This window comes from Acomys minous (genome assembly GCF_964271855.1).
Source record: "Acomys minous genome assembly, chromosome: 2".
NCBI lineage: Eukaryota > Metazoa > Chordata > Mammalia > Rodentia > Muridae > Acomys > Acomys minous.
Window position 1 is genome coordinate 114339953 of NC_140484.1, and position 70698 is coordinate 114410650.

At 49.0% G+C, this 70698-nt stretch overlaps 2 protein-coding genes across 4 annotated transcripts; both read left to right on the forward strand.

The window, feature by feature from the left end:
- The first annotated feature begins 27192 nt into the window (after positions 1–27192).
- AEN (apoptosis enhancing nuclease) lies at positions 27193–35972 on the forward strand. Of its 3 annotated transcripts, none has more exons than XM_084773610.1 (4): positions 27193–27388; positions 28805–29387; positions 32866–33066; positions 34304–35972. In XM_084773610.1, exons 2-4 carry the CDS (start codon positions 28851–28853, stop codon positions 34568–34570), a joined length of 1005 nt encoding a protein of 334 aa, XP_084629736.1. In that variant the 5' UTR covers positions 27193–27388; positions 28805–28850; the 3' UTR covers positions 34571–35972. The 3 variants fall into 3 exon arrangements, with proteins under 3 accessions (XP_084629736.1, XP_084629735.1, XP_084629734.1); XM_084773609.1 differs by lacking the exon at positions 27193–27388 and adding an exon at positions 27450–27539; XM_084773608.1 differs by lacking the exon at positions 27193–27388 and having other exon boundaries at positions 28585–29387.
- Positions 35973–36127: 155 nt separating this feature from the next.
- ISG20 (interferon stimulated exonuclease gene 20) lies at positions 36128–52787 on the forward strand. Its single transcript, XM_084773613.1, is given in 7 exon segments — positions 36128–38411; positions 41535–41787; positions 48383–48583; positions 52148–52168; positions 52170–52205; positions 52207–52351; positions 52354–52787. Coding segments are annotated over 6 exon segments (936 nt in total). The 5' UTR covers positions 36128–38411; positions 41535–41559; the 3' UTR covers positions 52659–52787.
- The last annotated feature ends 17911 nt before the right edge of the window (positions 52788–70698 follow it).

Consider the following 70698-nt stretch of genomic DNA (forward strand, 5'->3'; position numbering starts at 1 on the left):
GCACAGGCAGGGACTATTATGGCAAGTAATTTGGGGTACGTAGCTGGGAAATAGCAAAATAACTTAAGAGAGTTGATACCTGCCCAGGTACTGTGCCTTTAAGCTTTTATAATTCCAAGAGGTCTCTGTCTCAATTATTTGGGAACTAGCCAGGGTAGAGAAACCCTCAAGAGTCTAACATCTCTTCCACAATGTGTGTGTGTGTGTGTGTGTGTGTGTGTGTGTGTGTGTGTGTGTGTGTGTGTGTGAGACATAGAGCAGCAGTTCTCAGCTAGTGGGTCAGAACCCCTTTAGGGGGGATCATATATCAATACCCAGCATAGCAGATACTGATATTAAGAGTCATAATTACAGTTATGAGGTAGCAACAAAATAATTTTATGGTTGGGGTCACCACAACATGAAGAAGTGTATTAAAGTGACCCAGCATTAGGACAGCTGAGAACCACTGGCATAGTGTATATATATATATATGAGTATGGAGGCCAAAGGTTTCTGTCCAGTGTCTTCCATTACCTCTCTTCACTGACCCTTTTAGACATGTCTTTCACTGAAGCTAAAGCTTGCCAATTGCTAGAGTGGCTGGCCAGCAAGTTCTGTGGATCCTGCCTTTTAGTTCATGTTTCTCAGGCTTTCGGTGTAAAGTCTACTGATTACATGGGTCTCTGCTTTGCTGAGGTGTCTTTTCAAGTCTTTGTTGTGGTTTAAAAAAAATTTTTTATGCAAGTGTATGCATGTATGTCATGTGTGTGTACATGTCCTTGGAAGCCAGAAATGGGTGGTAAACCCCTAAGGGCTGGAGTTACAGACAGATGTGAGCCACTCAACATGGGTGCTGGGAATCGAACCTGGGTCTTCTAGAAGAGCAATACAGACTCTTAAATGAACTGCAAAGCCATCTCTACAGGCCCTTTTCTGAGTCTTAAGTTGTTTGACATGTAAGTTGATTTAAAAGATAGAAACATCGTTGGGCACGGGTGCATGAGCCTGTAGTTTGACATTGCTTGTGAAGCTAAGGCCAGAGAACGGCTTTAGCGCAAGAGTTCAAAGCCAGTGTAGACAACATGGTCAGAATAGCAGTGCTCCCTCCTTGCTAGCTCGCTCTTTCATTCTTCCCTCACACACACACACACACACACACACACACACACACACACACACACACACACCATTTTCAAACTCTCACTACATAGTCCAGGCTGTCTTAGTGTTCTCAATCCTCTCCGCTCCGCTTCATGAGTGCTGGATTGCAGGTGTGTATTAACATGCCTCACTGAGAAAGTATTACTTTTATTTTGGTTTTTTCAAGACAGAGTTTCTCTGTGTAGCCCTGGCTGTCCTAGAACTTGCTCTGTAGACCAGGCTACCCTTGAACTCATAGCAATCCACCTGCCTCTGCCTCCCAATTGCTGGAATTAAAAGCATTCACCACCACACCCAGTTGAGAGAATGGAGTTTAAAGAACACATGCACACACACACACACACACACACACACACACACACACACACACACACAAACACATACATTCAATAATATAAAAATCTAAAAGCTTTAGTAGAGGAAAATGCTTAAACTAAGCTAAAAATCAAGTCAACACATTGGGAAAAAATTGAAAAGCTTATCTGCAGCAAGAAGATAATATTTAGAATACCCAAAGCACTAGTAAAATTGATAAGAAAGAGTATTGATTTTTAAAAGTCTTATTATTTTTAATTATGTATATTGATGTGTGCATATGAGTACAGTACCTGTGGAATTCAGAAGAGACTGTTTTGTCTGCTGGAGCCAGAGTTTTAGACAGTTGAGAGCTGCTAACACAGGTTCTGGGAACCAAATTCTGGTTTTGTTTTGTTTTGTTTTTATCAGATGCTCTTAACTGCTAATCTATCTCTCTAGTTCTAAGAGAGATAGGTAAAGGCTATAACCATGCAATTCATAGCAGAGGGTACCCAGAAGAACAACAAAATTGTAAAAGTTACCCAGGGAGCCTGGAGATGTAGCTCACTTGGTAGAGTGCTAACAATTTTGGTTCCCAGAACCTGTGTTAGCAGCTCTCAACTGTCTAAAACTCTGGCTGTGGTTGCATATACCTTTAATCCCAGCACTGGAGAGGCAGAGGCAGGTGCATCTCTGAGTTCTCTGGGTTCGAGCCTTGCCTGGTCTACAGAGTGAGATCCAGGACAGCCAGGTCTACACAGAGAACCCCTGTCTTGAAACTTCCCCAGCCCCAAATAATAAGAAAAAATTTTAAAACGGAAGTGCGGAGGCAAACATGTTAACCATCATCAGAAGTGGGAGGTAGAGGATTTCCTGGCACATCCTAGGTGGTCCCTGAAGTGGATGATGCGTTTAAGGTATTTTCTACGAGGACTGCAAGAGCCACAGAAATTGCTGTTGATGCTCTGGCTGAAGAGTGGGGGAGGGTCATGTGATCTGAATCAATGCTGGGAATGACAAACAAGGGCTTCCCATGAAGCAGGGGGTCTTGACCCATGGCAGAACGTGTGTGCTTTTGAGGAAGGGGGTTTCTTGTTATAGATCAATGAGAACTGGGGAGAGGAATTACAAGTCTGTTCGGAGGATGTGCTGTGGCTGCAAGTCTGAGTGTTCTCAGTGTGGTTATTGCAAAAGAAGAAGAAGAAGAAGAAGAAGAAGAAGAAGAAGAAGAAGAAGAAGAAGAAGAAGAAGAAGAAGAAGAAGAAGAAGAGAGAAGGCCATTCCTGCACTTGAGCAGCTGGGACGCAAAAGAGCTGCAGAATCTGAATTTTTAAGAGTTGGGGGCTGCAGAGATGACTCATCTGTTAAGAGCACTGGTTTCTCTGCCATAGAACTAGGGTTCAATACCCAGCACCCACATGGCAGCTCACACCTCTTTGCAACTCTAGGTCCAGGGTTTCTGACGCCCTCACACGGACGTACGTGCAGACTTCTGTCCCAACTTTGTCCTAATGATTTCCATGAGTGGGGCATCGCAGTAAACTACACAAACATATAGTACATTTGGTTGGAAACAGTAAAAATAATTCTAAAAATTACCTATGCACATACGTTAAGCAAACATACCACTACAGTATGCTTAAAATAACACAAAACAGTAAGTATGTCAAATGTTCTTTTTTTTATAAACAGGCTCCTTTTAGTCATACAGTGAGTTGGAAGAATCTGTGTTCCTCTTCCCTGCCACCTTCGATGTTTAAAAAAAAAAAGTGTCACTCCATAGGAAAACATGGTGCCGCCTGACTCCAAGAGTGCTTATGCTTGGAAATAAAAATGAAATGAGCTTCTCTGTTTGGCATGCTTTGTCTTCATGTGTTCAGATCTTGATGATTCCACAACAGGACAGTGACACTTTTTCAGATGTATGTGACCCTCAGGCAACCAAAAAGTCTGAAGCATTGTCTGAGAATCAGTTCTCTCGTGAGGAAAACAATCCCACTAGCAGCAGTGCGTATGCAAATACAGTGTCCCTTGTCTGTGGAAGGCGAGCCCTGGCACCTCAGCATATCACTGTCACCAAAACAGGCCCAGAATAAGCCATGCTATACCATTTCCTGCCTTTCCAGAAAGCTGTTTGGGGATGTGTTTTTTAAATAATAAATCCTTTTTATTTAAAAAAAATATTTAATTTAGCTGGGCTCGGTGGCACACACCTGTAATCCCAGTACTCTGGGAGGCAGAGGCAAGCAGATCTCTCTGAGTTCCAGGCCAGGCTGGACTACAAAGTGAATCCAGAACCTCCAAGGCTACACAAAGAAACCCTGTCTCGAAAACAAACAAAAATATTTAATTTAATGCAATATAATTTTTTTCTTTTTTTTCCTCCTTTATTAATTTATTCTTGTTACATCTCAATGGTTATCCCATCCCTTGTATCCTCCCATTCTTCCCTCCCTCCCATTTTCCCCTTATTCCCCTCCCCTATGACTGTTCCTGAGGGGGATTACCTCCCCTTGTATATGTTCATAGGGTATCAAGTCTCTTCTTGGTAACCTGCTGTCCTTCCTCTGAGTGCCACCAGGTCTCCCCCTCCAGGGGACATGGTCAAAGGTGAGGCACCAGAGTATGTGAGAAAGTAATATCACACTCTCCACTCTACTGTGGAGAGTGTTCTGTCCATTGGCTAGATCTGGGTAGGGGTTTAAAGTTTACCACCTGTATTGTCCTTGGCTGGTGCCTTGGTTTGAGCGGGACCCCTGAGCCCAAATCTGCCTATCATAATGTTCTACTTGTAGGTTTCTAGGACGCTCTGGATCCTTCTACTTTGCCATTCTCCCATGCTTCTCTCATCTAGAGTCCCACTAGAATGTCCTCCCCTCTGTCTCAGTTTCCTGGTAAGTGAAGGCTTTCGTGGGACATGCCCCTTGGGCTAATATGCAGATATAAGTAAGTATACCATTTGAGTCTTTCTGCTTCTTGGTTAACTCACTCATTATGATCATTTCTAGCTCAATCCATTTATCCACAAATTTTGGGAATTCCTTGTTTTTAATAGCTGAATAGTATTCCATAGTGTATATGTACCACAGTTTCTTTATCCATTCTTCTACTGATGAACACTTAGGCTGTTTCCATGATCTGGCTATTATGAATAAGGCTGCTATGAACATGGTTGAGCAAATTTTCTTGTTGTGTGCTGGAGCATCTTCTGGGTATATTCCAAGGAATAGAATAGCTGGGTCTTGAGGAAGCCCTGTTCCCATTTTTCTGAGATAGCACCAGATAGATTTCCAAAGTGGCTGTACTAGTTTGCATTCCCACCAGCAATGAAAGAGTGTTCCTCTCTCCCCACATCTTCGCCAGCATGTGGTGTCGCTTGAATTTTTGATCTTAGCCATTCTGATGGGTGTAAGATGGAATCTCAGAGTTGTTTTGATTTGCATTTCCCTGATGATTAAGGAGGTTGAGCATTTCTTTAAGTGTTTCTCAGCCATTTGATATTCCTCTGTTGAGAATTCTGTTTAGTTCCAAGCCCCATTTCTCAATTGGGTTATTTGGTTTGGTGGTGTGTCATTTCTTGAGTTCTTTATATATTTTGGATATTAGACCTTTGTCAGATGTAGGGTTGGTGAAGATCTTTTCCCAGTCTGTAGGCTGTCGTTTTGTTCTCTTGACAGTGTCTCCTGCCTTACAGAAGCTTCTCAGCCTCATGAGGTCCCATTTATTAATTGTTGCCATTAACATCTGGGCTGTTGGTGTTCTGTTCAGGAAGTTGTCTCCTGTGCCAATATGTTCCAGGCTCTTCCCTACTTTTTCTTCTAAGTGACTTAGTGTCTCTGGTTTTATGTTGAGGTCTTTAATCCACTTGGATTTGAGTTTTGTACAGGGTGACAAATATGGGTCCAGTTGCATTTTTTTTTACACATAGACATCCAGTTAGACCAGCACCATTTGTTGAAGATGCTATCCTTTTTCCATCGAATGGATTTGGCTTCTTTGTCGAAAATCAAGTGACCATATGTGTGTGGATTCATATCTGGGTCTTTGATTCGATTCCACTGATCAACCAGCCTGTTGCTGTGCCAGTACCATGCTGTTTTAATTACTATTGCTTTATAGTACAGTTTGAGATCAGGTATGGAGACTCCTCCAGAGCACCTTTTTATTGTACAAGATTGTTTTAGCTATTCTGGGTTTTTTGTTTTTCCATATGAAGTTCAGAATTGAACTTTCAATGTCTTTAAAAAATTGTGTAGGTATTTTGATAGGGATAATGCAATATAATTTAAGTTTAACTCTCTTGGTGTTTTTGCCTGAATTCATGTCTATGCACCATGTGTGTACATGGAGCCCTTAGACCAGAAGAGGGCAAATGGTTAGACCTTGATTAGTTCCTGAAAAAGAAGAAGGTAGGAAGGAAGGAAGGAAGGAAGGAAGGGAGAAAGGAAGGAAGGAAGGAAGGAAGGAGTATTATAAATAGGTGCCTTTCTAGTTTCTGGGTTTTTTGTTTGTTCGTTTGTTGTTTTTGTTTTGAGACAGGATCTCGGTTACTTAAGGCTGGCCTGAAATTCACTGTGCAGCTGAGAAGGACCTAAAATTTTGGATCCCTGTCTGCATTTCTCAAATGCTAGGAATAGAGTCGCCCACCTAGTAGATGTTTGCTAGATAAGTCCTGTTTCGGTCATCATAGTCTCAGCACCTATTTTACGTATTTTAAATATCTTCAAAGGTCTTAACAGTTGATGTTAGTTTTTCCTGTTTGTGTGAGGGGGAAGTTGCGCTTGCCGTGGTACACACGGCAAGGTTAGAAGACAGCTTGTACGACTCCCAGTTCTCTCTTTCCACCGTGAAGGACTCAGGTTGTCAGGCTTGGTGGCAGGTGCTTTCACCTGCTGAGCCACCTCACCAAAGATTGTTTGGTGTTAGAATTTGGTGTTTAGTCTTGGAGTGTCCTTACTCCTCGGTCTTATAGATTCTCTTCACTCTAAAGGGGATGGGGACCCTTCTTCATTTGCTGTGTAACAAGCTTTGGTGACAAATATGTGCAGGGAAAGGTGGAGTGAGTGAGTGAGGAGTGAGTGAGTGAGTGAGTGATGGGAGGGAGGGAGGAGAGAGAGAGAGAGAGAGAGAGAGAGAGAGAGAGAGAGAGAGAGAGAGAGAGAAGGAACACTTGGAAGACCATAAATTCTGCCTAATGCATGATGCTATTGTTATCACATGAAATGAAATGGCAAAGCCATAATGAGCAGACAACTCAATCGGAGATTTATAACCACGGCCATTCTAATTTCGAATTAGGTTATAGAGAAAAGAAGGAACTTAATTTGCCTCTGTGTTCCCCAGGGTGTTCCAATAGCACAGATAAAAGCTGCCTGCCCAGGGATGGGCGCCCACATAAATCAGTCCCAGCAGCGCATGGCACTGTCCATCCCAAGAGCCTTTTCCTAGAAGCTGATGGAGGCAGCAACCCAAAGCAGTGTGTGGGAGTCGTGCTAAAATCGATGATTCTAGAAAGGAGGAGGGCGAGCTACAGAACTACCTGAAAGTTTAGGGAGGCCACAGGGGTCTTCTCTAAGCAGGTTCAGTGTTGCTTGCCCTTCTGAAGGCAACTGAGGGGTCTCATGCCCACACCCCATCACTGCTTTAGGGTCCTAAGTAGTCATCAGATGTCCTCAGTCTGTCTGGAAGAAACTGGTTCCTGAGTGGGGGTGGGACATCTCAGTGAAACCAACATTTTCCCACCTTCTGGGAGAATTGAGACAAGAGCTCCAAGGACCCTTCTCTTTATAGGGAGGTGTCCCACCACCCCAGCAGCCTTGGCCAGGATTTCATTCTGAATGTTATTTCTGTAAAAGCTTGCCTCCTTGCTCCAGGCTTTGAGGCTGTGACCTCTGTGCATCGCTAAGCCGCTGACCAAGCCTTCTATAAGCGTGTACACAGGCTCTGTGTGAGGGGGGAGGGGGCGGGTAGAGGCTCGCCAGTACACTTCTGGATATGTCTGGGAGGATGCTTCGAGAAAGACTGAGTAGGGAAGACCCACTCTGAAAGCGGATGATAACATTATCCACACAGGGTCCTGGGCTAAGTAGAAAGGAGAAGGCTAGCTGGTCAGCATCACCCTTCTCATGTCATCTCCTGACTCAAAGCAGTGACTTAACTGTCACATTCCAGCCACCAGGATGGACTGTAAAACCCAAACCAACTCTCCCTGCCTTAAGGTGCTGCCCTCTGTTAAACGTCACAGCAGAGGGCATGTGGTTGGTTTTGTGGAAAATCGTGAACCTTCTTCCAAACTGTGTTGCTGTGCGGCAACAAGCCGCTTCTGGTCCTCAGCCTTACCAGCGCTTGGTGTTACCAGTGTTCCAGATGTTAGAACTTGAATAAGCATGCTGCAGAGTCTTGTCTTAATTGCCATTTGCCAAGGGTATGGTATGAAACCCATTTGACTTTACAGCTCTCTGCTGTGCTGCTGCGTCTCTTTGGTCTTTGCCTCAGTGTTGAATTAGGCTGTTTTCTTCTTGTTGAGGTTTAAGAATTCACTGTAAGTTTTCTGGACAACAGATCTCTAGCAAATACATGTTTGTGTGTTTGTTTTTAAAGATTTATTTTATGTTTGAGTGCTCTATCTGCATTTAAACCTGTATTCCAGAAGAAGGCATCAGATCCCAACAGAGATGGTTGTGAGCTACCACGTAGTTGCTGGGAGTTGAACTCGGGACCACTGAGAGAACAGACAGCGCTCTTAACCACTGAGCCATCTCTCCAGCCCTCAGATACATCTTTCTTGTGTATATCTCCCAGTTTGTAGCTTCTCTTCTCATTCTCTTCCCTGAGTTATATAGTACAGACATTTATAATTTTGATAAGGTCTAGTTTATCAGTGATATTTTTTCATGAATTGTGCCTTTGATATTGTGTTTAAAAAAGTCACCACCAGGCCAGAGACCTAGCTCAGAGGCTAAACGCATTTCCTGAGCAAGACTGCTGGCCTGAATCCCATCCCCAGATCTCACCAACTCCTCAGTGTTGTTCTCTGGCTACCACATGCACACCACAGCACTCGTGTGTACTCCCTCACGTGTGTGATGTGCACATACTGCACACACAAACACACACACAATTTTTAAAATATATATTTTTTTAATTTTTAAAAAGCCATTGCCTTGCCCAAGGCCTTGAAAGTGACTTTTGTGGGGTGTTTTGTCACAGACATGAGGAAAAGTAACTAACATGCACCATTTCCAAAAACAGTGAGTGCGATACCCTGTCCCCCCCCCCCCCACATCCTGATCACTTCCGGTCTGGAGAGAAATGTGCTCTGAGACAGACACAAGCTTATTGGAAAAGGAGCTGAGGCCAGCTGAGCAGATGATGTATCTGAGTTAACTAATGACCAAATGTCCCTTATCAGCCTTTTTGCTGATTAACTCAGCATGTCATGGTCACCGGATACCCCAGGCAAGATCTGGACAGCCTGCCCAGGTCTCTACACCTGTCCCAGTTAATGCCCATCTGGAGCAGGGCGAGGGAAGCGACGGCTGCAAGTAGCGACCCTCCCCCGGCCTCTGTCATAGCACAGTTTCACTACAGAAACTGTGCAATCGCGCTTCAGAAAATGTGGAGAAATGTGATAAAAAATTTTTAAAAATGTAAAAGTCCCTGCAATCTTTCCTACTGTTTTAGGTACACATGCTAGAGTCCATGGGTCAACAATTATTACCCCTCCGGGTTCAGCTTAATGTCATAATTTTCATTATGGCCAGGGATTTACATGTGGATCAGAGGTAGAACATTTACCTAGAGTGGCGTGCAAGGCTCCGGGTTCAAGATTTCCAGCACCGCACACACAAAACAGAAGAACTTTAATTACTGCTGAGCAAACAAATCTACTCCCCCCGCCCCAGACAGGGTCTCTCTGTGTAGCCTTGCCTGTCCTGGACTCACTTTGTAGACCAGGCTGGCCTCGATCTCACAGTGGTCCGCCTGCCTCTGTCTCCCAGCAAGTCTACATTTTACTCATTTCCTTCCACAGCATTCTGGCACAAATATTTTATTTAGTTATTTCAACAGAAACCTACATTTACTTGTTTATTTGGGGGGGCGGAGTATTGGGAAGGGAGACGTGTCCGTGCCACAGCACAAATGTTACTATCAGAGGACAACTCAGAGGCATTAGTCCTCACATGGGTCCAGGGCATAAAACTCAGGTCTCCAGGCTCAGCAGCAACTACCTTTCCCCACGGGGTCACCTCGCCAGCCCTAAACAATAGATTTTAGAGTTGGTGGATCGCTCCATCCATTCAACCACTGATGTAGCATCCCTGGATGTTGGGTATTTGTGCTGCTTCCACTTTTAAAATCATTAAGCGATGCTACAAGGTACACTGCGGTGGTTAGCATTGGTTTTCAGAGATCGCCTCAGAGGCTGATCTCTGGCCATATCTGGGAGGAAGTGTCTGGGTTGGGTTAAGCGAGGTGAGTAGACGGTCCTGAGTGTGAGAAGCAGCCTTCCTCCCACTGTGGTTCTGAACTGAATGAGAAGAATGCAAGCTGAGCACCAGCAGCCACCGCTCTTGCGCGCTCTCTCTGCTTCCGGGCTGTGGACCTCTCTCTGCTTCCGGGGTGTGGCTGCAGTATGATCAGTGATTAGCTGCCTCGAGTTCCTGCCATTGGCCGCAGTGCCTTCCCCACCAGGATGGACCGCACCCTCAAACCGTGAGCTGAGATGAATTCCTCCTCCTCAAGATGCTTTTGCCAGGCATTTTCTCACAGCATCTAACACATATACTTTCTTGCGTGCATACCATTTCCTGCACTTAACATTGCATTACTAGAACATTCAGAATTAGCTCAAAGGGTGTGTGAACGGATTTACAGCTTTTGATACAAATTGTAAAATGATTTCTCCAGTTGATTCAACTAACCAACTTAGAGCCTCCACAAGGTATGAATCTTCATTTCCCTATGTCCTCTCCAGCACTGGGAGGTGAATTAAATATTTAAACTCAGTATGTGAGAATTCCTATTTTAAATAGAGCAGGGTTTGGGTTTTTTTGTTGCTGTTTGGAGGGGGGGGTTGTTTGTTTGAGAGTTGCCTGTTTTGTATTCTAACCCCTGAGCTAAATGCCAGCCCACATTCTTAGCTATTTAATAAATGGCCCAACAACTCATACAGGGGAGACAACTGGGTCTTTTTAGGAGAAAGAGGTGTAGCAACTGTGGGTGATGTAGACTGTACTGACTCTTTATATACAGAGTGAACAGCCACAGACCGAGGAAAAGGGTTGCTGAGCTGTCCACTAGACACACTGTGAAAATGTTGCTGAACTGTCCGATGCACCAAAAAGACACTAAAGTGGACTAAGGTGGGTGCCCTCAGACTCACAGTGCAAGGCCTCCAAGAAACTGGTGCTGTGCAAACCAGGGGCAAAGCAAACAAATTATAAAGAGAACTAAGAAGATCCGAGCATCTGAGAGGGACAAGCTACAAAGACTCCACACTGGAGCTGATCTCGTGCAAAACCGCCTTGCAAAATTTCCCTACATTTTTCATCTATTTGTGAATAAGATATTATTCCTTAAATTAAACAATGTAAAGAATGGTCTTTGTTGTTGTTGTTGTTGTTGTTGTTGTTGTTGTTGTTGTTGTTCTTCTTCTTCTTCTTCTTCTTCTTCTTCTTCTTCTTCTTCTTCTTCTTCTTTTTTGTTTTTCGAGACAGGGTATCTCTGTGTAGCCTTGGCTGTCCTGGACTCACTTTATAGACCAGGCTGGCCTCGAACTCACAGAGATCCATCTGCCTCTGTCACCCAGAGTGCTGGGATTATAGATGTGTGCCACTGTGCCTGACAGACTGTTCTTTCTCAAGACTCTGGTTTCAGTCCCCAGCACTACAAAAGAATGCTCTGTGTGACCACGTGCCTCGGTGATAAATGAAACGCATATTTCTTAAATATTTCCAAGCACCTGCATAGTTTGACCTTGAACTTATAGTCCTAACCCCCTCTGTATCCTGAACGCTGAACGCTGGGCTTATAGGCAGATACAAACCAGGCCTGGTTTATGATATTTTAAAATGTGAAAACAGAAAAAGGAAAGGACTCCCACATACACACATACCTATCAGGACAAATCCCGCTGTTTGTGCAGTCAAGATGGAGGCAGCTGGCATACTCTGCCCGCGGGAACGGCTCCTGAGGGGAGGCTACCACTAGCATCTGAGCAGTATGGGACAGAAAACCCACGTGCCTACAAGACCCCACCGGTAACATTAATGAAGTGAGACAGGTGAGAACAAAAATCACCTCCCCTTAAATGTAAGGGGAAATGCATGTGATAAAATAGCCTGGGAAAGACTGACAAAGAGGAGGCAGCCTTGAGCCCCAGCCGGTTCAACAAGGGAAGCATGTGGTCCATCGACCTTCTGTTTGAGAAAAACCCAGATTTCCATATGAAATTCTCCAATCTTTCTGGCCAGTAAATGCTCTGTGATTGTGGAATTCGAGTTTGAAGCCCAAGATCCTAGGAGGGCTTGTCATTTCCTGGTTTGGTTGGCTGCTTCTGGAACCCTCGGCGAGAGCTTCCAAGCCAGGTATGAGGAACAGACAGGTGGCTCTGCGTGGGCGCCGCCTCGTGGGGGCGAAGGGGGGGGGGGCGGAGGCGACGGAGCTCAGCCGCGAAGGTTGGTGGTGATTGAGTAGGAACCTTGAGCTATTAGGTCAAGTGAACCGGATCTCACTGGTTGGGTGGGGATGGGGTAGGAGGTTAAAAGTGTCCTTATGAAATACAGGATTCTACAAGGTCGCCCTCTGGGAGTCTAAGGGCGGCTGATCTCAGGCTATCGCCAGCCTGGGCAAAGATAGCCAGGAGGACCCTGCAACTGGTTGCCTTACCAGGTGCAAGCAAGGGTAGATTCAGGATTCCCGCAGCCGCAAGGCGGAAGCCCTCAGGAGGGAGAGAGAGAGAGCTGGACCCCTCCGCCTCTCCTCGCAAGCTGTTGCCATGGCCACAGGGGACTTTTGATGTGAAGCGTGATGACCCCCTCCTCTTTCTTCCCCCTCCCCTCGCCTTCAGGATGACGTCACAGACATCCGCGTCCCTGACAGGCCACCTGTAGACTGGTCTAGGCTTTAAAGCAGCTGTGCCCCTGTCCCCCGAAGTCCAGCAGGCAGCCACTGTGTCCACGCCTGGGAGGATGCCGGAACTCCAGACCTACCTACCTTCCTTCGGGCATGAACACTGCGGTGGACAGGACAAGAAGACCAGAGATAGGCAGGTACCCACGGAGGGCTCCACCGCAGAGCGTCTTCCAAACCCACCCAGTCCCAGTTGCCACGCTCTGGCTCACTGGCAAGGGGTTCCTTCCAGAAGGAAGCAATGAGCAGAGGTTTTGCTCCCCGGCTGTCTCAGGCTTTACGCAGGTAAAATCCCAGTTAGTGCTCTCGTCCCAGTCCCTTCCCCTAGTCAAGGGCTCGGCTTGGAAGGGCTGACACCTCCAAATCCCAACTGCCTTGGAGGAGAGGGAAGGGGGCGGCTTGGTCACAGGTGCGGTGTCTGCCTTCCTCCAACCCGAGGGCTGGAAAAGCGGCTCTGGAGCTAGCACTGAGCTCTCCTGCCCGCTGGAGAAACAGGGTTGCAAGCGGGCGAAGCTTCGTGCTGCCGCCGGGTCTCTGGTGCCTTTCGCCCACACTCCAGGTGCAGCCGACCTGTTGCCTGCGGGGGAGAGCACCCCGGAAAGCGTCCCACAAGATCCGAGAGCCAGGAGTCGACGCAGAAGTCAGCCGTGATTTTGCGAGCACCCGGAGAGGGAAGGAAAACGTTCACTGTGCCGGGAGAAAGCAGCTGGTAACCATCCCAGTACAACTAACCCCTTTCCCTACCCTTTGCAACATCAGTCGGTGGCCCCACTAGCCCGAGCGGGCAGGGGGTTGCGGGCCGGAGGGAAGGGAGAAAGATCAAGGGACTGGGAGGGCCGAGGAAGCATGTGATGAAAAAGGTGCAAATAGGGCAGGTATATCCCAGTCTTGCCTTTCCACTGTCCCGGTCCTGGTCTGGAGGTCAGGACCCTGCTATTTAACATCCCCAGAATTCAGCCTCAGCACCAGAATCTGGACAGCACCTGGTCCGCCTCGGGCCAGCGGTCAGTTCCCACGCTCTGCTCTACCTGCCAGGCCCATGCCCGCAACCCCACAGACTCCATTCAGACGAGACCAGGAGATGTGATGTGGTTTGTAGAAGAAGGGGGACCTCGGATCTCTCATTTTTCCAGGGGTTCAGATGTCTAGGGCATTCTATGTTGCCCCCACTACCTACTACACGAGAGGGGAATCGCCACATTTGACTTTGTCTTCTCCTTAAGCCTTACTGGGAGTAAATGAAGGAGAAAAAGAAAACCATGGAGTTGGAGAAAAAAGGATACTGAGGCTGTGATAGGGAGTCGTACATTGTGTCTGGGTGCCAACCTTTGGGTGTAGATAAAATCTGCCCCAAATGAGCATCCGGGTACACATTTTCCTCTTTGAACCTGAAGAAGCCCTTAGAGCCTTTGTGGGGGAGCACAGATGATTGTTTTGGCAGAGAGGAAACGGCCAGGAAGGGGGAGAGGCTGTCACAAAAGGGCTAATGGAGGTGGGGGAGGAGGAGATCTGAGCGGACAGGACGCCAGCTCTAGTGCGGTTACCAAGCAACCACCCGCAGACCCTGCTTCCTGTTGCCTTGGTAACAGTGAATGGAGGGGCTTTGGCCACTGTTTATCTGTGAGCACCTTGATTCTCTAAATTAAATATCTCCTCCTAGCCCCTGCCTCAGCCTGGTCTGCTGTGTGTGACTCACTGTCGTTCCCATGTTAAACGCTCACTACCTATGGGAACACCCTAGGAGGTGACATCCCCCCCCCCTTTTTTTTAAGTCAAGGAGATGAGGCCCCTGAAATCCTTCCCACCTGTACCCCAGCCCCCTTCAGACATATAGTAATAACCTGCCCAGTCATTTTCTTGGGACTTACAGTTTAGGGTCCATTCATCTGTCCCTTTATATGAGGAGCTGGTTTCCTCTACCCTGCCCCCAACCCCCCCCCACACACACATTCTTTCCCCTTTAAATGATGAACAAGAGAGATACAAGGATATTGTTATGTCTGCTGTAGATACAGTTGCTTCCGCAGCCCCCTCCCATTCTTTACCTGGGAGATGGGTCTGGATTCCGGATTGTCTCACCCTGTGTGTCCCTTAACAATCAGCCTATAGCACAGCAGCATTGGATTCTTCAAAAGTCTTCTCTGGTTTTCCTCCTCTGCCATTGGCTTCCTTACAAAGCCAGGACGTGGAGGTTCAGTCCTCTGGCCTTTTCCCCTTTGCCTGGATTGACAATCACTGGCTCTACTTTCTGCCAGTCAGCCTCATTTGTCTGTATTCATTTATAACACATGGGTGGGAAATCCTTGCACCTACATATTTTCAGAGGTGACCAAAGCCTTCTCATGTGTGTGTGGGGGGGGGGGGGAATGCCTAGGAAGTTGCCAGAGCAACCTGTGTTAGGCATTTATTGTCTAGACTAGCTCTCACTAAGAGCCAAGAACCTGCTACTTCCAAAACAAAGCAGGGTTTCACAGGGCTGTCACCTGATGACACAGATAGGGAAAACCTCCAGTTCCAGGCAGTAACTACAAGGATACCTCGAATCAACAGCTGTGATCATATTTCTATTCCTTCAGCCTTTCTATCCACACATTGCTAATATGAGTTCATATAAACAACATTATAATTTTAGTCTATATTTAAGTCCTCACTCCCTGAAGAGCCTGTTTAGACATAGTGTGGGTCTATTTACATCAAAATGCAGTTCTTCTCCATGTTACTATAGAAACTTCATTTATGCCAAACCAGACATCTAGTCTGCTCTTTGTAGTTTTTCACTCAGAGAAATGCTTCCCTTTACTAATACTCTGGGTCAGCTATCACTGAGCACATCAGTAATGCCCCCATAGCAACACTAGACCTTTTTTCTTAAAATAAAATAAAAATATCCTATTTTTGTTCATTTCTTTATGGACAAAGGGTTTACTTTCCTTTCAAGAAGATAACTTAGACCTTATTGGCCAGAAAGAAAAAACTAGCCTCTCATTGGTTGGTATGTATTTGCCTTGCCAACCAATAACAGGATGCCATTTATCCTTTACTGAGTAGCTGAGAAAGCAGGGTACCCAGAATGATTGAATCTGCCTTAGTTCTTCTATCCAGTAGCCAAGGACAGGCTCTGAATTCAGGGACCCAGGATCAGGCTTTCACTTTAGCTGATTCAGATCGCGCTTGATTTACATGAATTAATTTGTCCAACTAGCTCTTTGTAGCTCACTTGAGCATATCTGCAGAACACAATGTTCTGTATTTTCCCATTTTATGATGCACCATAAGTATATTTCCAAGCCAGCTCAGGTTATTTTCTGGTATCAGTACACCAGGGGCACAGAGATCTGAGATCTCAAGAAATACAGGCTTGGTTGTTTATTGCTAGGGGCTTGTGAAACTTGGGGTGGCGGGGACAGATGGAAAAGTAGAAGATGGAGGGGCCACCTCGCCTGTGATGAGCAGGCCTCTCTGTGTTTTGGACTCACTCTGCTCAGCTTTTGGTACCCCAGGGTGAGTTTGCTTTTGTACTTTGAAACTTGACAGCTGCCCTTTGGTATGAAAACCAGGACAGGCGGTGACAACAACGACCCTAACAACAGTAGCAAAGCAGACTGATCACTTCCTAGGAAGGCTCCTGGCAGGTAGGTAACGAGGGGCCCCTGGAGCTGTGCTTGGGCAGGTCTTTCCTATCGTGGTTTATTTTCTTTCTCTCTGCTCCAAGCCCTGAAATGCTGATGTGGGTTTCCAAGCCTCAGGAAAAAAAAGGAGGAGATGGGGGAGTCCAATGGAGATCCTCCCCGTGTTGGACAAACGCTCCGATGACAGCCTGGACGATGCCTGAATGTGAGTACGGTCTCCTTGGTTTGTCTCTCCTTGGTTCTTGGGAGTAGACAGACGACTGACCAGGATGTTGCCATCAAGGGCCACTTCCTTTCCCCTGTGCTGAATTCAACTGGGACCACGGGGCCCAAGTGCAAGACTCTACTACACTTCTGTATTAGAGTCTGAGTCTCTACAGGTTAGCCTTGCTTGAAGCCGAGGCTCAAGGCTAAATCTTCCTGAGAGTGTCAGGAAACGGCCCCCTAACTTCTCCATGAGAAAGGTAGTGCAGGTCCTGCAACCCACCCCCATCCTGGCCTCCTCCTTCATATCTAAAGCTGAATTCATATCCTCCAGCCTGCTTCACAAAAGATACATGAAGGCTCAATTAATGGTTACCATGGCTACATGGAGTGGCCATACTGAGGATTCCTATCACCCATTACTGTCATGAGGTAAACGAGAGGAGGGTTTTGGGATCGTTGTCATGGAGGAAACCATGGAAACCAGGGTTGCTAAGGGGACAGCTCTAAATTCAGAGGAAAGAAATGAGAAGTGGGGAGTAACACTTAGTGGGCGCAAGGGCAGGTCATTTTTCCAAGGTTCTACCCTCTGAGACTATAGCAATGGTTTGGGCATCTTGCATCTCCCTCCAGCTCAGAGAGAGGCCAGAGTTTAAGACCTGAACCACCATCATCAGGTCAAGACTATCCTCACCGGGTCTCTAAGGAGAAAGCCAATGGACATGGAGTGGTCCATTCACACCGTGCAGTGCTGCTCTGTCTCTGGACTCTGCTTCTTGGCCACTGTGTGGCTAGTTAGTAAGTAAGAGGCTCCAGTCCCTCGGGGAGCTTAGCATAGGACTTGGTTGGTGGCTTTTGAGTCAGGGGTGCTCACAGATCACTTCTGGGATTCTCTCTGAAGTCTTGCCTTGTCCTTTAGCGTGTCTCTTGTCACCTGAAGGTCATATGGAAAGTCCCTAAGAAAGTCTCAGTCTCCCTAAAAATACTATAAATATTAACCTCACCCACCACCCACTCATGGCCCAGCAGCTCCATTAGACTTGTTTTTAGTATGTACTGAGGTCTCTGAACCTCAGAGAAGCCCTGGGCTAGGACAGGGGAGCGACACATCTTTACGGAGTGCATCCTCCATAAAGAACTCCTTGGAGTTCAGTCAGGCCTGTGTAGAACTATGCCCTGTCCCGGGGACCCTTCTCCAAGCATCCCCACCTCATCGGTCTCTGAATTTCTCCATGTCCACACAAACCCTTCCCCAGTCCAGATGGACAGAATACAGAACACATCAAAGGCTGGAGGCGGGTGGGGCAGAGAGGAAGAGCTAGCAATTAAAAAGCAGAAGAATTAAAAGCACCAATGGGGAAGAGTAATTGGCCTTCAGCTGCTACAGAAATACAATTAGGGCCATGCGTTCTTGGAGCCGCCAGGATATTGTGGCTTTCCCTAATTAAGGAGCGGATGTGCCCTGCCCGTGCAATTAGAGGCTGGCCCAGGCAGTGGGGGCTTTGCCTACCTTCCATCAGCATACTGCAAGGTCAATTAACTGCACAGCCTACATCCCCTGCCCAGTAGTCCCACCTGACTCTGAACTGTGACTCATGAGCCTTGGGAAGATGTTCATCTTGGGCCCTGGGGACCCTTCGAAAGGGGAGAAGAGGCCTGGAATGGGTACTACCTGACACCTTTTTTTTTTAATCCTTTCTCTGTGATAGTACAGGGTTTTATGATGTCTGAAGAAAATATGAAGAAATGAGCTGTCCACCTGCTTCCTGTGAGAAAAAAGGTTCCCCTATGATGAAAGGACGTGTGATCAGTGTGGAAAATAGAACGCTCCAGGAGGGGGGAAAAAGTAGGAAAATTATTTCTCCCTCATTTTGAGCAATGACTCGAGGAATTCTTAGGTGTGTGCATCAGGGGGGCAGGATAGAGTGGAGAACACAGAGAAGGTGAGTGGGCACAAAAGCTGCCCTTCCCTTACAAGAGTGTCCAGCTGATGACAGGTGGTGGGCGGAGGCCTGGAGGAGGCGGTTAGCAAGGCCATGGACAGGCCAGCCCCATCTGGAAGACTAGTGATTTTGTTGTTGTGTCTCCGCATCCAACAACAAGTCCCAGTCTGCCACATGGTGTTGGTCATCTCGGCGGCTGCAGGGAGTGGGGAGGGGGAGCCCCATTTCTGGGATATTTTCTCTGCCTTCTATCTTTCCTAGCAAATGCCTCCAGAAACTGCCAGAACATCTATCCCTCTCATGCCTCCACTGAGGACACCTCAGAGGGACTTCTCCAGAAATGAGAACATTGGCAGGACGTTGGCTTTCCAGTGGGGCAGGGGACAGGATGCCTGCCCCCAGGAGTGGTGGGCTGTTCTGCATCCACAAACCCTGCTATGGATTTACTCATTCACCCTACAACCTCTTCCTTGGTGAGAGGCCAACACACAACACGCACAGAGGGCAGATGACAGTGTGTACCACTCCAGGAGCATGTGCTCCTAGCCTTGGGGGTCCGGGTGCAAGTGGGCCACCTGATCCTAGCTGGCCTGCGCCTGCCTGAGAGGAGTGACCTTAAAGATAGAACTTTTTCAATGCCAATAAACAGAATTTTGGAAGCCCTGTCCCCAGCCTGTGCTTGGAGCCCACCTTGATGGCAAAAGTAGTTATTTCCCCACAAATGTGGTAGCGTGTGCCTTTAATTTCAGCACCCAGAAACACGGAGACAAGTGGATATCTGTAAGTTCAAGGCCAGCCTGGTTTACATAGTAAACCTCTGTCTCAAAATGAAAGATAGATAGATAGATAGATAGATAGGCGGGTAGACAGATAGACAGAGAGACAGACACACAGACATACAGACAGAGAGACAGAGAGACAGACACACAGACAGACAGACAGATAGACAGATAGACAGGAAGAAAGGAAACACTTTCCGATGTCGCTGAGGATGATCTTGAACTCCTGATCCTGCTGCTTCCATCCTCTGGGTGCTGGAGTTACAGGCGTGTGCAACCATACTTGTTTTATGCAGTGCTGAGGAACAAAACCAAGGCTCCATACCAGAGATGCAAGCACTCTCCCAGCTGAGCCCTTCAGCCCCTTTGCTTTGCTTTCTTCTTTTTCTCCCCTCTTCTCCCACTCTCTGCCCTCCTTCCCTCCCTCCCTCCCTCCCTCCCTCCCTCCCTCCCTTCCTCCCTCCTTCCTGGTCTCTTCTCTCTCTCTCTCTCTCTCTCTCTCTCTCTCTCTCTCTCTCTCTCTCTCTCATAGTCCCAGAGATAGAACCTAGGGTCTTGTTCATGCTAAGAGAATGCTGTCCCCAATCCTTCTCCGTCTGGTGGGCACTAAGTCCTGATGCTGACAATCTTGGTAGAAATAAGTTTCTCAGCCACAAACTCAAATGCCTTCTCTGTTCCTTTCCAAGCTGAGTCCCATTGTCCTCATCAACCCACGGAACAGAGCTCGCTGCAGCATCTAACACTCAGATGGGCTTGGGAACCACGCATGTTAGAAAACATGACAATGTAACCGTCCACTAAGCTCCGCCGGACAGTAACTACACTTGGATGCTGTGTGACCTCCGGGCAAGGCTCTTAGCCCCTCTGAACCAAGTCACTTTACCCTGTCATCTCCTCCCATGCCACAAATGGCTGCAATTTCCAGCCTCTTTGAGCTTCTCGATGCTCTGACCCTGCCAGTAGGCAGCCAGTCCTATTGAAAAATCTCATTCACACTTGAGAAGTCTACAAATTGGGTCACTCAGCAGGTGTCGGACCTGCAAGCGGCGGTGTGTAAGTGCGCGTACCCAAGTGTGCAAAAAAAAAAAAAAAATAGCGAGAGGATGCACAGAGCTGACAAGAGGAGAGAAAGGGACTGCAATCTCTCTTCCCAGCTGCCCACAGTGTCCAGGGGTGACACGGGGATAGGAAGCAAAACTTTAGGAAGGGGAAAGGAAGTGAGGTTTCTCTCTGCTCCGAAAGCTGGATAACGCCGTCTCTGTGGGCGGAGCTCTGAAATCAAACACCTCAGTTTCCGAGCCCCCTTCCTTCGTGCTGTGCGACTTCGAGCCAGGCAGTTGGCACCGCTGAGCTTCAGAGGTCCCAACTGTGACACGTAACTGATCCCACCTACCTAGCTAGGTTGTTATGGTAATTAGGCAAAGGGAGGTGTCGTCATGACACCTGATGCCATCAGGGTGTCTCTTGTCAGTTTTCCTCGTCACCAGCCTCAATCGTCTTTCACTTCGAAGCCAGATTAAGTGAAAACCACATCTTTCTACTCGTCTCCCTTCTCATGTAGTTTTATCAGCCCGTTTAAATATTAATTCCCCAGAGCAGTACCTTGTAACTATTTCAAGCTGATCATTATACAATTTTTTAAAATGGAGATTGGTTAAATCTCATTTAAAGACACAAATCAAGGTTTAGACCGGTTGCAGCTTGTCTTTAAGTTACTTGGCAAATGGACAATTATTTACTTTCTAAGATAAGGCGACATTCTAGGAGTTCTAGAATACAAAGGGCCCTTTGACTCAAGAGACTCCCTCTTTAACTCCATCAACGCCTCTTCCCCGGGGTCCAACAGCTTATCTCTGCAATGGTAGGATCAACCAGCAGCGCGTTTTCCCCGTAATACGCAGGGCCGCAGCGCCCCCTGCTGGTCTCTCTGGGTACCTGCTGTTTAGCAGCCTGGTCAAAGAACCAAAGACCTTGTTAAACCCGGGCTCTGACCCAAATGTCCTTGGAATCTCAAGCTCTTCATGATCGATCACTCGAAACTGAGGACCACTGATTTAGGGACTAATTTGATGCGTGAAGATGTGTTAGGGGAAACCAAGCAACAGAATAAAATTCTCCAGTCTTGCATGATAAAAGAAAGAAAGCTTGATACTAACCTGGGCCTAAGAGTGCTGCTGCACATTCTCAGGAGTTGGGAGAATTATAACAGTACCAACAAATGTCTAGGTTCAAAGTCCAGGCACCGCTGAGTTTGGAGTACTGTTGGAAGGAGCGACTATGCGAGTAAAGTAAGTAAATGGCTTACACGTGCCTCCTTCAAACCCCGGCCCAGTGGATCTTGAACTTGGTCCTGCTTCTAGATCACTGCTAAGCAGCTTGTTAGACTGTTAGATTGCTAGGCTGGATGTGTGGCTCAGTGGTCGAGCGCTTGCCTTGTATGTACTAAGGCCCTGTGTCCTATTCCCAGCAACACACAGACATTTATTTAGTGAGCCGATCCAGGTAAAGCCTATGGCCCTGGCATACAAAGGACCAACACTCTGAAAGCCGACTAGATGAACCCCCCGTTTCAGATGTGCACCCAGCCCAGCACCAGGGGCATCCCCTCAGCATCCCCAATTGTCATCAGGACAGGTTACACATGGCAGGCAGGATAGCACACGGTGCATAATAATTTCCCAAAGCATAAACATCGTCTCATGGCCCAGATGCGTCCCCTCTCCACTCTCAGTGTAGCTAAAGGCAGACTTGAACTTCTGATCATCCTGCCTCCACCTCCCAAGTGCTGTCATCCGGAAGCAGGACTGAGTTCAAGATCTGCTGTCAGAGGCTCTGGAGGGACCACGTGGAAACCATTGACTCACTCACACAGCTGCGCCTTTAACGGCACTTCAAACTCACCCAGTTTAGGTGGTGCTGAGGATCAAATGATGCTTCCTGATTGAAGAGATGGCAAGGGAAGGGGGTCCCCAGAGGTGGGGCTTGAGCTTGGCCCCAGGTCACCAGGTTTCTATTATGGTAAAGCTCCAGTCCTTCTGGAAGGACAGAGATGTTTCCACTCCAGGATTGGGAAAGTGAGCTCCGTGGCTCCCCTTAAGAAGTGAGGAGGAGCCTGGTGTGGTGGCATATGTCTACTCCCAGCACTCAGCGAGGCAGAGGCAGGCAGATTGCTGGGAGTTCGAGGCCAACCTGGTCTACAAAACAACTCCAGGACAGCCAGGGCTACACAGAGAAACCTTGTCTCTAAAGCAAAACAAAAACAAAGAACTGAGGATGGGCCCCACCGTCCACCATTTCTGTCATAAATCCAAGTAGTTACAAAAGATGTACCAGAAATACTGATATCTCAAATTTTTTGTTTAGGCCAGTGAGATGGCTCAGCTGGCAAATGTGCTTGCTGCTATGCCTGCTGAGCCGAGTCCAACAACCATGACTCTAGTGGTAGAAAGAGAGAAACATTCCTTTGAGTTATCTTACAAACACACACACACACACACACACACACACACACACACACACACCATAAAATATATGAGTGCTGGAGGTAATGCTGGGTTGGTAGAGTGCTTACACACAGGAAGCCATGAGTTTCCTCCTCTGTACTGTAGAGGAATTTTAACCCAGCTGCATAGCTACTCTGGCTGGAATACAGACAGGCCTTTAATCCCAGGAGACAGAGGCAAACAGCTCTCGGAGTTTAAGGCCAGCCTGGTATAGAGAGAGCAAGTTTCAGGTAAAGAAAAGCTTAAGTCCAGGCATGGGGTACACACCTTTAATCCTAGCACTCAGGAGCCAGAGGCATGCAGATCTCTGAGTTCTGTTCAGGCAGTTGGGTTGTGTCAGTGAATTGAGGGGCAATGCAGTGGAACTGAGTTCATGGCAGTCCTGTTGGTGGGATTCAGAGGCAGTTTTTACTGGGAGAGTTTTACAGAGACAGGTTGAAGAAAAAACAAGCTAGATAAGGAGGGGCCAGAAGATTAGAATAGATTGTCAACATTAGTATGAGGCCAAGCAGAGCAATTCAATCAGAAGCAGAGAGAAGCCAATTTGAATCAGGCTGCTTGGAGAAGAGTCAGAACAACTGAGTTGAACCAGCCAGGCAAAGTTCAGAAAGAGCTAAAAAAAAAAAAGGGGGGGGGGCGTTTGTGGTGGTGGGTGGACTTATTTAGCACTAACTTTCAGTGACTTAAAACATTCTAGGGCCAGATTAGATTTTATGGAGGCTAGAAGCTTCCAGGACTTAGGTTAGCAGACAGAGCAATAATCATCAGAGACGACAATTAAATCAAGGGAATAAAAGGTACTTTTGCACTGTACCTTATGCACTGAGTATGGTAGCACCTGCCTATAACCTTAGCATTTGTTTGTTTGGTTTGGTGTTTTGAAACAGGGTTTCTCTGTTACACAGAGCCTGGCTGTGCTGGACTCACTTTGCAGACCAGGCTGGCCTTGAACTCACAGAGATCCACCTTACTCTGCCTTCTCAAGTGCTGGAATTAAAGGTGTGTGCCACCATGCCTGGCTTTAACCTTAGCATTTGGAAGATGGAGATAAGACGTTCAAGGTTATCTTTGGCTACATAGCAAATTAGAGGCCAACCTAGGCTACATGAGACTCTTCAAAATATGTGCTGGTGAGATGGTTCAGGAGGTAAAGGTGCTTGCCGCCAAGGCTGATGCCCATGAGTTGGTTCCCCAGAACCCACAAGGAAGAAGGAGAGAACCGACTCCCACAGGCTATCCCACACTCACTCCATGGCATGTGCACACACACAAAATAAATGTACTCAAAAAAAACAAAGGCCAAAAACATCCCCAAATCAACAAAACCCATTTTGATTTTAACTTTATCCATTGTCTTTTATTTTGTTTTAGAGACGGTTTGCATGCAACCCAGGTGGCCTCTCCACCTTGCTATGTAGCCAAGGTATACCCTTGGTGAGCTCTGTACCCCTCACCTCCCAGGCCTTGGGGCTATAGGCATGTGCCACCTACTCAGCACATTGTTTTTGTTATTCTAGACAGAGCATCAGTGTGGAGCCCTGGCTGGTTACCATGCCCATCACAGTACCGTCTATAAAAGTACACGAGAAGACTCTTTGAACAGACTAAGCTGACTTTTGCCGCCCCCCCCCCCCCGCCCTCCCCGCCCAGCACAGTGCTCTAAGAAAACTACAACTGTGAGGAACTTCTCCCCCTCCTCTGAGCTCTGGAAATGGCTTTCCATAAAGAAAGCCCCCTTCCCTTATAATGAGCTAAAATTCATGGATTTCCCCTCTCTGGCCTTTGAAAAGAGAGGAACCCTTCACATCCTTTGATACCTTGGTGATCCACTCCCTTGTCCCATAGACGGACAAATTGCTTGTTAATTAACTTTGGTTTTGTCCCTCTTTAAGGTCCTGGAATTTGGGCCCATCCTCAACATGAGCAGCCTAGATTTCTTCCAAAGGGCCCTTCTTGGGGTATGCCGACTCTAGAAGGAAAGCCATCCCCTGATCTGCTGGCTTGCAGGGCCCAGGGCCATGCCCACCCATACGTATATCCTGTTTGTACAAACCCTGTTCATTCCTAACAGGGGTGGGGCAGTGATGGGGGGGGGAGGCATATATGTGAGGAGTTTATGTGAAGAAGGGGATCCCAGGGAGAATGGGGAGATGAAGAGAGGGTGATGACAGGGATGGATAAGACAAAGTACATCGTATATAGGTATGAATGCATCAACGAAGCCGACTGTTCTGTGCAAATAATATACATCACTTTAGCTTTCCTTTAAGATTTTATAATCTGGTGTTTTTGTTTTCTGGTTGTGAGCCATCTTTCCAGTCCCAACTTTATTCGTAATATATTTTAATTCTCTGAGGATGACATATAAATATACAATGCATTTTTTTAATCATATTCATCCCCGCTGGAGAGGTGGCTCAGAGGTTAAGAGCACTGCCTGCTCTTCCTAAAGGTCCTGAGTTCAATTCCCAGCAAACCACATAGTGGCTCACAAGCATCTACAATGTGAGCTGGTGCCCTCTTCTGGCCCATAGGTGTACACGCAGGCAGAGCACTGTATACAAAATATTAATAAATAAATCTTTTTTAAAAAATCATATTCATCCCCAATCTTCCTAGGTCCACTGGCCACCCCCGTCTTACAATTCTCATGTCCTCTTTCCTTCCCAACCCACTGCCTGCTGATTCGGGTTGGTCCTGCCCATGTGGAGCCATCCACCAGAGCATGGTCGACCCTACCAACGGCCTCATCCTTAAAAAAAACAAACAGACTCTGTCTCCCCCAGCATCCATCAGCTATCAGTAGCCAGGGATGGGGAGAGCTTCTGAGCCACTCCAGGCTCCATGCTCAAGCAGTGGCGACTGTGTTGATCTTGTGCAGGCGGCCACAGGCTGCTGGGAGGTCCTGAGCGGAGCAGGCCTGTCATGTCCAGGAGATACTGTTTCATCCAGGCCTCCTCATCCTCCATCCTCTGTCTCTTACTGGTTTGTCTCTCCCTCATCACAGACAGTCCCTGAGCCTTGGGAAGAAGGGGTGTGGCATAGCTGGCTCCCTTTCCGGCTGAGCCATCCACAGACACTTACTTGCAGCTTGACAAGCTGAGAGTTTCTGTGTTAAGGGCTGACGGCTGCACAAAGGGATTTCTCTAATGAGGTCTGATGTGTGAATATGCACATTTTAAGGGCAGTTTAACACTGTCAGTTTAGCAAAAAAAAAAAAAAAAATAGTAGTAGGTTTGGGTCTGGGGCCTGTGAGCTCTTCTAGCTTTACTTTTTAAATTTTACTTTTTAAAACCTATTTTGTGTGTAAGTCTGTGTTGGGGGTAGGGGGGGGTTCTTTTTGATTGGGGTATCTCTTTTCTGCCTCTACCCTTCCACCCTAGCTGGCCAGAGAGCTTCGGTTAGTTTATCTGTCTCCATATACCGTCTCACTGTAGGGGCACTGAGATTATAGACACACACTACTGCACCTGGCTTGCTTGCTTTTCCTTCCTTCCTTCCTTTCTTCCTTCCTTCCTTCCTTCCTTCCTTTCTTTCTTTCTTTCTCTGTATCCCTGGCTGTCCTGGAACTGGCTCTGTAGACCAAGCTGGTCTTGAACTCAGAGACCTGTTTGCCTCTGCTATCCGGAGTGCTAGGCTTAAGGTGTGCCCCACCACCACGCCCTGCACTGCATCTGGCTTTCTAAGGAGGTTCAGGGATCAAATTCAGGCTGTCCAGCTTACACAGCAAGCAGTTTTTACCTCCCCAGTCAATTCTCCCACCCTCCCTTTTTTTAAAAACTTTTTACAAGGGAAGGAGTATATGAGTGATGTGCCACACACACACAAAAATCAAAACAAAACAAAAAATTAAGCTCGATGTGCTGGCATAACGTTGTTATTCCAGTACTTGGATGTCAGAGGCAAGACGGTCAGAGTTCAAATTCATTCTCAGCTATACAGAAAATGTGAGGACATTACATTAACATGACATAAGACAAGAAAAGAAAGAAAGAAAGAAAGAAAGAAAATGAGAAGACGGTCTGGGCTACATAAAATCCTGCCCCCACCCCCCCCCCCAAAAAAAACCCAGTCTGGGCTACATGAGATCTTGTCTAAAAATAAAAAATCTAATCAAATAAATATTGAAAAATCAGTGCAGAAGAAGCAAACCTGATTTTTTTTTTTCAAGTTTATTGTATGCTGTATTATTTCACCAGCCCGAGGCGGAAGGACCTGCTGTCTTCCCTAGGCAAGTGTGGGTGTGCTCACTGTAGCATTACTGGTCTACGAAGGTTGAAGTTCACTAAACTTCTGGTTAGAAACCAAATGTCTGTACTGGCTCCTGGTGGGGGTGGTAGTGGTGGTGGGGGTGGTAGTGGTGGTGGTGGCGGCGAGGGGGCGGGGGGGGGGGGGGAGGGGGGCGCCCAGAAGAGCGCACATTCCATTCAGTTTCTAATTTAACCTCTAACACCTCCGTCTCTCGCCAAAGCCACGCCCTCCCGCGGGCGCCCCTCCCCTTCTTGCTGGCACGCCTACTCAAGGCAGATCAGAATCAACCAATCAGAAGAGACCTTAGGAGGGCGTTATGCCCCAGCGAACCAATAGACAGGCAGCCGAAGCCGGGCTTGTCTAGGCAAGCAGCTGCTACGACCGGCAGGGATTCCACGTGTAGGCCGGGAAAGCCGGGCCGGGCGCTTCAGGTGAGCTGGGGACGGTCGCGGGGAGTCCTAGGCGACGGGTTCCTGTCGCCAACTGTCCGCGGCTCTCGGCGTGAGGTTTGTGCAGCCAGGCTGGGGCGCGACCTCATGCGGTCCGGGTCCGACTCCGGGCTGATGGGCCTGAGGTTGTTGGCGTCATCTGGACGCCACTACCCGAGAGGGTCGCCGGACTCTACTCGTACTTTTTATTTTTGTTTTCCTTGATTTGGTAAGCTTGTGGGTAGCATAGGGAACCTAATCGCGCCAGGCTTTTTGAAGCTGGGGTGATTGTCATAATCCTGACTTGAAGGAGTGGTTTCCGGGCCTGTCCCCAAACTTTCCCTTTTACCTTTTTCCCTTTTACCAGCGGCTAAGGGTTAAGGGACAGTGACTTCCTGGTGTCATCGGGTTATTTCGTGCTAGCACAGGGTCTAGGCTGGCCCACTAACTGAGACCTGTCCTGCCAGCGGGCACGTGGCCCTTAGGCCACTGACGATTCTGGCATTGCGGTTTCTTGAGTGGGGGGCCCTTCCATCTGAAGTCCTATTGGGCCAGGGATCCTCATCTGAAGGCCGAGTGCCTACCGTACTGACCAGAGTTAAAAGAATAAAAATCTGTACGTGGCCTTGTGAAAGGACTACATCCTCTGAATATTTCTCTTCAGCTAAATTGAGCTCCGTTCAGTGGAAGTGTTGTTTCTGACACGTCCACAAGGCCAGGGACTATAGGAAATGCCTGCTTTTATCTCTTCAAATACAAGGCTGGCAGTGGATTGGGGGTGAGGGTGGCACAGGCCTTTAAAAATCCCACTACTGGGGAGGCAGAGGCAGAGGCAGGAGGATCTCTGAGTTCAAGGCTGTCTTGGTCTACAAAGCGAGTCCAGGAAAGCCAAGCCTACACAGAGAAACCCGTTCTCGGAAACCTCCCCCCCCCCAAATAAATAAAAATACAAGGCCACAGAGACCTTTTCTGAAGGGAACCTAATTTTAGCTTCTTTCAAACCTTGCCAGCAGGGACAGGAAGGTCAATCGTTGTCCTACCCCCCCCCCCCAAAGTTAGTGCTCAGCAGGGCCGGCACTGCTCTTCTAGGCCAAGGTTTTCTCTCATTGCTGGGTTAAGGCAAATTGAGATTCCGAGCTTGTCAGTTCTGAGATGTGGTTTGTAATGTGAGGAAGTTGCTGACAACCTCTTTCTGAAAGAGGCGGTACTCTTTGGAGACGGGATGAGCAAGCTGAGAGAGGGTGAGTCAGCATGGGTCACCGAGCCTCCCCCTGGCTAAGTGGGCTATTAGCCCTCGTGCAGATGCTGGCATCAGCAAACGCAGGACTGTTCCCTCTTTGCTTCCCTCTGCTGTTGCCCCTGTGGTACTACTACTGCCTAGGCTTCTAGTCTAACATGGCTGTGATGTCCTCTAAAGTCCTCGAGTGATGATGCCCTGTCCTCTTTTTGAACACTACCTTGAGTCTGTCCTCTCCCTATGTGCTCTCTCTCTAGCGCACCGGCCCCATCGGAAGATAGCATCCAGGGCTGTGAGCCAGGCATGGTGCTAGGGGAAGCGCCTGAGTCTACTCAGTGTCCATCCCTCAGCAGCCTGAACACCACGGATGTGGTTCGGAGAAGACACAAGAGGAGAAGCCGGCAGCACCAGCGGTTCATGGTCCGGAAGGCCTTGCTGCAGGAGCAGGAGCTGTTGAGCATGACACCAGGGCCAGGGCCCTGCCCTCTGATGCCCACATCACAAACACCAGGAGGCACAGAGGCTTCAGGCAGCAAGAGACAGCGTCCGAAGGCCAGGTCCAGCGGCAGAGGCCCGCGCAGCAAAAGGCCCGTCCCCAGAGAAGTCCCAAGGCCTGGGCCCAGCAAGTATGTGGCCATTGACTGTGAGATGGTGGGCACAGGCCCCCGAGGGCGGGTGAGCGAGCTGGCCCGCTGCTCTGTGGTGAGTTACGCTGGTGAAGTTCTCTACGACAAGTACGTCCGGCCTGAAATGCCCATCGTGGACTATCGCACCCGCTGGAGTGGCATCACCCGCCAGCACATGCACAAGGCTATCCCCTTTCAGGTGGCCCAGAAGGAGGTGAGGACTCTGGGGTCCTCTTTGGTGTGAGTGACAGGTTGGGGAGAGAAGCACTGGTTTGAGCTGCCACTTTGTCACTGGAGGGTGAGGGGGCCATGAGAGGCCACTTCACTTCCCCAAATATGCAGTTCCTTTTCCAGAGAATGGGTTAATATAAACCCAGGTGCTGCCACTCTGAACGGTTGCCAGGCTGCTGCATGCGGGGCTGCTCGGAGAGGCCTGGACAGATGGATCAGCGGTTAAGAGCTCCGACTGCTCTTCCAGAGGTCCTGAGTTCAATTCTCAGCAACTACGTGGTGGCTCACAACCATCTATAGTGTGATCTGATGCCCTCTTCTGGCTTGCAGGTGTACATGCAGGCAGAGCACTGCACTGTGTACAAAATAATGGATAAATCTTTAAAAGAAAGAAAGGTTATGTGAAAGGTGAGAGCATAACAATTTATAAAATGTTTGCAGTCTGTAAATTTGCCTGCAGTCCTGCGGTTAGAGTCAACGGCTGTTGTTGCTTTAGCCTGTCTCTGTGTGGTTTTTTAGTGCTTGGAAAAATGATTAGTAGTTGGGATCCTACGGATATATTAGGAATATATGCAAATAAATGCAAAGGCCTTTATTTGACCAAAGGATGCGGTTAAAACCTCATAAATGGACTAGGATTGTTGCCCCAGGGTCTTCCATGAAGACTCTGTTCCTGTAGATCTCTAGGGCTCTGACTCAGTTGTCTAAAAGTCAAGGCTAAGCAGGCTTGCCCCATATATGAACCACAAAGTTAGTTAATCACCCCGCTGGGTGAAATCAACAGAACCTGGTACTGAAAAGGGGAAGCTCTTACTCACATCAAGGGTTGCAGTCCCTATTTTCAGGACTCTGCCCTTTGCTCGTCTGTACACTGACTCCTTCCGGCCCTCTACATCTGCCCTTTGTCACGGGCTTTTATAAGGAAATGGTGTTCAGGCACAGCACTCGGAAAGCATGGTGCTGCCACAGAAACAGAGACCTAATGGAAAATGGCGTTACAGTTTTGCCTATGGTTAGGAAATGCAAGGGACGCTGGTAGTCAGGCCCGTGACTGGGAAACAACGGCAGGAGGATGCCCTTCGCAGAGCTGGGGCCCGTGTGAACTGGGGTGGCATTTCTGAGTCTGACACTCTATTAGGCCGGTGGCTCAGCGCCCAGGCAAACAAAAATGTGCTGGCAGATGTTTGCGATGTGTAGCGTCGTGTACTCTTGTTCAGGTTCAGCTGTCAGCAGCTTTCTGCGTTCACGTGATGTTTCTTCAGGTGTAAAACACAGAAGCAAGTATGAAACTCACATCCTGAAGTTGTACCCTGTCACAGTTACAGCGGAACAATTTCACTTTGCCAAAACAAGCATTAGAACAGAACTAGTCTTTTGGATTTTTGAGACAGGGTTTCTCTGTGTAGCCTTGGGTAACCTGGAACTCACTCTGTAGACCAGGCTGGCTTCAAACTCAGAGATCCGCCTGCCTCTGCCTCCTGAGTGCTGGGATTAAAGGCGTGCACCACCACTGCCTAGCTAGAACAGAACTCCTTTTCAATGTTTCTGGGTTCCTGGGATCAGGAAGGTCTGGGAAATGGATAAACCTCATCTTGTGACTTGTTACTGTGTGCTGGTTAAGTTTATCACCTTGACATAAGCCAAAGTCATTAAGGAAGGAGGAACTGAACTTGAGACAGTGCCCCTACTAGGTGAGCCTGTTGGCAAGGCTGAGGTGAATTTTCTTGATTGATGATTGATGTGGGAGGGCCTAATGCTAATAACGCTGGGCTTGTCCTGGGTGCTGTAAGAAAGCAAGCTGAGTAAGCCCGTAAGCAGCACCTCTCCATGGCCTCTGCATCAGCTCCTGCCTCCAGCTTCCTGCCCCGTTTGATTTTCCTTCCCTTAATTCATTCAGTGATAGACTGTGAGGTGGAACTGAAAGATGAAATAAACCCTCTCCTCCCCAGTCTGTTTATAGTCGTGGTGTTTTATCACAGCTATAGAAACCCTAACCTAGACACCTGGTGTGATCCCTTAAGCATGGCTTTGGGAAGACCTGATCACGAATAGAAGCAGTAGGAAGGGAAATCTGTGCTGAGCCCTCCAACTCTGATCCCTCCCATCCGTGTCTGGTTGGTTGGTGGTGGTCCCTGGAGCAGGCTCACCTTTCTGCTCACTTGAGCTAGTGTGGGAGAGGTGTGATCTCTTCCGCCCCCCCCCTTTTCTTTCTTCTTTTTTTTTTTTTTCTTTTGTTTCTTTGTTTTGTTTTTCAAGACAGGGTTTCTCTGTGTTAGCTTTGGCTATACTGGATTTGCTTTATAGACCAGGCTGGCCTCAAACTCACAACAATCCACCTGCCCCTGTCTCGGACTGCTGGGATTAATTTTGTTTGTTTGTTTTGTTTTGTTTTTTGAGACAGGGTTTCTCTATGTAAACTTGGCTGTCCTGGACTTGCTTTGTAGACCAGGCTGGCCTAAAACTCACAGCGATCTGCCTGCCTCTGTCTCTCAAGTGCTGGGATTAAAGGCACGCAGGCCACTATGCCCGGCCGATCTCTTCCCCTCTTGACAGGAAGTAGGGTATGAGACTGAGGTGATCCCCATCAAAGGTCTACATGCAGCTTATTCATGCCGCAAAAACTGGGTTCTATGTAGTAGAGGTAGGCTGTGGAAGGCCACCAGCTGATGATCAGGAGTTACTGAGGCCTTTAGCCCTGTTTCCCTGAGCATGAGAAAGGTGCTGGGCAGGGAGGAGCAGGATGTGCCCAAACAGCGGCAGAGCAGGTTTCTAGGCTAGGAAGGAGGAGTCAGTGCACACAGGAGCAGGAACTGTGCCCTTTAGTACTCACACGGCTTCTACTTAACTGTCTCCCAGCACCAGGCACGCACGGGTCTGTGTTCTGTTGGTCTCATTCAGCAAGTCTTTACTTGATCAGAAAATAAGTTGGCTGGGACGCTGAAGTAGGGGGATTGATGGAAGTTCTCGCCTAGACTGCCTCAAAAGAACCAACCCAACAAACAAAAGCAAATCCGTGAATGCTGTGTGCTCTGGGTGAGCATCACTGGTCAAGTGAAATGGAGCTTACTGTGCAGGAGGGGAGCCTGGGGGTCCCAAGAGCCAAGTGTGAAGTTTATAAAAGCTAAGTGCATACTTAGAAAGTGTGGATGGCTTGAAAGTGCACCAGGGCTCCTAGAGAGATGAGGGTCATGGGGGGAGGGGTTCTCCAAGGAAGGCTGCGTGGCACTGGGAGGTGAGAAGGTCTTGCAGCCAAGAAGCGCCTGTGCCCCCCTGCAAAGCTGCTTGGATCTCTTAATTTGAAGACATGGCTTGCATCCGGGCCTTCCTTTGACCCTCAGTTGTCTCCTGGCATGGTGCAGATACTAAGATGAGTTCAAACTTGGAGGAGCATCATGGTCGACTGGGGCTCAGACATCAACCCCTGACAGTGGGGCCCTCCTGCCTCCTCTCTCCGTTCACAGATCCTTAAGCTGTTGAAGGGCAAAGTGGTGGTGGGGCATGCACTGCACAACGACTTCCAAGCCCTCAAGTACATCCACCCTCGGAGCCAGACCCGGGATACTACTTATGTGCCGAACCTGCTCAGCCAGCCCTGCTCCCTCACCCGAGCTCGGGTCTCTCTTAGGGACCTGGCCCTGCACCTGCTGCACAAGAAGATCCAGGTATGTGGTGTGGAATGTCCTGGGAGGGAGGCAGGCTCCTCTGACTTCCGTTCCTTGACAATAGTCAAATTCTTCTAGGCTCATCTCTTTAGATCTTTGCCTCCCTAACTCCTGGCTATATCCTGTGTCCCCAGAGGATGTGTTCTGACCCAACAGCTCGAGGCTCAGAGCAGGGGGCCTGTGACTCTCATAGCCATCTTCTAACTTCTGAAGCAGGAGTTTTGGGTTTTCTGTTTGTTTGTTTGTTTGTTTGTTTTGCTTTTTTGGGACAGGGGTTCTCTGTGTAGCCCAGTCTGTCCTCACTTACTCTGTAGACCAGGCTGGCTTCAAACTCAAAGGATCTTCCTGCCTCTGCCTCCTGAGTGCTGCGATTATAGGAGTGCAGCGCATGCGTGTGTGTGTGTGTGCGCGCACACACACACACACACACACACACACACACACACACACGGCTTCAGGAAAGACATTTTTTTAATGTGTGTGGGTGTTTGGCCTGCATGTATGTCTGTGCATTGCATGCATGATGTGCTCTTGGGGGCCAGAAGAGGGCGTCTCCTCTGGGACTGGAGTTAGAGATGGTTTTGAGCTGCCATGTAGCCCAGGTCCTGGGGGAGAGCAAGTCAGAACTCTTAACCACTGTGCGTTTTCGCCAGCCCCAACATAAAGGGAGGATTATTTTGGTTCATAGTTTTATTGTTGCTTGTTTGTTTTTTCGAGACATGGTTTTCCTATGTAGTCCTAGCTGTCCTGGACTCACTTTGTACACAGGCTGGCCTTGAACTCACAGAGATCTGCCTGCCTCTGCCCCCGGAGTGCTGGGATTATAGGGCGTGTGCCACCACGTGCAGCAGTTCATGGTTTTACAGGGTCCATGTGCAGAACATCATGGTGGTAGGAGCATGGGGAGCTATGTGCCCCATAGTGAATGTGAAGCAGACAAAAGATCAGAGACAGTGCTCCCAAGGACCGGCCTCTGTCAGTCTGTTTCTGTGCGTGAGTCCCACCTCAGTTTCTAGTACCTTCCAAAATGGCACTGTCAGCTGGGGAGCAAGCCCACAGCACATAGGCTTTTGGGGTATATTTCTTATCTAAATCATAGCAGCCTCCACTTGGGGATATATGCTCTGGACCCTTGGAGGCTATCTTTAGTTCTGGGGTGACGGTCAGACCCATTTCACCACATAGTGACTTTTCTTTTCTTTTTTCTTTTTTTTTTTTTTTTGGCTCCTGTGCACAGGTAGGTCACCAGGGCCACTCATCTGTGGAAGATGCCATGACCGCCATGGAGCTCTACAAGCTGGTGGAAGTGCAGTGGGAACAGCAGGAGGCCAGCAATGCCAAGGCCCATCCTGAGGACATGGGACCTGACAGCAGCACAGACGTGGAGCAATACATGGAGGACCAGTACTGGCCTGATGACCTGGCCCAGAGTGCCAGTGGAGAGACCAGGGAGGCCCAAGAGGAGCAGGAGATGAGGGCAGGGAGCCAGGGTGGACCTCCCTAGTCAGCAGGGTAGAAGGTAGCCTGTGGGACAGGGTCAGAGTACACACCTGTCCAAGTGCTGGCTCACAGCACTGCGTCCTGTACCTGAGTGGTGCTTCTCCTCTGTTCCTGGGGTTCTGCTAATGATAGTAGGCAGGCCTTGTCTGGGACCCAGCAGGTACAGAGAAAGTGCCACAGGACTGCCCAAGTCTTGGCTCCCTACAGCCAAGTCTTGTAGAGTCACTGTGCTGTGCCACTCTGTCCCTGAGAGTGGTGGGTGTTCATCACTGTCCTGGAGCTCCCTCTCCCACTCTGTCAGGTGAAGCTCAGTTGCTGTGGCCGTCTCTCTTCCACAGTTTCAGGATCAGAGTAACTTCAAGAGTGAACTTAAAGGCTTTTAAAGAAGACACCTCCTTCCCACTCCCCAACTCTTGCATTCTTGGATGTCCTGGGGCCTAAGGCACTGGTTCTCAACCTGTGGGTCACATGACCTTTTCAGAGGAGTCACCTAAGGTCCTCAGAAAACATAGATATTTAACATTACAGTTCATAACAGTAGCAAAATTACAGTTATGAAGTAGCAACAAGAATAATTTTGTGGTTGGGGTCACCACAGCATGAAGTATTAAAGGTGGCTGCATTAGGAAGGTTGAGAAGCACTGGTAAGGGATAACTCTGGCACTGGTAGACAAGGCCTCAGGGCGCACAGTCCTCTGACAGCAGCATCATCGTGGCCAGTTAGCGTTGAGCCGTGAGGCAAGCCTCTGGCTTCCCCAAGTCTATTTTCCTTTGTAAAGTGGGGAGAGTGGTAGAACCTACCTACCTCATGGGGTGTTGAGGTGCTTCGAGTGCACCCTAGTAGTGAACAGTGTGGGCTGGGCTCTGCTCAGGCCCGTGCCTGGTTTCTGAGCAGCTGAGGCTCAGCAGAACTCTTCTGCTTGGCGTTTCCAGCAGGTGGGATGGGGGCCAGGCAAGGGCGTTGCAGCAGGGTTCAGGGTTCTCTGCAGGTCTTGCTGCCAGCTTCTGGCTTCACATCAGCATCCTGCCACTGCTATTTGGGACAGTGACAACAGTGAGCAGGGCAGGGCCAGAAAGGAAGGGACAGGACTGTGCCCAGCCTTCCCACTATCAGCCGAGGCCTGATTGTAGAAAGCCTTCATCACGATTGATTGCTGCCCTTCCTGTCAGGGGGGAGAGGCAGCTGGCCAAGTCATCACCACCATTCCTGGCCTGGTGCCAGGCGCAAGCTCTCGTTTCCTTAAAAAGCAGCAGCTTGTGCCAACCCCACTGCTGCGCAGTAGCTGGATGGCTTCGTTTTCGGGTTGAAAGGTAGTGGAACTGTTAGCTGGGACAAGAGTACTGTGAGAGATCAGCTTGCTCTTGGAACCAGACCGTTTATGCAGGAATAAAGCTCAACTGGAAAAGTGGGTGAAGTGGTTCTTGCTGAATGCTCAACCTCGACTGAAGGGTGTTTGAGGGCTGGGGAGGCCTAGGGCACTGAGCCTTGCCGGGTGCTGGTCTTGAGGTAGCTTTCTAGATTGTATACATCAACTCTACAGCAGGTTCTGACTTCTGTTGGAGTTTCCTATTACATAGCATACTGTTTAATTTGGTCTCTCCCCAAAGCTGTGTTTGGGGGATTTTTGTGTGCTGTTAGAGCCGGATCTCATGATAGAGCCCAGCTGCCTGTAACTCCTCATGGAGCTCGGGCAGTCCTGCCTCAGACCATGCACTGCTGGCACTGTAAGCACATACTGTCATTCCTGTCAGACTCTGCCCTTTAGGAATAAGAGCCCTTTGTGTGCTTATAACATACACCTTTGCACAACACTCCTTGGGTCACTGCCCCTCTTGGCTATTGTGAATAAAGTAGCCATGAACAGGGCATGCAGATATCTGTTAACCTGCTTTCAAGTCATTTAGATAGATTCCCAGTTGGGGAATTGCTGGGTCATGTGATGGTTCTGTGTTTAGCTGCTTGGGCAAGTGCTGGAGTCTAGCCCATCAGGGCTGAGGTCCCAAGGAAGAGGTGTGGGGTGGGCGAGGGAAGGATACCGACACCCATCTGGGGGTGAATCAGGACAGCTGCGTTTATTGAAGAAGCTCCCCACCTTTTATATTCTGTATTTGCATAGTAGCTTAATCACAGGTAATGTTGAAAGCAGATTTAATGATTCCAAGAGTTGTATTGATGTTTTCACAGATTGTTTTAAACCTATTTTAGCACTATTTTCAACACCCAGGATGAAAGGTAATCAACTTTATTACAGTATTTTTCTTTCAAGCAAAAGCAGTAAGTTCAGCAAGCATCCAAGTTCCCATGTTCTCTGAGACTCAGCAACCCCACTAGGTGAGCCTTTACCTGGTTTCCTCCTCCATGCTCTCAGCCTTGTGGTCAGGAGGCGCCAGACAGCAGTTCTGGAGAAACACACCCATGACAGCAATTTTCAGTCTACAAGGGCCGTGGTGCAGTGTTTGTACCATGTAACATAACAAGCATTGAGCTGTTTACTAGTTGCATTCCTATGTGCTTTAGTCTTACAATATGGACCTGTTCTCATTTACTCTCCAAAGGGAAGGTCCTGATACCTTACTCTTCTTTTCATTATGCCACACCATCCTAATTCCTTCAGTGTATGCTCCTGTATACGGCAGAGGGAGGCCAAGCTAATCTAACCTCTTAATAGAATCTGCTCCTCGTGGGGCATACCACATCTTGCCATTCATCCTGCAAGAGAACCCTATGGTGGGTGATGTGATTATGGAAAGCACCACATGGCAAGACAGGGGTGGTAGAGGGCTCGGCCTTGAAACGGCTCACAGCCCACCAGCACAACACCAAGTACAGATCACAAAGACCTGGAACTTCTAAGAGACAGTGCATTCATGAAGATGGTGTGTATCAGTCACCCTCTCGTTCCCTCTATCAGGCCCCACTTAATTCAACAGCACTGGGAACTGAGCCCCTAGACCAGGAACCTTTGGGAAACACGTCATTCCAGAGCCATGGCACAGACTGTTTATTAAGTGCATGATCAGGACTCAGTGGGGATTAGAGAGCCATCCAGCAGCAGCTTCCTGTCAGCTACAGTCATGATGAGTGAACAGCTCATGGGATGCAACCTTGGAAGGCTAAGTTTGCTCTGAATGACTCTCCTGCTGTCACCTGATCAAGGCTTTCGGGCTTGCCTTACCGTTTGATGCTGTCAGGTGTCTTTGGAAATAGAAACCCCCACTAACTGGCTGGGATTAGGGCTTCCTTTCCTCCTTTAGGGCTAATCACCACCAGTTCCTGGGTCCAACAGAACTCACTGTATACTTGGACAAAAGGCCAGCCTAATTTAGGCAGGGTTCTGGGAACTGAGGCCCAGCTCTGTGGGGAAACCACAAGAGAGCAAACTGCACAGTACTCACGACTGCTCAGTCTATAGAAAAGGGTAGGGCTGGGGGCTGCCTGATCAACGGGGTTAGAAGAGGATGGGTCCTACAATTAGAGAGGCCTGGAGGGGGTGGGGCTGCCAAGCCGATGATGTAGGGAAGGAGTTTTCCAGAATGTTGGCAGATGTAGATAGAACCTGTCCTTCAAACAAAATACCCTCTATATGGATCAGCTGTACCTGCTTACAGTTATGCTTGTTGACTGTTGATAGCTCCTCCCACTGGGAGGGGCTAGGGAGGGCCACTGGGCCCTCCTCTGAGCATTCAGCTGCTCCCTTAATCATTTGTATGCAATTCAGCCCTAATGCATGGGGCCTGGGGTCTCGGGCAGTAGTAAATTGCGTGAACTGGGGAAGATCACAGGGATCGTCCACACAGGGTGAAGAGTTCTGCTTGTGTTCGTCTTGACGTTCTTCCAGGCTTCCGTGAGTAGCCTCTTACCCACGCTCTATAAGTAAGCCCAATAAATTCATTGATCCCAAAGTTGCACTCTGGTGGAGTTATTCCTTGGCTTGTTGGGATCTTTTAAGGAAGAGGTAAACATTTTTTTTTCTTTCTCCCAGAAAAGCAGTTCTTGAACTAGGGCAGCAGAGGCCAAACCCTGAGACATGAGCACACGTGTAGCACTGCAGGGCTCCAGCCTAGAATAGGAACCTTACCAGTTCCTCGAGTCCAGTGTTTCTCAGCCGGTGGGTCATGGTGAGCGACCCTCACACGGGTCACATACCAGATCTCCTGCACATCAGATAGTTACATTACAGCTCATAACAGCAAAATCACAGTTATGAAGTAGCAACACAAACTGTTTTATAGTTGGGGTCACCACAACACGGGGAAGCTGTACTGAAGGGTCACAGCATTAAGACAGTTTGGGAACCACTGGAGTCTGGTCGCTAGTCCTGGCACTGGGGAGATGGTTCACATCATCCAAAGGATTCAGGTGAGACCTGCGGGCCTGGGAAGAGTCAGCACGTAAAGCCCCGGAGTAAGGCCAAGGCTTGGGTTTAAACTAGAAGACAGCATAGTTAGAGGGTGAAGGAGACGCCAAGGAGCAGTGGGGCAGATGAACTGTTTTGTTCTTTGTCTTGTTTTGTTTAAAGGCAGCTTCTCAAAAGTAGTCCAAATTGATCTTGAACTTCCTGTGTGGCTAAATATGACTTTGAACTCTTGATCTCCTTCTGTCGGGTGTCAGGATTACATGCTAACCCACTACACCCAGTTAATACATCGAGCCTGGGGGTTTCTGCATGCCTAGCAAACACTCCATCAAGCTGAACTACACGCCCGACACTAACTCTTGATTTTTTTTCGAGTCTGTTAAAGTCAGACATCTGGGTTGGCAAAGGAACCACAGATCTGGGAAGTTCTTTTCCAAACCGCAAGTGTTTGTGACGTCACATCAGACTGAGGTCTGTCATTCTATATAGACCTGGGCAGTAAGGCAAGACTGGCTCTCCCCCTTGGACGCTCACCCTGGCGTGTACTGCAAGAGCACTCCTCTCAGAAAGCCGAGCCTGCTTCTGATCCAAGTGTCCCTAGTTTGTTATCAAAAGAATACTGAGCATTCCCTCCCTGACAGGTGTAAGCAACAGGCTCAGTAAAGAGACCGCTGAAGCAATGCCTCCATGGTTAAGGGGAAGATTTTTATTGCAGCCAAGAGAATAGACAGAGGCATCCAGAAAAGTCCAAGGCAGAGAGGAAGAGAAGCAGGCTGGCCATAACCAGGACTATCTCTCAGGAGCAGAGAAAAAAATAGGAGGGGGGAAGAGAGAGAAGAGAAGAGCAAGAGAAGCTGTGGGGAGGGAGTGAGGCGGGGGGGGGAGGGGGGGGACTGCTGGTTTTAAAGAAAGTGAGCTGGAACAGCCTGGGAGCTAGCATAGTGGAGGAGTCCAGGAGGTGAGAAGGGCTTGGCGGCTCACATGTCTTCGAAAAGCTGATAAGTAGAACAGGTACAAGTGACTGGCTACCCAAAGTCTGGAGGCTAGTATGGGCTGTCATATGTAACCACAGGTGTATTCTGACAGGCAGAAGAAACCTGGCAGATTTCAGAGGAACGCTGCGTGCAAACTTTGATTTATATGCCAGAAATACTATTGTCCAGTTTGAGCTGAGCCTAGACTGTCGTTTTAGACAAAGTCTATGGGGCTGGTCCTATTTTGGGGGGGGGTGAGGGCGCTGTGGGATTTTTCCTTTGTGAGCTAATAATAGGTAGCACTCTAAGAATTTTAAGTTCCAGCCCAGGAAAACAATAGCCCGGTAGGAAGAGTTGTCTGGCTTGAGGCTGTCTCAAGATCTGCTGCCTTTTGTCAAACTCTCCCAGGTAGTCTCAGCCCACTGAGGTACTGTTGAACCTGTAGAAGCCACCGGGAGTTTCCCCAGAGCCTTCTTCACCTTCCCTGGGGCAGAGGCCAGGGACTAGACCCCTCCTATCCAAACCCCCTCCTGCCCTTCCCAGTTAATGGCTTCTGCTAGGGTTTGTTCTGCCCTCGGAAGACCTCACAGAATATCACACTGACAGCAGATCCCAGAAGTTGTGGGACATTTCCCCAGGCTCCAATCCCGGAGATGTTTATTCTCTGGGTGGAGGGTGAAAAAGCAAAGAAAGATGTTGCAATCCACTCCATCCGCATCAGACACGTCATCCAAAGGGGCGGGGAGGGGGAGGGGGGGAGGGACGCCCTGACACAGCCAGCCCTGACTCAGCCTCCCAGGCCCCCACCTGCCTGCCTTGAAGAGATGGAGCAGTCCAGCCTACATGGACTGTCCCGATCTTCCAACTTCCCTTGATAATGGATGGGCTATCTTTGCCGACAAAATAAGCCAATCGAAGTCAGATTAAAAGTATAAAAAGGGCAGTTTTATTTAGGAACTGAGGCTTCTGGGTGAGTTCAGCAGCCTTGGCACCCAGACTATGGTGGTGTGGGGGCTTGAGGGGGGGGTGGCGCTTAAGGATTACAGGTGAAGGAAGATGACGTGTCTGCCACCTGCTGGACTTGGGGAGCTGGTGGCTCCAGGTGAGGGGGTTGGGGCAGTCCTCAGGAATGCCAGGAATGTGGAGGCTTTCCTTCGAGGAGGTGGGGGCAGGGTTGGAGAAAGGAGTGGGATTTGACAGACCACGTCTGGGAGGGGGAGGGGGAGGGGGAGGGCAAGCAACCAGAAACTGAAACTAAAACAGGGCTCAAGTTAGAGATGAGTCACTTCCTAAAGAGACTGAAGTAGCTGAGAAGTGGTAAGAGAGGCAGAAGAGAACCCAGGCCACTGAAACAGTCAAGTGAGAGCAGGTATCACACTGCCACCCAACCAGAGAGGCAGTGGGAGGGGGTTTCTTAGTGGTAGGACAACCAGACAGGACCGGCAAGCTCTGGGACCTACAGCCCAGAGAAAGCTGAAGGGTGGATAAGAGCTTCCCACTGTTACCAGGTGGCATTGGAGATAAAGGGTAGGGCTCAGGGTGTAGTCCCCACAGGGTGATGGCCCAGGATTCCCGGAGGCTTGTTGGTTCTTAAATGTCACCCTGGTTCCCCTCTCCCCTCTCCCCCACCCTCCAGGACTTGCTGAGGGTTGCCAAGGAGCATGGCACGCAGCCCAGAGGTGGTGGCCTTGGACTGTGAGATGGTGGGGCTAGGGTCCCAAAGGATGAGTGGCCTTGCCCGCTGCAGTATCGTGAACTATTATGGCACAGTCCTGTATGACAAGTACATCCGGCCTGAGGGAGAGATCACGGACTACAGAACCCGAGTCAGCGGGATCATGCCTCAGCACATGGTGAGAGCCACACCATTTGCCGAAGCCAGGCTAGAGGTAAGTGACAGGTGAGAAATCCAGCCAGCAGGAGTTCCAGGGACTAGGAGCTGTCCTTTCCTCAGCTCCTTCCGTAGGGTCTGTGACCTGTGACTCTACCATGAGAAATTCCTCACATTTTCGAGGGAAGAACTCTGGGCCTCTCTCCCACAGCCAGCGCCCAATGAAACAGTTTCCCACCAATAGAGAACCTTAGGCTCCCATCTGGAGTTGCTTTCAGAGCTTCTGTCTAGTCCAACTTTCTGGACTTGTGATGGGTAAACTGAATCCCACCTAAAGTTTCCTCTCTTTTATACCACAACTGCTCTGCTGAGCCTGAGAGATGAGCTTCTGAGGCTAAGCTGGTTCTGGCTCAGAGACCTGAGATTCCTGGACTAAAGGAGCTATTGTTCCCCAACTAAGTGCTCTGGGCTACAGCAGGCTCCCTGCTCAGCTTGAAGGCAAGCTGGGTTCCTACCCTTTAGCTTGTTTGTGGTCATATCTTCCAGATAGAACTTTTTGTTTCTTTTATGATTAAAGGGAAAGCAAAACTCAAGTAGAAATTTCCCCAGGGTCTTTCACCTCTGGGCAGGTCCCACAGGGGTTTGGGGGAGTTCCCATCACAGGAACTGAGGCTGGTCTCCACAGACATGCCCAGACATGTGTCCCAGGGCGCTGGAGAGTGGACATAAAATCCCAACATCGCGGCTATTTAATAGGTACTGGGGAATATTCTTCTTCCCTCCCTCCCTCCCTCCCTCCCTCCCTCCCTCCCTCCCTCTCTTCTGCTTTATCCCCATGTTCCTTCTCCTTCCCTGAGCTCTCAACCTTAGCCCAGCCCAAGTGGTACTCAGAAACTAACTTTCTCACTGGGAAGAAGACACCTCCCAGACACTCAGCTCCCTGCTGCCCATGAAACAGCTCCAACCATACATTTCATCCATGCCTACCAAGGGTAGAGGGCTTTGGGCTTGGACGGTACCCTGGGAATGTGTGTGGCATAAGAGCAGAACTGACTGTCAGCAATGAAGTCATCTCTGTGTTCCAGTTGCCTCTAGCCATCTCTACCCCTTTGTGAGTTGCAATGGGACACAGGCAGCCTGGGAGAGGGGCCAAGAATAAGCATGTTGTCCTGGGATCCGTTCCCGGCTCTGCCACCTGTCTGCTCTGTGTCCTCGGGCTTGATGGTCACCCTCTTCAAGCTCCCTCATGAAGGCCCTGTGATATAAGGAGGAGGCACTCATACATGTGTGTCAAGTGCCGTGCTCCAGACAGATACTCTAAGCAGAATTGCATCACTTTCTTCACTCTGGTAGAAGCAAGAAGGAGCTAGCCAATGGCTTCACTCCTACTTTTCAGATGGAGGCCACAGGGCTGCTCAGGGCTGGAGCAGTAATGTTCTCTTCCACCATACAGCGTCAGTGTGTAGTGTAAGCGACAGTGCCCGGCACAGCACACTCTCCATCCATCACAGCCCAGGCTAGATACCTAGAAACTGAAGCTAGCCCCATCCCTGAGCTTGACCTTTCCCAACCTCCCAGAACAAGGGTCAGGTGCCCCATCTCACATCCCCGTGCCCCACTCCACCCCTTCCTAGTGGAACCTGGCCCTCGTCCCGCCCAAAACCTTTTGAAGGCTGCCTATATACTAGCTGCCCACGCCTCAAGCTCTCCTTGGCTTTCAAGAACTTGGGGTCAGCCAAGATCCCTGAAGCATCTGTGCCATTGACTTACATGGCTTTGGGATTGACCTGGCTGGACTAATGGGGAATAGAGAAGACACACATACAAAAAAGGTGGGAAGAGATAACCCCTGGACCCTGATGGAGATGTATCATCAGCCCAGAAACAAGGAGGCGGGTTGGCTAATCTTGGTAGGGTGTTTCTGTAGGGGACCAGTCTCAGGCTATAGTCATCCAGGAGGAGGAAGATGTGGTTGATCATTTCTGTACATGCTATTTTTTAACTGAGGGTTTAACTATTATCAACATCTGTTGGATAAGAGGAGGCCTGCCATTCTCCTGAGTCAGACTTGGGAAAGCCTCTTCGTTCCTATGAGTCTCGAGCATTTATATCCTTAACATGGCCTTGCTCATGTCCTGAACCCTGTGAGGGAGGGCACAGTGAAACCATTGAGCTGAACTGTTCCATGGGTGAAAGAGGAAAATGTATTCAAGCTTCTGAGGCTATCTCTGGGATGCAGGCAGAAAGAAGTTTGGCCTGGTAGCTTTAGTATGCACCATAGGTACATGTTGGTAGGGCCTGGAGGAGCTTGGGCATTAGCATTGGAGGTTACATAGCTTCGGTATATAATTGCAGGTGTATGCCAATACAGAGCCATATGTGCCTTTTGCCAGAGGCAAGGGAAGATAATAAAAGTGGCTCCCTTTGGCAGACAGAAACCCTTTTCACAGGGTCCTGAAGAGTGCTGTATAGGAGCTCTGGCTTATCCACCAGCAACCCTTTTATTTACCACCCAGCTACAGCTGAGCCTAGACTGCCATCTTAGACCCAGTCAGTGGGCCTGCCCTTTTTGTGGGGGCAGTTTGGATGTTCCTTTTAACATCCATATCATTGGCACAGGGTACCCACACAGCTGGCTCTCACTCATCAGCCATATTTTGTTGCTTGTCATGCTGCGGTGCTGGGATTGGACCAGGTCCCTGTGCACACCAGGAAGCCCTGGACCACTGAGCCGCGTCCCAGAGTTCTGTGTGCTTTTTGAGATATAATCTCAGGCTGACCTTGAACTCACTCTAACCAGGCAGGCTTTGAAGTTTTGAACCTCCTGCCTCAGCTTCCTGAGTAGCTGGTGGAACAAACATGCGCAACCAAACCTATAGCCCATGATTGTGTGTATGTGCGGTCTGTGTGTACTTGTTTGTGTGTACACATGTGTGTGGAGGTTGAACGTCAACATAAGGTGTCTGTCTTGATTTCTTCTCACCTTGTTTTTGAGACAGGGTCTTCTTGATCCTGAGGCACATTGTTTCAGAAAGGGTGGATGGGATTTGAAGTTTAGGGACCTGCTTGTATCCACATAGCACCCAGCACTAGTCATATAGACCTGTGTACACGTGTCCAGTTCCTAAGTGGATTCTAGGGATCCGAACTCAGGTCCTTTATGCTTGTGCATCGGGCCATTTACTGAGCTGGTTTCCCTAACCTTGTCTATAATGTTTTAATTCTAAAGACAGATGGGCCCCAAAATGTACTGGAGTCTCCCAGATGAGAGAAGCTGCCAGCCCTTTCTTATACCCATAGGCAGTGGCACCTTCCAGGGGCATCTAAGGCTTGCAAGAACTGGGATCCAGGCAGGTCATCTGTCCAAAGCTCTTCAACCCCAGGCTTCCAGCAGGAATGGTGAATAGGCTCAGTGCACACATATGGCAAGCTAGCCTGTGGTAGCCAGGAGGGCAATGGGGGTATCCTGGGACCCCTGGGTCTTCCCAGGAATGCTAGCATCATAGGGCACTGAGACCAGCTCCACTTTCTTCTTGCCAGACAGGGCCTCATATAGCCCAGGCTGGCCTCAAACTCACTGTGTAGATCAAGAGAGCCTTGAACTTCTGCTCCTCCTGTCTCTACTTCCTGAGTGCTGGGCTTACAGGCCTGTCCTCCTCTTGCTTTTTTCCCTTTACTATTTTGTAGTGCGATGCTATTGCTTTTACAGTGTAAATCATTTGTCCTGTATCTTCCCACAATCACCAGGTCTGCCCATCATCTGGAACACCGGTTCTGAATGAGATAGGATTTTGCGCATACTGACCCCTGCGCTGCCAGAGACATTTCTGGTTGTCGCTGTGGAGGGAGCAGGGCTGCTAATAGCAGCATGTAAATAAAGGCTAGGCATGCTGTTCAATTGCCTCCTCCAGCCTGTAACACAGCAAAGACACAGCAGGTCTTGGCCTCAAATGTCAATAGTGCTCTAGGGGAGAAACTCTGGCCTACAGAGACTCCTACAAACCCCGCAACAAGGAGCCCAAGAAGGGCAGGGACTTGTGGAAAGATACAGGTGAGCTGCCTGTCCGCCATCAGGTTCAGGGCTCCTTCCTGGCAGCTTCATGTCTTTCTATTTCTGGGAAATCTAAGAGGTTTCTCTCTTGCTTTCATCAGTTAGTACAAAGGCAGAGGGAAGTAGTTTGTGGTCAGGGAGTGGTGTCAGCTGGAACCTGTCCTGTGGCTTTGCTGGGGCCACTTTGTGCTGCTGGGCCCCTGCCCACCTGGCAGGGCCCTGTGGAGCTCAGTCAGGAGGGGAAGGGGGCCTGCCAGGTGTGGGAGGCAACGTCACTCTTTTTTTTTTTTTTTTTTTTAACTTCACTCTTCTATTGACCCAGGATAGCACTGTGAAGGAAAGGCAGAGTGACCTGGGAACCTGGCAAGAGGAAAAGAGGGGGAGACTGGGCCACTCCTGAAGATGACAGGAGGGCACTTGGTCCTCTTCAGTCTCCTTTCACATCCACTTCTGCTGCTGTCCAACAGCGAATGACCAGATACAGGAACCAGTGCAGGGTTGAGTGTGGGGGAAAGTGACAAAGGAGCCGGATCCCAGAAGCTGACAGGGTCCAGGCAGGCTTCCCAAACTGACCAGTGAAGTCAAACCAGGAAGAGGGTTGCCAAGCCCCCCCCTGCCCCCCCCCCCCCGGCTCCTGGCATTTTGATCCCATGCCTCCGCAGTGGATCCCCGTGCTCTGAATGAGACTCACCTAGGACATGCTAGGACGCAGGACCCAAATAGAAAAGAGCATGTGAGTAAAGGGCCAGCAGTACCTGGGCTCCTGTCTCAAGACCTGGGCCTGCCTCTGCATCTGGGTACCAGTTAGCCAGATAATGGGACAAAGCCCCTGCGTCAAGCTTTTTAAGGGAATGGCAGTGCAAGCCTAGAACTGCTCTCTGATGTCGCCAGGAGAAGCGGTGTTAGCCAGCTAATGGGCTCTCTCCCAGGATGCAGGTTAAGCTGCTGGTTGAATACAAAGAAAGATGAAGGCAGGCAGAGTCGCCTTGAAGCCCAGGCTGGGAGAGAGACACTCTATTTTGTCTCCAGGCAAGTTAAAGAATGTTGATGCTCTCTGTGCCAAGGTGTGGGAGAGAGGCCAATGGGAGGCTTAGAAGTCCATGTAGGACAGGAACTGAGCACTCTAAGGGCTGCCCATGCCTCCACTGCGTGCCTGGGTCAGGCTTGCTCATCCAGCTGTGCGACAAGCAGCCAGGCTCTGCTACTACCCCTCTGTGGACATCCCAGTACTCTGATGGTGCCTAGCAAAGCACCCCCCAAATGCCCCCCAAAACTGGTGGCATTTGCCACACTTGTACATCTGAAGTCTAGCTGGGCTGGACAGTAGGGGCCATGTGTCAGGGCCAATGGGCAGGAGTTCGGTGTAAGTTTGTTTGCCTGCTGTACTGGGTTTTCTCAGGTTATCTGTGTGCATGACCTTTCTTCAGGGTTTCCCCAGCCTCCTCCTTTGTTTGCTTGGTGCTGAGATCAGGTCTCATGTAGCTCAGGCTGGCTTTGATCTCACTATGAAACGGATTCTCCTGCCTCCACTTCCCCCAAGTTCTGGAGTTCCGGGCATGTGCCACATGGTTTATATGATATAAAACCTAGCTCCTCACATGCTAGGCAAGCCCTCTACCAGTTGACCCACAACTCTAGCCTTAATTATCAAATTTTAAAGAAGGCTATGAAGGGATTTGTGGACATCTAAAATAGTCAGAGACACTTTGGGGAAAATTATTTCTCACCTCTGTGTTTCCATTGTTCTCTTTGGTAGACTTCCGTTAGGCCAAGGCCTCCCTCCCAACAGCTAGTTTTCGTACCCCCTGAACAGAGCCGTCAACGTAATGCTTTAAGACAACATGAACTTATTATCTTAATGGTTTCCATTTCAGAAGTCCAACCTGGGCCTTATGGGACTAAAGCTAAGGAGTCTGCAAAGCTGGCTCCTCAAGCTCCCTTCTCAGCTTCTGGAGGCTGCTGGCACATCTTGGCCTGGGTCCTTCCTCCATATTCAAAACTACTAGCAACCCACAAATTCTCCTTATAAAGAATCCCTGACCTTCAAAACTAAGGGCCCTTTGATAATGGGGATGTGTTCTGGAACTCGCTCCTTCTCTATGTCTAGGGTTAGGGACTGGATCTACTAGTAACCTTTCCCACTGAGCAATAGCCCCAGCCCCAAATTCCCATTTTCACATCATCAACTGGCTAACGATTTAAGTTCCACATGCACCTTAGCTGCCTGCCCCCCTTTCTAGGTTTGTGTTCACAGATTCTCCTCAAAGGGGTGTGGACACCTTTGGGGGCTCGTTGCTTGCCATGCCGCAGCAGAGTTGCCTAGACAATTAAAGGACATGATGTGTGTGCTGTTTGTCTACACAGTCGCTCTCCCAAGAGCCACGGGAGCTGTCCAGGGTAGGGCCCCTCACAGATTCCAACTGCTTTGAGAAGGGCGCTGGACCTCACTTCCCTCCAGTGAGGGAGGGTGATATGTCCATGGTCACCTAGCAACTCCAGGACTGCCTACTCCCCAACTAGCCCCACGACTGTGGGTAAGGGGGACACCCCACCCGGAGCACCCAGGATGGACATGTATGAAGCTACCTGTCTTCTCGGACAGATCCTGCAGCTTCTGAAAGGCAAGCTGGTGGTGGGCCACGACCTGAAGCATGACTTTGATGCACTGAAGGAGGACATGAGCAAATACGTCATCTATGACACGTCCACAGACAGGCTGCTGGGGCGTGAGGCCAAGCTGGACCACTATGAGCGCATGTCCCTGCGGATGCTGAGTGATCGCCTGCTACACAAGAGAATCCAGGTGAGGAACTGCCTCTTACTCTTCTGGTCTCTCTCTTCTCCCCTCCTCCCTTCTCTCCTCCCCCTCAGATGAGGGGTAACCTGCTCTTCCACTTCCTCCTCCCTTTTCTCCTCCTAGCAAGCAGTCCCCTACTCTATCCCTTGGTTCTCCCTCTCCTTCCTTGTTCCTAAAAGTGAGGCTCTTCCTCTCCCTCCTCTCCCCTCCCCTCTGCACATCCCCTCCTCTCAAGGCAGGTCAGTCCCACTCACTAAGCTGGTTTCAGATAAGGAGCCTCTGCAGCTGGCTGGTCTGGGACTCACCCTCCAGGATGCACATCCTAGTGCAGTCCTGTGATCCCCCACTCCCAAGACTTTTCCCTCCACTCCCAAGAGACTAGATGCTTGTTTTTGTTTGTTTTTATGTTTTTCGAGACAGGATCTCTCTGTGTAGCCTTGGCTGTCCTAAACTCACTTTGTAGACCAGGCTGGCCTTGAACTCACAGAGATCCACTTTCCTCTGCCTCCCAAGTGCTGGGATAAAAATGTGTGCACCGCCCCCCCCCCCCCCACCTCCAGCGAGACTGGATGCTTGTATGTGTGGTGTCTCTTTGGCTTCCAGAGGCCAGGAAGGGACTGCAGAAAGCCTCTTTGCGAGGTGCTCCTAGGAGCATTGGTAGGGAAGGAGAGGGGATTCCTTGGTACAGACTTCTTGCTTTGAACCCTGTGCATCATGAGGCTTAACCCCTGCAGCCCCAGGGAAGTGATGGAAAGCCTGCACCTCTGGTATGCCATAGTGGGGCCGGACAGCTAGGCATGCCTGTCATGTATCAATCAATGTTACTCCAAGGTGATACCTCCTCAGTACATGGGGGTAGGACTCCCCCTCACCCAAGAGGAAAGCTGTGGATGAGGGACAAACACTACACAAGGCCCTCCTAGTCAACAATTTTATTTCGTTTTGCTTTTGTTTTTTAAGACAAGGTTTCTTTGTGTAGTCCTGGTTGTCCTGGAACTCTCTCTATAGACCAGGCTGGCCTCGAACTTAGAGAGATCCACCTGCTTCTGCCTTCCAAGTGCTGGGATTAAAGGTGCAAGCACCTCAGCTCAGCTGTTTTTTGTTTTTGTTTTTGTTTTGTTTTGGTTTTTTGTTTTGTTTTGTTTTGTTTTGAGACAGGGTTCCTCTGTGTAGCCTTGGCTGTCCTGGACTTGGCTTATAGACCAAATTGGCCTCTAACTCGCAGATATCCACCTGCCTCTGCCTCCTGAGTGCTGGGATTGCAGGTATGCGCCACCCCGCCCGGCTTACTTTTTTGTCTTGTACTGTGTTTTTATTTTTATTTTTCCAGCATTGGGGATCTGACCTAGGGTCTTGAACATAACAGGCTGAGCAAGCACTGTCCCGTGAACTACACCCCCGGTCAGCCGTTGTTTCCTTACAGCGTGGTCTGGCTGTTGTAGCCTTCCATTCACAATCCTTCTGCCTCGGCCTTCCGAATGCTGGTATTGCAGGTGTAGGGCCAGCGTCTCTAGCTAATCACTGTGCTCCTACTGTGTGTCAGATGCTGGAGGTGAGCACGGCATGCCCTTGCTGGACGGAGCTCTTGGTAGAATGGGGCAGACCACCAGCGTTGCCAGATAGGAGTACAATGGGGATGTAGCTCAGTTTCTAGAATGCTTTTCCAAGCATGCCCCGTGTTCAATCCCCCCCCCCCGCCCCCCAGCGCCGCATAACCCAAGCATGGCACGTACCTGCAGTTCTAGGCCTTGGGAGGTAGAACAGGAAGATGAGAAGTTTACAGTCACCTTCAGCTACGTAGTAAGTTTGAGGCTAAGCTGGAATGTGAGAGTGGGGTGAGGTGGGGTAGGGGTGGGGACAGGGTCCTGGGGATGGGGAGAATGGTGGTGGACTGTGGGATAGGAGATAGAGCCCAGCGCCATTTGCAGGACCAGTGTCACAGAGGTCTGGAGAGAGGGAGGGAGGGGGTTGGGAGGGGGTGCATGAGTCAGGGCCTATAGTGTAGAGATGATTTGGCTGGGTGAGCAGCTAGTGGCATGGATTCCCATCCCACCCCTGCAGGAATTGTGTTAGAAGCAGGAGTGGGCCTGAATCTGGATGGCCTCTGTTGATCTCCTGACCCATGATAATGGTCCCGGCTTTGCTTTTCTTTTTTCTTTTTTCTTTTTTTCTTTTTTTTTGGGAGGAAGGGGCAGCTCTTCAAGACAGGGTTTCTCTGTGTAGCCTTGGCTGTCCTGGACTCACTTTGTAGACCAGGCTGGACTCAAACTCACAGCAATTCACCTGCCTCTGCCTCCCGAGTGCTGGGATTAAAGGCCTATGCTACTCGGTCCTGGCTTTTTATATACCCTGGGGGCATGATGTTATCTGGCGTGATGAGAGAGAGAGAGAGAGAGAGAGAGAGAGAGAGAGAGAGAGAGAGAGAGAGTGTGTGTGTGTGTGTGTGTACACCTGTCCTCTACCCTCTGGCTCTCAGCTCAGGCCTCATCCTGGGCACTTTGAGCCTGGCCTGTAGGACCCTCCATCTCTGTTCCCATCTGTGGTTCACCTTCTTCAGCAGCTCCCACCTGCACTGAAGTTCTCAGAAGCTGGCCTCCAGCTCCTGCCTGAGGGCAGTGACCCTGCTGATGATCACCTCAACAAAAGCTGACCCAGGGCTGTCACAGTCAGAGGTGCTGGTCCTTCCCCACAAGAGCGTGAGCTTCATAAGGAAGGGAAGGCTCTCTGTACCCAGCCCTTGGGCATATACTTTCATGCCTCGTGAGGCAGGTGTGTCCAGGTCATGTTACAGAAGAGGAAAGAGGTGTAGAGAGGCTGGAGACTCGCCTGAGGCCCCTAGGAGGGGACCAAAACTGGGATCAAGGTTAGAACTGTCCACTTCTCCAGGCTGACCAGCAGAGGGTGCTCCAGCCTCCTGCTGCTTCTGCCTCATAGCAAAGCTGTAGAGTTCAGAAACCTGCCCTCAGTTTCCTCTCCTGTCAAGTGAGGGTGGCAATAGGGCAAGTCTTTGGAGGCACCTAGGACAACAAGTAGCACTTGGGATGTGGGAGACACCACAACCACCTGCTTAGCAACAACACAGGATGGGATGCTGCAGCCTGCCTAAGCTGGGCCTCCCGCAGATGTCCCTAACACCCAGTCTAGAGAGCATGGTGGGAAAGGAGCCCTTGGGAGGAGTGGCAGGACGCCTTGGCAGAGGGACATCAGGGAAACTGGCCTGAGAAGCCCACAAAGCCCCCTGCGTCCATTGCAGGCAAGACTTCAGGCCAGGCCTGGAAAGTGGAAAAAGTGCAAGATACTGTAAGGAGTTTGCTTCTTGGATATAAGCCCCTGCTCCATAACATTTGCAGTACTTGAGCCTCGGTTTCTCCACCACTAAAACTGGGGCAGATCAGATGTAGCTCCTGGAATTTAGAGAGGTTCCACGGGCTAAGTGATTAGCACAGGGGTGGCAGGTGGCAGCCATGTCTTCCTCAATGGAAAGTATAAAGAACCTAGTTCTAGCTCATGCCCTGTCCCCCTCTTCAAAGAGCTTCTGTTTTAGTGGCTCCCCCTTTTCATGTTTCCCAGGTCTTGGCAAGCCTTTTGGGAGGATGGAGGATGCAGCTTGCCAGGCACTGACATCTTCCCATCTTACCCTAACTGTAGAAATGATCAGGATTGCTGGTCTCCACTTGCTGATGGCCTTTCTGCATCTGAGCAACCTTGCTTTCCCACCCTCACTGGAGTTCCCTGCTATATCTGCCCTGCCCAGCTCCAGCCACCCGCTGACACCCTCCCACACCTGAGTCAGGGCTCTCAGGGACACTCTCACAGACTGAGCCGTTGCAGGACTTTGGAGGCAGCCCCACTGAGCTCCCACTCTCTCCCTGTGTCCGCAGGACAGCTGGCTGGGTCACAACTCTGTGGAAGATGCCAGGGCCACAATGGAGCTCTACAGGCTCTCTCAGAGGCTCAGAGCCAGAGGGCAGCGAGGGCTGTTCCACTTCGGGGCGTGGAACTGAACTTCATCCTTGTCCAGGGACCAGAGGCTTCCACTCCAGAAGGATTGCAGTTTTCCATAGATGAGACCTGTTTCTAACAACATCAACCACCAAACTCAAAACCAAGAACATTCTCTTGCTTTGGGGCGGGCGAGGGGCGGGGGAGGGGGCAGGGGGGAAGGAGGACACGGAGAATTTTAGTAATAAATGGCTCTGATTTTATCTAATCACCAGGACCTCTTGTCTTTTATCTGTCTTTTCTCTGAGATGGCTTAGCGGTGCGTGGCCAGGACCCAGTGTGCCAAGGGGTAACAGGAGAATGAAGATTTATGCCCAGGAAGTGAGCAAGTGCCTTTTTATCCTTACTCCTTCCCTTCTCTCTGTCCATTTTCCCTTCCTCCCTTGCCCACCCCCAGGTTTATTTAGTACATTACAAAGAGAGCATCAGACATGACAGTAGTAGGAAACCTTGCTTTGTTTTTTTTTTTTAATTCTTCTTGAGCCCAGGCCCACCTCGAACTCATGACTGTCCTCAGTCTCCCGAGTGCTAGCATTGTAGGTGTGTGTGACCACAGCCAGCTTAGATATATAGACTTTTGCTGCTGTTTTCTTTCTTCCTTTTGGAGATTGGACCTAGGGTCTTATATATGTATGCTAAGCAAGCACTCTACCACTGAGCCACATCCCTAGCCCTCACTCTCCCTTTTGCCATTAATTACCTTTTTTTAAAATTTTAAACTTTATTATTAAAAAGATGCAAAAAAAATCACACATCAAAATCAACCAGATTCAAAGAACTCAACGAATGTCTGTACAGTTAGAGTAGCCATCGGGAATGAAAGCTGTGGAGCAGCACATTAGATTTTACCCTTTCACAGTATGTATTTATGCACTGTCCACCATCAAAGTCAAAAAATCCATGGCAGAGTTAGACGAGAGAAACAGCTCCATGTCCTGCTTCATGACACGTTTACGCCAGTCCTCAGTCCTCTTCCGTTCTACTGCTTCTCCCTTTCCCTTCCTCTTGTCTCTTTCCTTCCCTCTTTCCTTCCTCCCTTTTCCCTTCCCTCCCTCCCTCCCTTCTCTTTCTTTCTTCTGTGTGCATGTGCATGTGTGCCCATGCCATGGCCCATGCATGAAGCTCAGAGAACAGACCTTAAAGGAGTCAGTTCTCTGCTCCTACCACACGGGTCCCAAGGATCAAGCTCGGTCATCAAGCTGGGTGACAAGTGTGATCCATCTTGCCCTGCCCTGTCTCCCTTCCTCCTTTCTTCCCTCCCTTGTCTTTCAGTCCTGAAGTTTGAACCCAGGACCTTGTACATATTAGGCAACTGCTCTATCACTGGGCTGCCCTACCTCACCCCCTCACTCCTCCTCCTCCTCCTCCTCATGCTCCTCCTCCTCATGCTCCTCCTCCTCGTCCTCCTTCTTCTACTTTTTACATTGAAAAGGGTCCTCACTATGTTGCCCAGACTAGCCTTGAAAACTTTCAGTCCCCCTGCCTCACAGTAGCTCACTGTTGAAGTGGAGGCTCTGTCCTCCCTTCTTTGTGAACCGGGAAAGTCTGGAGTCTGAGGGAACTAGATCAGGAGGCTAGCTTTGCTGTGTGACTAACAGCAAGTTACCTGACTTTCCTGTGCTGTAAGTCAGGACATCCTAACGGAGCTGCACACCATTAGCACCATCTCTGCCTTCTCTTAAGCACATGGCAAATGTCGGTAACTCTCATAATTTCTTGGGTCATTGCCAGAATCTCCATGTGGACCCCCTATCTTTCACCCTTGTGATTTCCAGTGAAAGAAGTCAGCAATGAGCCACAGAGCACGGTGTAGAAGGCAGAATTTATTGCAAAGCAGGCATCATCAAGGACAGCAGACAACAGCCAGAGACCAGTGCCTGCACCTACACACCAGACAGGTTTACTGTTATTTCTCTAATCCCCAGAACAAAACAACAGCATCCCTCTGATGCCCTTGTTGTGGTCTGTGGTGGTATATCTCTTTGGATTGGCTGCCTCTGACTTCCAGGAGGAGGAGGCTAGGTGGTGTGTGTCAGGGAATGATATGTTTTTTGTTCCTTCCTAGAAGGCTCTGCTTTTCATAAACATCAGTGCTCCATGGAGCCCACCTCACAGTTACTTCAGCCTCTCCAGGGAGTCACATTAGCCTAGGAGGTCACTTTTCTTCCCGCAGCATGGCTCAGGTTCCAACCTTGTGACCACCAGTACCCAGAAGCCCCTGCCCTTCGTTTGATAGACTACAGATGATGACGGAAGGGTCCAGCACCTAAGTTATCCAAGCCTGCTAATATTTAGTTACCTAACAGAGGCTTCAACCCAGAGTGGCAGAATGAAAGCTACTAGGGTTGGTCAGTACCTGATGCCTACTGAGTGTGAGCATATGGCACTCAAGCTCTGGGATTCCTCAGAAGGCACACCCCTGGCTTCAAACTGCAGAGGCTCAGGATCATGCACGGAGTGTGAGAAAACAGACACCGCATCCCAACTACAGAAGTCGGGTCCTAGTTTAGTTGGATCTGCAGTGGGACACAGGCACAGCTGCACTTGATTCTAATACCACACACGCAGCCTGGGTCCCAGCTTTAAAAGTACTATTTGAGTGACAGGTGAGTGCAATATGCAGCCACAGTTGACAGCTGGCCTGGGCAAGGGAGGGCTTGGTCACCTTTCCAGCCTCTTCTCTCTGGACCCCTCATGTAATGGGAGGTCTGTGGCCCTACAGATTGGGTCTTACAGATGGCCCTGCTTTGCAGACAGATGAGGGGCGCACAGCTAGAGGGCTGAGGACGTGGCTAATTTGTTAGAGTGGTCACCTGGCCAGCACAAAACCCTGGCATTGATCCCCAGCACCACATAGACAAGGCATGGGGCTGTACATCTGGAATCTCAGCACCCAGGAGACTGAGGCAGGAGGACCAGAAGCTCAAGGTCACCACTGGCTACACAGCAAATCTGAGACTAGCTTAGTTCACTTGAGACCCTGTCTTAACACAACACAAAACACAATGCAACAGGTGAGGTTGTGTTCTTACTTCACCACAAACTTGAGGTGCTTTACAGTTGCAATTTCTGCCATCTGGGCTACTGAAGTTCCTTCCAGACCTTGGAGACTCTCTCCCAGGATGGGAAAATGCAGTTTTCACCCTTTGGGGGTGTCCCCCACCCCTCCACCCCCATCAACTTGCTTGCTGGCTTATTGTTTTCTATGAACCTCCAGAACCCCTAACTGGCTGCTCCTGACCACTAGGTGGCAGTCATGGACCGTCAGCCTAACAGGCTGCCTTGTCAGCACGGAGATGAAGTGTGAGGAAGCTTAAAAGGCTTGGGTCAGGGGCAGCGTCTGAATCCCAGAAAGGGCCTGAGACATGACCCAGGCCCAAGGTGGCTCCAGGCTCTTCACCTTGCAGCCTACCGTTCTTCCTAAGGCTTCAAGTTCTTTTGAAATGCAGGACAAACCTGGGTTCTTTTTGTTTGTTTGGTTGGTTGGTTTGGTTTTTTGAGACAGGCTTTCTCTGTGTAGTCTTGGCTGTCCTAGACTCACTTTGTAGACAAAGCTGGCCTCAAACTCACAGCGATCCGCCTGCCTCTGCCTCCCGAGTGCTGGGTTTAAAGGTGTGCAGTGTGCACCATCACGCCTGGCTCAAACGGATTCTTTTTTTTTTTTTTATTGTGAGTCATCATTTTTAAATTTTTATTAATGTATTCATATTACATCTCAATGGTTATACTATCCCTTGTCTCCTCCCATTCCTCCCTCCCTCCCATTTTCCCCTTATTCCCCTCCCCTAGGACTGTGACTGAGGGGGACCTCCTCCCACTTTATATGCTCATAGGGTATCAAGTCTCTTCTTGGTAGCCTGCTATCCTTCCTCTGAGTGCCACCAGGCCTCCCCATCCAGGGGACGTGGTCAAATATGAGGCACCAGAGTATGTGTGAAAGTCATACCCCACTCTCCACTCAACTGTGGAGAATGTCCTAGCCATTGGCTAGATCTGGGTAGGGGTTTACTCAGCTATTAAAAACAAGGAATTCCCGAAATTTGTGGACAAATGGGTTGAACTAGAAATGATCATAATGAGTGAGTTAACCCAGAAGCAGAAAGAGTCAAATGGTATATACTCACTTATATCTGCATACTAGCCCAAGGGGCATGTCCCATGAAAGTCTTCACTTACCAGGAAACTGGGACAGAGGGAAGGACATCCTATTGGGACTCTAGATGACAGAAGCATGGGAGAATGGCAAAGTAGAAGGATCCAGAGGGTCCTAGAAACCTACAAGAAGAACATTATGATAGGCAGATTTGGGCCCAGGGGTCCTGCTCAAACTATGGCACCAGCCAAGGACAATACAGGCCATAAACCTCAAACGGATTCTTAAAGGAATTCCTCTAGCCCAACTTTCTGCTCCATGCTGCGATGCTTGGATGCCCTGGAGCCTAGCTGTTACCCAGGGGTACAAAGCCGGTGGGAAGAGCCTGAAGGACTCAGCAAGGCGCTGAGTCCTTGTTCCCAGCTGTCCTGAATGGACTGTCAAAGCAAGACTTAAGGAAGGAGAAGGATTCCAGGTCAGCGTCTGCTCCCACAGCCCAGCTGGAAATGCCGCAGGAGTAAGTCCAGCCACTGCCAATAACCACTAGGTGGCGCACAGTCTGGATTTGGCTGGTTTGCTTCTTGGCTGGGTGACCCTGGGGTGCTCGCCCTGCAGGCTTGAGCAAATAGCCATTTATCCCTGGCAGATTGTGGAATCAAAGACAGACTGTGCAGTGGGTACAACTTCGGGGCTGCCATCTAAGTCTAAGCTGCATACTGCCTCCTGGCTAGCACTGGCCTCAATTCATCTGGACATGTCTATCCTGAGCCTGGAGGAGTATGCTAACTTTGAAACAACTCCTTACCCAGGAGGATCCCTAGGTTATACGCAATAAAGATGGACCCTTACAGCTCACACTCAGGACCAGATGATTTCCTGTCTCACCCTTTTGCCCCAAGTCCCTGACTTTCTAAACAGTGCCCCACACTTGTTTAATGTTTTCACTCTGACCCTTTGACCAGCCCAACATCCTAGACCCCTAGTCTCTAATCAATGGGAGAAACTTGGCATAACAAATTGGACCCAACCCCAGCAGGAGAGAGAAGTGTCTTCTATCTGTCTAGCTCTCAAACATAGAGGAAAATTTGGGGGAGGTGTTGGAAATAACAGTCTAGAAATGACCCTGCCTGGTTGAGCACACACCTGAGTCACCTCTGACTCATATCCAGCCTGTTGGTCGCCTGCCTCTGGCAAAATCCCTACTTCTTTGCTCCTCCAGCCCAGCAACCTGACTGGGAAAAGTGCCCCCTCCCCCATCCATATAATAGACTTTCCTCATCCTCCTGGGCCCCTGCTCTGAAAAGGTCAATGACCTAGGCACCACAGCCCAGCAGCTCCCCCCCCTCCCCCGCACCATCCCATCCTCTTGGAGGGTGTCAGCCAACTCAGCCTGGTCCAGCTTCCAAGAACGGGAACCAGTGCTGCCCAGCTTCCTGCCCAGTACTCTGTGGGCTGTGCCAGCTTCATGGCCAAGAGACTTACTCACTCTCGGAACAATTTCTCCTCTATATGGAAAGAACATATGCTTTTCCTGCTGTGGGATGAGAAAGCTGGAGGAAAAGGCAGGGCGTTGGCCCAGCCCCAGAACTTTCCTTTCAAGCCACATGTGTTTCGTGGCAGAACCTGGAGGCCTGTGCTGCAAGGAGGCCCTGGGACAAAGTCCTAAACCCCTGATTGTAGGCTGGAGGACCCAGCCCTTCTGTTGTCCCATTCTCTATATCTGAGGCTAGACTCAGTTTCTACTCAGGGGCCCGGAACAACTCTGCTTGCCTGACCACGCACCCCCACCCCACCTATGTCTGCTAGAAGGTCTGGGGTAGAAGGGGCATCCTGGGGGGGGGCAGATTTAAAATAAGCCTTCTCTCTATGGAGATAGCATCTCTCCTGCAAGGGACACGGAATGGCTGGAGTTGCACAGTACAGACTGGCACGCCTCTGAAACCCTGTAAATCTGGCACAGGGCGCAACAGAGAAAAGGGCAGAGCGTGCCAGGCATCGAGCGCGCAGCCTCGAGTTGGCTGGTTTGCTTCTTGGCTGGGTGACTGTCACTTCTCTGGTTCCTGAGCTGTAGCTGGAGGAGGAGGATGACAGCCCCCTGAGGGCTAGTGTCAGGGTCGGAAACAGCCCAGTATATGCTGGGCTCCATCGAGATGCTCAAAGGGAGACTGGGATCAAAGGTGTAGCAGGCACATTTGAGCGGGAGACTGGCTGCTACAGGGAAGGAGTGGCACTGGATGCAGTCAGCTGGTCCTCTGATACAGTAGTGTCCAGTGGCACTTACCCCTTAGCCTCTAGTTAAAATACACGTTTTTAACCTAGAGAAACAAAAGCACATGTTTGCAACAAACGCCTGAACACAAGCATTTCTAGCAGCTCCCTCCCCCCCCCCCCCCCCCCGCTTATAACACTCCCCAGGTGGAAGCAACCTGCACGTCCATGGATGGGTAAATGCTTAGATAAATTATTCTGTGTCTATAGCATGTAATTCTGCTCAAAATGGGAAGGAGAAAACTATAGACATGCTCCCTGCTGTGGGTTACTTTCCAGAGGATTATGTCAAGTGAAGAATCAGTCTCAGCAGGTAGAGAGTGTATGGTTCCATTTTGTTGAAATGCCTTGAAAATGATATAGCTCTCAAAGTGAGATTAGTTTTGTAGCCATCAGGGGCTAAGTCTGGGAGACAGTGTAGCCTTCTGAGAAGGGGGCCCTTTCATCACTACAGGATTGATTCTCCACGCTATACCCACAGAATGTGACTGTCATCTCTTCCCCCTGCTGTGAGATGGAAGGACTTCTCCGAGGAAGCTGGTCATGCCAACGGCAATGAGCTACAGATACCATTGCTTAGGATTCTGGTTGTAATTTAGAATCTTAAGGTTTCCCCCGAAGACTCCTTATTGATGGCTTGGTCCCCAGCCTGGGGCTCTATTAGATGGGGGAAATGTTAGGGGATAGGGTCTAATGGAGGAAGTTAGTTCACTAGCCAGGTCATACCCCTGAGGGAGACATTGGAGACCTTGGACCCTGTCTTCTGTCTCTGTTGGCATTATTTTTAAACTATTTTATTTTGGCTTCTTATTGCCTCTTACTTTCTTCCTTCTCCACCCCTTCTCCTCCCTAATTCCTTCTAACCCCCCAAACACTAAGTAGGAGAGAAGGTTAGTGGGGACAGGGACAGAGTTCTCTTTAGCTACTTCTGGCTGGGTAGGTCCTCAGGTTCTTTGGGGGCAATATCAATCTCAGTCATCAGGATATCCAGCAGTCCAGCTGACCAGCGAACAAACAAGCAGCCTCCTTCCTCCCCCTCGCTCTCTCAGAGCATCTTTTCTCTCTCTGGGCTCTGATATTTATACCCTTTCAGAGTCCCTTAAATTAAATTCTCTGCAGCTGGCAAAGACCACGCCCCACTCAACGCCACATGAGGCTGTTATCAGTTGTAGACAAACTAAAGGCAGCTCCATATCCTACACTTGCGATTACATATAAAAAAACATGTTTACATAGCATAACTGAATTTTTAAAGAAACCAAAACTTCCACTATATGTCTCTTTCTCTGCTTTTCAACCACCATGAAGTGAGAAGTGATAGTCAGCCACATACTCCCCAGCATGATGTGCTGCCTCATCACAGGCTCTGAGTGACAGGGCCAAGCAATCATGGGATGAGACCGTGCTGTTAGCCCAGATAAGGCTTTCCTCTTCATAGTCCCCACAGCAGTGGGAACACTGCCCAGTGACCCAGCCATGCTTCTGCTCCCGGGATCAGTGAGGCCCAGAGTTAAGACATGCTCCCTGCTCTGGGTTACTTTCCAGAGGATTATGTCAAGTGAAGAATCAGTTTCAGCAGGTAGAGAGTGTATGGTTCCATTTTATTGAAATGCCTTGAAAATGATATAGCTCTCAAAGTGAGATTAGTTTTGTAGCCGTCAGGGGCTAAGTCTGGGAGACAGTGTAGCCTTCTGAGAAGGGAGCCCTTTCATCACTACAGGATTGATTCCATGAAGGCAGCAGCTCTCAAGCAGACTTGTAGTGCATCAGTCTTCAATGTAAGTGGCCAATAAGGATGCGAGGCCCATAGCCAGACAGACAGAAAGGGAGAATAGATAACCAGATAGGATGTGGGAAGGAAACTCAAAGAGAAAAAGGGAGGAGGGGAAACTATAACTAATATACTCAAGAAGTTTTGCACCCCAAAGAACACCATTTTAAAATAAATATTTTAACAATAAAATATTCTTCATAATTTAAAAATATAGCATTAACTATAATGCCATTACCAAAAAGTATCAAGCCATATAAATATTACAGAAGATTAACAGAGAGGTGGGGGGAGTGGGGAAAGGAGAGAGAGAGAGAGAGAGAGAGAGAGAGAGAGAGAGAAAGAGAGAGAGAGAGAGAGAGAGAGAGAGAGAGAGAGAGAGAGAGAGAGAGAGAGAGAGACTAGATGAGAAAGAGGATCCAGCTAGGAATTCAATATCTGAGATATCTGAGAGAAAATGAAGATGACACAAAAAACACAATTCTTGCCTCAAAGGGGATAAGAGATAGTTTATTCTAGAGCCAAATATGAGTGGCCACTGCCCTGGGACACAGATTCAGGGTACCCCAAGTTCTATTGTCTAACTAAGCAGCAGGTTCTTCAAGTTTGTCTTGTTTTGGTTTTTTTGTTTGGTTGTTTGTTTGGTTGTTTTTTTGGTTTTTGTTTTTCAAGACAGGGTCTCTCTGTGTGTAGCCTTGACTGTCTTGGACTCGCTTTGTAAACCAGGCTGGCCTTGAACTCACACAGAGATCCACCTGCTTCTGCCTCCTCAAGTGTTGAGATTAAAGATATGTGCAACCAAGCCTGGCTTCTTCAAGTTTTATATGGCAACAAAACAAGGAAAGTCATAAATCATGGAACCTTTCAACCATCAGTTAGGCAGATTCTGGGAGGTGAGGAGATCCTGGGCATAGGTGTGAGATTCTTAGCCTTTTGAATGTGGAAAGCTAGTGGTCTGTTTGTACATGCCAAGGAGTCACGGAACGCTCACAAAGATGTCAAGGTCACAGACAGAGGTGGGTAATAATGCCTAGTGAGGGAGCCAAAGGAAGCCCAAGTTGACATACATTTAGGCTGTGGATCCTCAGCACCAGCATCCCAACCTCTCTGCAGTGACTGAAGCTCTTATCATTTACTCACCTTCATAGAAGCTTGTTTAACCTGGGGCTCTTCCCAGGAACTTTCTCATTCACAGAGAGGAAGGAACATTCCCAGACCTGGGGACAGTTCACCTAAGACCCAGGGCTTGAGAACTGCTCAGACCTGGCTGAGGAAAGGTTATACCAACGTACTGATGGTTCTATAAGAAAGTAGGCTGAGCAGGCCATGAGGAGCAAGCCAGTAAGCTGCACCCCTCCACGGTCTCTGCATCAGTTCCTGCCTCTAGGTTCCTGCCCTGCTTGAGTTCCTGTCCTGACTTCCTTCTACGGTGGACTACAGTGTGACAATGTACACAAAATAAATCCCTTCCTCCCCAACTTGCTTTTTTGTCAGGGTGTTTCACCTCAACAATAGTAACCCTGACTAAGACATGGTTCATACCTGTAATCCCAGCACTTCAGAAGCGAGGCAGGAGAATTGCTGTGAGTTCAAGGCAAGCCTAAGCTTCAAATTGAGTACCAGGCCAACCAGAAAAAAAAATGTGTACTTTCAAATACTTACTTTTAAGATTCCTTTTAAAAGGAGCTACTGGGGGTGGGGTGGGTGGGTGCTGTGCTCCACACAAACGAAAGAGGAAAATGAAAACTGTGGCTATGTGAGGGACAGGTGAAAGACGTTCTCAGGAGAAAGAGGACGAGATGCCCCTGGATACAAGCTGTCTGTGTGGAGCCCAGAAGGGAGCCAGCAGAGTACAGCAACGCTGCCCGGAGCCCTGGATCTACTTAAATAGAGAAAGGAATCATCCAAAAGGAGAGGACTGGTTGGTTAGAACCAGAATTACTCACAGGCACATTGAAAAAAAAAATGTTCTACAGTTTTAAAAAGAGACCATTGTTCAAACCAAGAAACAAACAAAAAACTGTGCGTGAATAGTTAAGCCGGGCGTGGTGACTCACATTTGTAATCCCAGCACTCTGGCAGGCAGAGGCAGGTGGATCTCTGTGAGTTCAAGGCCAGCCTGGTCTACAGAGTCCAGGACAAGCAAGGCTACACAGAGAAAGCCTGTCTTTAAAAAAATAAAAAAAAGAATAGCAATATTTATAGGAGTAGTATTTATGTGTAATAATACCACAAGTGGTGAAGCTGACTTAATGCCCTTACCCACAAATGATGAACTATTTTGGGAGAGTGGGGACACTGTGCGCATGTGCACTTATTATCTTTACCTTTTACATCAGGGAGTCAGTGATATTCCAATTGGGAAATACCCAACACGAGGGTGCTATTTAGAAAATAGGGATAATCACTGGAAGAAAGAGCTATGTACACTGGAAATGCTTACCACTGCACAGATGGTCACTGTAGATGATGGAAACTCATCAACACAAATCATGCTTTACTTCTCAGGTGACAAAACTGACAGACATTTATGTGCATCTCAAATATATAACTGAGATTTTTATTACTTCTTTGTTTGTTTATGTGGCATATGTGTGTGGGCACATGTATGCCGAGGTCAGAGTTGTGGGAGTTGGTTCTCTCCTTCTACCATGTGCATCCTGGGACTGGCACTTAGGTTGTCAGGCTTGGCTGCAAGCGCCTGCCCTGCTACACCATCTCACTGGCCCCCAATGCGGTTTCTACATGGCAACTGAGAAGCCATGCTGTTCTGAGAGGGCAACTGAAGTTCGGGGCCATGAGTGTAAACGATGGGACAGAGCACGGATGAAGACGTGGATGGCAAAAGGAAGACAGTCCCAGCTGTACCGAGTGAGTAGTGGGACGCTGTGGAGATGCAGATGTTTTGGAGTGTAGTTGGGAAAAGTGGAGGGATCACAAGCTCCACTGTGGGAAGTAGATTGGATCCTGGTGTTTGGCTGAGTAGTGGCGAGCCATAGGCGTGGACTCTTTTTCTCAGGACGGCTATAACAAACTGCCACCACCTTGCAGGCTTACAATAATCTAAGTTTATTCCCTCAGTGCTGAAGGCTGGAAGTCTGAAAGCAAGAGCTGCTTTCCCTCTGCAGAGTTCGGGGGCGTGATGAGTTGGATCTGGAATGTTCCCTGCTGGCTCGCATGGTGCATGCTTTAGTCTCTAGCTGGTGCTGCTACACTGGGAGATGGGACCTAGCTGGAGACAAAGAGCCGTGTCTTTAAAGGTTGTGCTTGGTCCCTAGTTCCTTCCTCTCTGTCTGCTTCCTGGTGACCAAAAGGCGAGGCATCTTCTCTACCACACATTCCTGACGCCACAAGGTTCTGCCTAAGTGTTAAAGTTATTTTAAACGGTGCTTGTTTCTCTGTTTCTCTGCTTCTCTCTTAACTTGGCTATCACACAAATAATTGAGGCTCTTTTCACCTTTGTTTAATAATAAGCTTCACAGCACAAGAACCGAGCAGTGATTACTCTGTTCTTAACCCTATAAGCTAATTTGGTCTCCTCCCAGTTTACACGCGAGATACTTGCATTTTGTAGCTTTCTCTGTTCCAGCACCTCTCTCCTGATGTCTCCCGGATCTCTCCTAAGACTGAATCTCCTGACTGAATCCCCTACTTCTTCTTCTAACTCCTCCTCCCCTGGCTGGCAGGAAGTCAAGCCCTGTTTTCTCCCCTGCTCAATAACAGACTCTAAGCTGCTATATTGGCATACCAGGGAACAATTGGGAAACAGTGTTTACCCAGCATTTGAGACAAGAGAGTCTCAGGATAAGAATTGTAGCCAGATATGGAGGGTACAGGAATCAGTATTTTAACTATGCAATAACCTTATGCACACACCTGAACAGAGGGGGGGTAACCAGCCACACGTGTGGAGCCTTCAGGGAGCATGAGCCCAAAGCAACTCTTTTATGTTGTTCTATCGGGTACTTTGGTCACAACTAACAAGAAAGTATTAATGTAAAGAGCGGTATTCTTTGTCCTGTCCCCTTTATGGTGGCAGCTAGCATTCCATGCTGTCCCTTGGCTTGTGTGAGCATCACTTTCATCTCTGCCTCCATATTCTTATGACCTTCCTTGTCCTTGTGATAGCAGTGGAAGAGTTGAAAGGACATCAGGGCTCGGGACAGGCAACCAGGAGCATCTCTCCTCATCTCAAGACCCATCTGCAAAGGGCTTCTTCCAAAACAAGGGACGTTCACAGGTGCAGGGGTTTCTGCAGATATATTTTGGTGGGTCAGAATACCATCGAGGGTGATTGAATTTAAAGAAATACTCCTTAGAGAAATTTTTAATAAGGAAACAACAAGAACAGAAAAGCAGCTGCTGAATAATAAATAATTGGACTTGAATCAGCCAGCATAACGTTTTTGGATGTGTCTCTCTCCAAGCCCCCACACCAGGGTTTCTCTGTATAGCCCTGGTTGTTCTGGAACTTGCTCTGTGGACCAGGCTGGTCTCAAACTCAGAGATTCACCTGCCTTTGCCTCCAGAATGCTGGGATTAAAGGAATGTGCCGTCACTGCCCAGCTGGATATGTGTCTTTTCAATAACTCTGATGGGGTCAGTTTTAATGCAAATTTTCTTTAAATTTTTAAATGTATGTATGTGTACATGTGTGTGTATGTGCACATTTCTGTGGGTACCCATGAAGGTACCCATGACAGAGGCATTGGATCCTCTCGAGCTAGGGTTACAGGCAACATGGATGCTGAGAACTAAACACCATCTAACACCAGATTGCTCTTCTGGTTGCCTCTTGAGCATCAGGATTTCCACTGTGCTTCCTTATCAGCCATTTAAAACCCACTCAGCTAGCTCATTGCTGAATTCTGTTCTCCTGGACCCTCTTCAAGCTGTCCAAACTCAGCTAGGCCCATGATTCTCCAAGGACCATTGTTAGCACCTTTCTTTTCTTTTTAAAGATTTGTTTGTTTGTTTATTTATTTATTTATTTATTTATTATGTATACACTGTTCTGCCTGCATGTACACCTGCAGGCCAGAAGAGGGCACCGGATCACATTACAGATGGTTGTGAGCCACCATGTGGTTGCTGGGAATTGAACTCATGACCTCTGGAAGAGCAGTCATCTCTCCAGCCCGATTACCACCTTTCTTTGGTGCGCTTCTGACTTGGTTTTTGTGACTCCCCCATCTATACCATCATACAAGCCAGAAACTAGAACTTTCCTTGGCTCTCCTCTCCTTTGTCTGTTTCACGCCACTGTTCTCTAAATCCTAAAGATTTTCCCTGTAGCTCCGCAGTCTCTACTGGTTTGTTTGTTTGTTTCCTACTTGTCTTTCTTGCCTCTGCTCCTTACATCAGATGGATCACCTGGATTTTAAAACATTTCTCACCTGGCCCTAGACCCACAGTCTTGCTTTTTTTTTTTTTTTTTTTTTTTTTTTGGTCATTTTATTTTATTTTAAAAAAATTTTTTTTTTATTATTTATACAGTATTCTGCCCTATGTGTGCCTGCATGCCAGAAGAGGGCACCAGACCTCATTCTAGATGGTTGTGAGCCACCAAGTGGTTGCTGGGAATTGAATTCAGGACCTTTTGGAAGAACGGACAGTGCTCTTAACCGCTGAGCCATCTCTCCAGTCCCCAAGTCTTGCCTTCTTTTAGTCTTCATTTTGTGTTGCCCTCTTAAAAGTCACGTATTTGGGCTGAGAGTCTTAGCTCGGTAAGAAAAATTCTGGCCACACAAGCATAAGGACCTGAATTTGAACCCCAGAACCTACCTCAAAATGGCAGGTATGGTGGCTCCCTCTTGTAATCCTAGCTAGCACTGGTGAGGACGAGGCAAACAGACTCCCAGGGTTTTGCTGGCTGGCCAGCCTTGCCCAAGTGGTGAGTACCAGGCCAGTAAGAGGCCCTCATTAAACAAATAAACAAGCATTCCACCTCTAACACACACAGACACACATACACACACACACACACACACACACACACACACACACACTTAAACAAATAAACAGGTACTCCACTTCTAACACACACACAAACAAATAAACAAGCACTCCACCTCTAACACACACACACACACACACACACACACACACACACACACACACACACACTTTAATGAAGGGCTGGAGAGATGTCTCAGCAGTAAAGAGCACACTGGCTGCTCTTTCAGAGGACCTGGATTTGATTCTTAACATCCACATGGCAGCTCACAGCCATCTGCCACTCCAGTCCCAGCAGGTCTGATTCCCTCATCTGGCCCCCAAGAGCACAAGGAATGCATGTGGTGTGTAGATATACATTCAGATAAAAAATTGTACACATACAATAAGTTTCAAAAAATTAAAAAAAAAAAAAAAAAGAACACCCACTACATCATCACACCAGGACACTAGGTTATCAGGAGGAGCCAAGCAAATGGTGCATGACCCAAGGATGCCAAGCATCTCCCCAGGACAGAGTGTGTACATGAGTCAGCAGCAGCAGCTTGGACCATAGGCTGTTATAGATGCCCAGCAAGCATTGATTAAACTCACGCTGTGTTGCATGGTGGACTCTCCTCCAAGGTCCAGGAATACATCAGAGACAAAACAGAGACAACCTGGTCTCTGGAGCATCTAGGTTCCAGTATTTGTTACACACTTTGCTTGGAAGTGAGTGTCAGCGTCTGCATTCTGGTCCATGTGGGACCAGGGGCATCGTACCAGGGTTTGTTTCAATGCAAAAGCAATTCATCCTACAAAAATGGTAAAGCTGCTGCTCCCCTTCATTTGCCTAAGAAATGGCAAATGGTGGGTTTTATTTGAGCACAGTTGGGTGGCATGAAGAGTGACACTTAAACCGATTCAGTGGAGGAGAAAAGGCAGAGCCAAGGGAATCGGGGACAAACATTGGGGGACAATGAAGGGACCTGAATCTTGTCAGCCTCTGCCAGGGTCCAGACGCAGAATGCTCTAGAACTCTCTCCCTCCGCCTGACATATCACAGAGAACCTTCCTTTCCTTTTTTTATTCTTACATGTTATTTGAGACAAGCTCTCCTATAGCTCAGGCTGGCCTTGAACTTGCTTGTAGTAGAAGGTGAGTGACCTCTACCTTTGAGTGCTAGGGTTAAAGGTGTGTGCCACTGGGCCCAGTGCTGAGAAATGAGCCCAGAGCGAGCATTCCACCCACTAAGCTTCATCCTCAACCCAAACACTTTCTTTAAGGAGCTCCTGTGGAGAGCAGCCCCCCAGACTGACAGTGGCTGTGCTATTGGTGGCCACAGATCTTTACTGGTGGGTCCCAGGCTCCTGGGCACAGCATGAACTTGACCACTGCGGTCATCTGGCAGGCTGGGGAATGGCGTGTGGCTGGTAGTTGTGCCAACCAGAAGCCAGAGGAGCGGACACCACAGAGAGTACAAAAGGAAACAGCCTCCCTCCATAGAGGTGCAGAGAGGTGGCGATAGCCCTAGGCATGGCAGGGCTGGATGCCAAGTGAGCAGGAGGCCCAGGGGACCTGGCCATCCCACAATGAGTGGTTTGGAGGGCTTTGTTGCCCGAGGCATAGGGTTGAAGACGTTTATGAAAACCAGATGCTGGTTGGAGAGGATGAGGAGAAGCCCAGTGTCTCATCTTGAGGAGAAAGTTTGCATGAAGTGTCCCACCCTTTCCTGCTCTGGTTAGAAATAGACCCAGAGAAGACTGGGGTGAACCAGGCAGCAGGGAACAGAAGAGGCCCCATGGGCTAGCATGCTCTAAACTCCATTGTTTTCTCCAGCAGTCCTGTGTCCCATGTACTCATGATCCATCCCTATTTTCACAGTCATAGAAAGAACTTGACCAACGTCACCCAGCGTGCTAGCATCTGAAACAGGGCAATTGGCTTCAGAACCCTCAACCTCCCTTGCTGCTAACCTTACATCTTCCATCCCAGAGGAAGAGGGCAATCCTGCTTCCCCCCCCCCCAGCCCCCCCTCCAGCCCCAGCTGTCTGAATAGATGATTTATCAGCTCCACCTTACCCCAACCTCAGGAATGTTGTAATTATCGTCGCATTTGGTATATGATGAAACTGGGACACAGAGCTTGTGTCATGCTGCATCACCAAGGTCACATGGCTCGTGACAGAGCCTGGATTTTATTTATTAATTTGTGAATACGGATGTGTAAATACTTTGCGTGTGTTCGTGTGTATACACATACGTGTGCGTGTGGAGGCTAGAGGTAGGGCCTTGAGTGTCTCTCCGCCTTATTTTTTTGAGGCAGGGTCTTTCACTAAAGCTGAAGTTCACCAGTTCTGCTAGATTCATTGGAAGTTCCCGGGGATCCTCCTCAGCATTTGGGGTTGCAGGTACTTTTCCATTGCACCTGGCTTTTGCTTTTTTAAAAACTATTATTAAATTTTAATTCAAAAATTACATCTATTGTGTTGTGTATGTGTACATGTATGTGCATGCATGTCATGGGGTATGTGTGGAGGTCCTACCATGTGGCGGTCCTGGGGATTGAACTCAGTTCATCAGGCTAGGTGACAAGTGCCTTTACCCAGTCATGTTCCAGGAAGCCTCTCTCACCCAATATTTTTTTATGTGGGTGCTGGGAATGGAACTCAGGTCCTTATACCTGCTTATACAGAGGACCCTTAATAGACTAAGCCAGTCTCACTCCTACCTCACCCTCAACCTCAAACCCCAGAGCCTGCCTTTTTAGGCAGTTCTGTGCACTATAATGTTTGGTAGGTAAGAGTGCCTCGGTGGACACTGAGTTCTCCCCTCATCTCTGAGACCAGGGCTGTGTGTCCTGATCTGGCTCTAGGGCCCAGTTCAGGGAACTTAGGGACTTTGCAGGTTTGCCCCTCACCTCAGCCAGATACCTCCCAAAGTGTGAGGCAGCCAGAAAAAGCCAGAGACCTTCAGACAGGGGCCAACTGGAACCTGTGTTGTCCTTTCTCAGTCACCACCTCTCTGCAAGGATTTCGGCCAAGAGCCAGCAATGCAGACAAGGGCAGCATGGACCTGCAGCCTGTGGCTGGCCCCCCAAGGGCGGGCAGCCAGGTGCCCGTAGCCTCAGGAAAGAAGGGCCCCTCTTCTCTCCACTCAAAGGTGGATTGAGCAAGGCTGGCTCCGAGATTTTTTTTTTTTCAAGAAGCTTGTCGGGAGCGGGAGAATAGGAACATCTGTACCCTGGGCTCTGTCCTGGACTCGGCTCAGGCCACAGTCTGGAGCTGGCGTCGGCTGGAGACAGGCCTGCATCCTGCTGGCGGCTGGGTGGGGTTGCTTCTGGCCTGCTGGTTGAGGAAGGCAGCCACTAACCTCCACCCTCGGGAGCCCAGGAGGGCGGCTGGGCATAGGAGGGCACACGGAGCTCTCAGGGCTGGGGCACCAGGCACCTCCATGGGCTGTGTGTAGGGAAGGGCTGAGGCAGGTCCTGAAGTCTCCGCAGGTAGGCTTCCTGCACCTCAGGTCTTTCCCTCCCGCCTCCGCCTTTGGTGACAGGCATTTGTGGCCATTCTTAGTGTCCCTCTTTACCTTTTATCCCCTCTCCCAGCAGTTCATCAAATCTGCAAGACAATCTAGAAACTAGTCAGCTGGTTTTCCCCTGCCCTTCCCTCCCCTCCCTTCCCCTCCCTGTTTTGGACTTAGTGAATTATTTTTATTTAAATTGTAATTTGGAAAGGAAGTGTATTATGCTGGGGATATATAACTCAGTTGGCAGAGCTATATTCCAGCACACACTGCTAGGTCCTGGATTTGAGCCCCAACACCATGCAAGCTAGGCATGTTGGTGCAAGTCAATAATTCTAGCACTCTGGAGGTGGAGGAGCCAAAACTTCAAGATCATCCCTAACTACCTATCCAATTCAAAGCCAACTTAAAAAATAGAAGTATATTTACACGGTTCACATGTTAAATTCTATAAAATTATGTACATAATCTTTCACCTGGATTTCATCCGCCCTTCTTTTTACCACGCCTCCCACCTCATAGCACACA

Bases quoted from the DNA above. Each gene is read 5' to 3' on its own strand.
- AEN (XM_084773608.1), top strand. From the start codon at position 28,788: ATGTGCTCTCTCTCTAGCGCACCGGCCCCATCGGAAGATAGCATCCAG. The intron at 29,388-32,865 runs GTGAGGACTCTG...CTCCGTTCACAG, and splicing joins TTCAGGTGGCCCAGAAGGAG to ATCCTTAAGCTGTTGAAGGG. The intron at 33,067-34,303 runs GTATGTGGTGTG...TCCTGTGCACAG, and splicing joins TGCTGCACAAGAAGATCCAG to GTAGGTCACCAGGGCCACTC.